Source organism: Phocoena phocoena, chromosome 19, assembly GCF_963924675.1.
Source record: "Phocoena phocoena chromosome 19, mPhoPho1.1, whole genome shotgun sequence".
Taxonomy (NCBI): domain Eukaryota; kingdom Metazoa; phylum Chordata; class Mammalia; order Artiodactyla; family Phocoenidae; genus Phocoena; species Phocoena phocoena.
Window position 1 is genome coordinate 14,067,684 of NC_089237.1, and position 60,130 is coordinate 14,127,813.

Sequence of the window (60,130 nt, forward strand, 5' to 3'; positions counted from 1 at the left end):
CCACCGAAATATTCTGATGTCTCTTTTGCGGAAAAAAAAAAAAAAGGGAAGGTAAAGCTGACTCTAGTGGCAACAGCGGGATAGTGAAAAGTAGATGGGAATGGTCTTTATCGGTGTTGAAGACAAAAAGAACAAGTAGAGAGAGCCGGACGTGACGGATGTAAGAGACAGGAAGCCTAACTTCGCCTTGGCGAGTGGGATAGGCAGGCGGCGGTGGCGGCAGCGGCCGGAACGCAGTGACGTACTTCCGTTGGTGGGGTCGGCCGCGCGCACGCTCACTTCCGTCGCGCCTGCGCAGGTGGCCCCCTACTCCCTGTTGTGGCGGGTTTTCGGGACCCATATTACACATATGTTAGCCTTTCATAGGAGTCTATGCACTTTTAATTCCTGAGGGCGATGCGCTGTGGTGCAGACGTCAGAGCCGGCCAGAAATTCTGCAGATGCCTGTTGTCTGGGTTTAGTCGAGTAGATGGGGGGCAGTTGACGGAAAGGAGCGGCTCCTTTGTAGGGCCCTTGAGGTCGCACGGGGAGCTGCCCCCGGTGAGCGAGCTGAGAGAAGGCCCCGAGTCTGGCGGCGAGGAGAGCGAGGTGCTGGTAGAGATCTGTCAGAAAAGGCGTTTCCTCAGTGGCACCAAGCGACAGCTTAGTCGAGATTCTCTTCTGAGCGGGTGCCACCCCGGCCTTGGCCCCTTGGGTATAGAGTTGCGGAAGAACCTGGCGGCGGAATGGTGGTCCGCGGTGGTGGTGTTCAGGGAGCAGGTCTTCCCGGTAGACGCCCTCTACCATGAACCAGGCCCTTCGCTGCCCGGGGACAGTGCCTTCAGGTTAGTTTCTGCAGAAACGCTACGCGAAATCTTGCAAGACAAAGAGCTGAGTAAGGAACAGCTAGGAGCATTTCTTGAGAACTTACTGAAAACTTCTGGGAAACTACGGGAGAACCTTCTTCACGGTATGCTTCACGATTTCATGCTTCAAAATAGGTGTCGGGGTGGAAAGGCAGACTCGCTCGATTTCCCAGATTGCAGCTGGCCCTGTGTTCACATGGAAAGGAAATTATCTGGTTCTCAGTCTTCTTGAAGTAGTTGGGTTTGTTGACAGTGTTGCTGCTGCCTCGGAGAAAACTGGTTCATGGGATCGTTATTGTTCCTTAAAGAATCTGGCCCGGGGCTTCCCTGGTGGCGCAGTGGTTGAGAGTCCGCCTGCCGATGCAGGGGACACGGGTTTGTGCCCCGGTCCGGGAAGATTCCACATGCCGCGGAGCGGCTGGGCCCGTGAGCCATGGCCGCTGAGCCTGCGCGTCCGGAGCCTGTGCTCCGCAATGGGAGAGGCCGCAGCGGTGAGAGACCCGCGTACCGCAAAAAAAAAAAAAAAAAGAATCCGGCCCAAGGCTCTAGTAAAGCTCTCAGTTTCACAAGGGAACCCTAGAATTTTGGAGTTTATTGAGCGGCCCTAGAATTAGGACATAAATTAAATCGTGTGTTTGAATCATTGGTTCATTGTTACTGAAATATTTATAAATACTTCCATAGTTTTCTTTTTTTTACACACTATAGGCTAATCGAGAGCTCGTTTTTCTAGACCAACAAGAAAATGCCCTCCCCCAGTTTTTCTTACCGAAAACTGATCTACACAATCTGTTTGAAGAGCCCTTAAGGTAATTTTTGAATTGGCAGAATAATAGGACTAATCAAGTTTTATAAGCGATTCTTGAGTGAATACACAGAAATTTGTAGGGCACAATATGCCTTCAAAGTCAAATAGATCATGATAGCAGAGATTCTGGAAAAAAAAATTCAAAATTTTTACAGGACAGACTTGCTGCCACAGCATCTCATCTTTGCAAAATGCTATCCTTACCATTTTTTATTAAGTGGTACTAGGAAGTAATTTAAAATAACCAGTGTCCATGGTTCTCTGAAAATTGGTACCTATATTGTAAACTTCTAAAGATTTCCTTAATAAAATAAAGCAAACTTAAACTGGTGGGTAAACGTGACAATTTTGATTTGTACTACTTTAATTATTCTATGATGATTTTACTTTGGGGAAGTTAAATCACTGCTCATTACCATGTCCCAAAACAAATAAATCTTTTTTTCCGTATTAGAAAATGAAACATAGCTCTCTTAGCTTCATCAAAGCATTTATTGATGTGCCAGACATTTTCTTGCCTTTAGAAACTTAAATCCACTTACTTGCCAAATTTTTGGTTGTCTAGTGTTTTTAGTTTCTGAGTACCAGTTTGCCATTTCTTTCTATGCCCAGTACCCTTACCCTCTTTATTTCACGTTTGAGCTATTGTGGTAGCCTCTACTTATGAACGGTTTTTAAAATTTCTCAGCCATTTTGTCTCCAAATATTGTTACTGCCCCATTCTTTCTTCTGTCCTTCTGTGATTAATTACACATATGTTAGACTCACCCCCCAGCATCTTGTCAGCTTTCTTGAACACATTAATTACACTTAAAAGTCTATATCTGATAACTCAGATATGTCGGTTTCTGTTATCTGTCTTACTCCGGGCTTTTGGTCATTTGGACTTAAGATTTTCTAGGTAATTTGTGTGTTAATTGTAGAGATAAATTGAGGCTCTGGGTGGCATTGTTTTCTTCTACCTGGGAGGGTTTACTTTTGCTTTTGGCAGGCAGCTAGGGCATATCTTCTTAATACAATCCGGGATTAAGCGTATTGAGGCTGGATTTCAGTCTTTTTGCTTCACCTCTGCTCCTAGAGTGTAGCCCTTTTGAGTGTGCGTAGTGAAAGGCTGGGGTGTTTTCCAGGGCCCCTCCTCCTTAAGAGCCTCGAACTACAATTTTTGGGCTTCCTAGCCCCATACGATGTCAGGAAGCTCTGCTCAGCATTTCAGCTTCTTAGTTCTCCTACTTCAGATTGGAAAAGCAGCACTAAATGTTGGGTTCACCTCTGTTCTTACATTCTCTCCAAATCTTGGACCCTCAAGTCCTTACTGCCTTGACAGCTCTCCTATGTCTTTAAACAGATTCTTTTTTTCTGTTTCTTGACCTGTTTTTCTTGTTATCAACAAGCTTGTCTACTATTACCAGAAGTGGAAATCTCAAATCAAGTAACTTTTGAACACAGTGTTATCATTTAGTGGGATATAATCTAAGTGCATAAAGAACTACAAAGAAATCTTGAACTTTATTGTATTGATTTATTGTAAGTAGAAATGTTGGGATTATAATTCTGAAGCTGTTTCACATATAGGATAAAGCAAATAGACCAATGGATAGATTTATTAGGAACCAAGATTTTCACTGAAAGAGAAAAGATGTACAAGGCAAGGATAAACTTTATAATGTTAAATTTGAATTGACTATTAGTGTGAACTCATGATTTTTTAAAAATACAAATTTCCTAACTTTCTTCATTGAAGGGGCCTAGAAGCGATGACAATAGCAATGATCACACCTAGTACCCAGAATTTGGTTTCTAAAGGAACCAGTGCTTGGAGAAATGGCTCATTCCAGGTATGGGGCAGGGCAGTACAAAGTGACTTTGGCACAGTTTATGGTGCTAGAAAGCAAAGAATTACTAGAAGACTAGTGGGTTTATGTTAAAAGGACATAGATGCTGGCTTGAAGGAGACTCCCACTGGCTAAGTTTGGGACAAATTGAACATTAAAATGAATATTGATGGTAAAGGGATCAGAACACATTAAATAAAATTAAAAATCTAATCCACAGTGTTAAACAAAAAATTAAGTAATTGAGGCTGCTGGTAGAAAGAGGAGTTGAAAAGAGTTTGTCCTTGTAGGAGCTATGCAATAAATGTAGAAGGAAAGATAGGGTAGAAAAATCACCTTTTTATGATTTTGTAATCCTTGGTATAATAATAATTCAAGCAGGGGTTCATCAACAGATTCTAAAATATCGGGTGTGGGACTTCCCAGGTGGTGCAGTGGTTAAGAATCCGCCTGCCAATGCAGGGGACACGGGTTCAAGCGCTGGTCCGGAAAGATCCCACATGCCACAGAGCAACTAAGCCCATGAGCCACAACTACTGAAGCCCGTGCGCCTAGAGCCCATGCTCTGCAACAAGAGAAGCCACTGCAATGAGAAGCCCGCGCACCGCAACGAGAGCAACCCCCGCTCGCCACGACTAGAGAAAGCTGGCATGCAGCAACGAAGACCCAACACAGCCAAAAATTAATTAATTAATTAATTAATTAAAAGAAAACGATTGCCCCTTTGTTAAAAAATAAATAAAATAAAATATTGGGTGGAAGATTGTTGGGGAGCAGGATAATGTTGGGGAATGGATATTCACTACCTTAACTTGGTAATCAAATCTGGTTTCATTAAAAGTGGGATTATTTGATACTGTGTTACTCCTGTTAGGATGCAACAGCACATATACATCAACTATGTAGTATGTATTCCTGCTAAAAATGATTAACCCAAATTAAATAAGGAAAAATTCAGACAAATCTAATGTGAGATAATCTATGACTGGCCTGTTCTCAAATTAAAAATTGATATCATTAAAAGCAAAGTTAGGGAGAAGTGGGGAAATATTCTAGATTCAGAGTGATTTAAGAGACCTAATAAAATACAGTGAGTTAACCTTAATTAGGGAGAAAGAGAGCAGCAGTAAATGGCTTTTGGGGTGACAATTCGAGAAAATAGAATATTGACCATAAGTTAGATGAAGTTATGATATGATTAATTTAATGGTGTAATAGTGGTATACAGTGAATATTTTTAATTTTAGGAGGTACATGCTAAAATGTTTTGGGGTGAACAAGAAATAGAAAATAAATGTGGCAAAATGTTGACAATTGGTGAATCTAGGTTAAGGGTTTACAGATGTTTATTGTACTGTTCTTTCAACTTTCTTGTAGATTTGAAAATCTTCATACTAAAAAGTTGGGGGAAACTACCTAAAATTAAGTGGTAATCAATTAGGATCTGCCTTAGTAGCTCCATGCTACTGTACTTACTGCTGTGTTAGCATTATATTATTAATTTGTCTATAAATTGACCAAAATTATTTGGGTTTATAAAATAGGTTTATATAGTGATTGGTTTATCTTTTGACAGGCGCCTTGGAGCATTATGTTAATTACCTGGATCTGCTAAACAAGAGGCTACCTTTTGGCCTTGCTCAGATTGGAGTGTGTTTTCATCCTGTTTCTGATACTAAGCAGACACCTGATGGTGTTAAAAGGTACACAAAAAAATGGAAATAACTTGGCCTTGTATTTAAACAGTCACTTTCACTTTGGGATAGATTATATGATTTTCAAATAAGTGATTATCTGATATTTCTGATATCCAAAGAATCGGTGAAAAGACTGAAGCTTCACTGGTATGGTTTACTTCAGCAAGAACTGCGAGCCAGTGGCTTGATTTCTGGTTACGTCATCGACTCCTGTGGTGGAGAAAGGTACTACAATAATTACCCTTAATTTAATAATGATTAGGCAAATTGTCTTAGTGTGTCAGAGGTAATACTTCTCTACAATAAATGAAATTTATTTTGATGTAGCTATGTTATATTTATAAGAGACAGCTATAATAAATTAACAACTACATATAAAAAACTTTGTAATAATTTTCATTGTTCCATAAAACAAAGTTACTTTAGTAAAGACGTCTGTTGAAGTCTTGCTCAGAAACTTTTGTTGGTAAGACTTTACATTCTAGGTAAAGTTCAAATCCCTCACCTGGCATTCCTGACTGGTGTAGAGTTGGACCCTTGCCCACTCTTACAGCTTTAGCTTTTTTTTTTTTAAAGATCTTTATTGGAGTATAATTGCTTCACAATACTGTGTTAGTTTTGCTTCCAACCTCCATGAACTCTCCATATTAGTCAAATGGTCCTGTAATTTACAGTCAAGTTTCAGTGTAAGCCTAAGAGAAAAGAGTTGAAGTAAGCATTTTTGTCATGCCATTGTCTTATTTCTCTAACTCTCAAAATCTCCAAACACCCATGTAAACTAAATGGAATGATCACAAATAAGGAAGGATGAGAATGGTAAGTGTGTGATACTTTCTTCTTTATGCCACTTAGTTCATGGTTCCTTCCCTTCTTATTAATTGACCACAGAAATGCTAGATAACATCAACAGTTTTTCTGTGTAATTCTTTCAGATTAAAAAACACTATTTGTAACAGTATATTCACTCATATTTAATTAAACTTAACAATTTTTTATTTGGGACATGACCAGTTGCTGGGGGCAACTTTACTTTTTAATATTTATTTTAATAAGTTAATAAGACAAACTTTCTTTTCCAGTTTGCTGTGAGTCCATCTAACTTCAGCAGCAGTGATTGTCAGGATGAAGCGGGCCGAAAAGGAAACAAACTTTACTACAATTTTCCGTGGGGAAAGGAGCCAATAGAAACCCTTTGGAATCTAGGAGATCATGAACTTTTACACATGTATCCTGAAAATGTAGCTCAATTACATGTATGTTTTACCTTGCGCGCCTATGTATCCTTTACCCAGATTCTCTGTGATCATTTCTGAACCATTTGAGAATAAGCTGTAGACATGGTGCCCCATGACGTCTTAATACTTCAATATGCATTTCCCAAGTACAGGGACTCACCTGTATAACCACAATGCAATCATTATGATCAGGAAAGTAACAGTAATCTGCTATTATTCTCAAATCCACAGAACCCTTCAGATGTAACCAATTATTCTAATCTGCCCTTTATAGGTCCAGGATCCAATCTAGGATCCTGTATTTCATGTAGTTGTCATGTGTCCTTAGTTTCCTTCAAATAATTCCTTTTATTTTTCCTTGTCTTTCATGACCTTGACAGTTTTGAAGAGTACAGACCGGTTACTTTTTAGAATGTCCCTTGGTTTGAATTTCTTTCATGTTTCCTCATGATTTATGTATTTTTGCTAAGAATGCCACAGAAATGGTGCTACCCTCTTCTCAGTGCATCATATTGGCTTGTTACTGGTGATGTTAACTTTTATTGCTTGGTTAAGATGATGCTTCCAGGTTTCTCCAGTGTAAAGTTGACAAGTATTTTGTACTTATTAATTGATGAGTAATTAATAAGCCTTTTGTGGGCAGATACTTTGACTATGTAAATAACCTGTTTCTCACCAGATTCTGGCCTACTGGTTGCAACATCCATTGATGATTCTTGCCCAAATCGATTATTACTATGAGGGTTGCCAAATGGTAATTTTAAAAATTTCATCAGTCTATCTAGACTTACTGATCAAATTGTATTCTGATTCTGTAAGTGCAAAATGTAATTTTAAGAGGTAGTTCTACTAAATGATGCTTTATTTTTGGTCTCCTTTTCTGTGAAGGGCAGAGATGGACGGAAAAATGTGGTTCCTTCTGTTTTATCCATAAATGGAGATCTAGACCGAGGCATGCTGGCATATCTCTACGATTCTTTCCAGCTAACAGAGAACTCCTTCACAAGAAAGAAAGATCTTCATAGAAAGGTGCTTTGATATTTCAGAGATAGACTTGGGAAATTAAAAATATAAATTTCTCTCCCTTTTTTTATGTTAGTGTACTTGGTTTCTAATATAAACTCTGAATAATAATTTTTTTAGTGCAAGTTATTTATTTTTCAAGTTTTTTTAGAATCTGCCCACAGGAATAATAAGCAGGTTCTCACAGAATAGAAGAAGGAATTCCTCTTGGGTAATCCCAAAGGCGTTTCTGTTTGAACTTGGGCAGCTGGACAGCTGTCTCTGATTCTTAGCCCCTGAGCCTTTTCACTTATGGCTTCTGCTTGTATAAGAAGCTGAGTGTTAAGTAGGAGAAGTAAAACAGGCCAGCAAGACTTGTGGTATTAACCTCTCTGCTTCTGGTCTGACCCCAAGTGGCTGATCACTGGATCCCAGGAACTAGACATGGGTCTGGGTCAAGGGAAAGGCTTATTTTAGTATGTGCAATTTGAGCATTCTTATGGGCTCAAAATCAAGAGAGAGGAGGGGTTGAAGCTATAGGAGAGAAATGAAGTACCTAATGGAGCAAGATTTTAGAAGAAACAGGAAGGACCAAGACAGAGTCAAGAACACAAGTTGGGGGGGGGTTTGTCTTGAAAAGGGAGTTATTTTTTGAAACAGCAGGGTGGAAAGAAACAATGGTATAGATATAAATAGGCTACTGGAGCTGGTTATCCCTTGAAGGAAGTTTTACTCATATCCTCTATTTTCTTGGGGAATTAGGAAGCAAGATATTAGCTTAAAATGTGGAGGAATAGGGGTTTAAGTGGCAAGAGTTTAGAATAGTCATATTTCCCTTGAATGGGAAAGGGAGCTTCCCCAAAATCAAAAGTTTTCACGTGTTGAGTGCTCAACTGGGATTAGACACCATGAGTTTGTAGCACCACTCTGCCTAGTTAGTGATTTATTATGCAGTGCTCCTTTAGCCTGATGTGGCCATTTATAGAATTGTTTGGGATTTATAGGGTGTGTGTAGCAGACAAACAGCGGGATCCTTTCTTTTCTTTCTCTTACATACTGCACATCCAAACCATCAGCAAAACCTCTTTGATTCTGTCTTCAAAATATATCCTGAATCTGACGGTTTCTTAGCACCTCCCCTGCTTGCAGTCTGATCTAAGCCACCATCATCCCCACCTCCCTGCACTGAGTGGCCTTTTTTTTTTTTTTTTTTTTTTTTTTTTTTTTATGCGTTACGCGGGCCTCTCACCGTTGTGGCCTCTCCCGTTGCGGAGGACAGGCTCCGGACGCGCAGGCTCAGCGGCCATGGCTCACGGGCCCAGCCACTCCGCGGCATGTGGGATCCTCCCAGACCGGGGCACGAACCCGCGTCCCCTGCATCGGCAGGCGGACTCTCAACCACTGCGCCACCAGGGAAGCCCTGAGTGGCCTTTTTAAAAGGTACGCGTTACTTTGTTCCTCTGCTCTAAGCACTCCAATAAGCTCCTCCTCTCACTCAGAGGAAAAGCCAAAGCCCCTAAAATGTTTTACAAAGTATTATCCTTTTTGACCTTCAACTCCTCTCCACCTTACTCAGTCTGCTCCAGCAGCACAGACCTATTGTTTCTAGAACATGCCCAGTGTGTGCTCCCAGCTCAAGAGCCTTGTCATTAATGCTCCCCTTTGTCTGAGTGCTCTTCCTCCAAGTCCACGTCTCGTCCCTCCATCCCCTTTCAAGTCTGCTCACATGTCACCTCAGAGAGGAGACTTTCTCTTACCCCCTTATTTATTTATTTATCTTTAATGGTCCCATTGTAGTTTCTTTTCGTTTTGTTTTTTTTTTTTGGCTGCACCGTGCGGCATGTGGGATCTCAGTTCCCTCACCAGAGACCTCGCCCCCTGCAGTGGAAGCGTGGAGTCCTAACCACTGGACTGCCAGGGAATTCCCTCTTACCACCTTATTTAAAATAGCAAACGACCCTCCACCAGCCCACGCCTTGCCAGCACTTCCTATCTTCTTTTTTTTTTTTCAACACTTACCACCTTCAAATATATTATTTACTTATCTATTTTGTTATCTGCTTCTCTGCATTATGAGGGACAGGATTTTTGTCCCCACCACCTAGAATTATTTCTCGTACCAAGTAGCCATTCACATGTTTGTTGAATGGCTGAATGAATGTATAGAGTGATGGGTTTTGGCAAGAGAAAGTCCAAGTGATAAGCCACATGGCTCAGGCTGGGTAGGGAAGGCAGTGATGCCAGAAAGGGGCATTTCAACTGAGAGAAAATGGATTTGTCAGAAAATGGGAGAATATCAAGTGAACTTATTTCTGTAGAATGCCTGAATGGAGAAATCTATGAGCAGCTGAATAAAGATGGTTGATACATCATTATGTGATATTTTTTATGACCTCAGCTAGCTTCCATTTTCACACAGAAAATTTTAACTGCTTAAACATCTTCATGTTTATTAGTGCTTGTCCTTTTTACCCCTTCTCTTTAAATTGTTTTAGGTGCTTAAACTTCACCCTTGTTTAGCCCCTATTAAGGTTGCTTTGGATGTGGGAAGAGGCCCAACAGTGGAACTAAGACAGGTGGGTTAAATAAGTTTTAATGTCATGATTTCAATTATAACCATTATTCCAAGTAAATGAGTAGTTTGCCATCTAAAGTTTTATTTTCATTCATTTTTTTTAAACTTCTAATTAAATAATGAACTGTGAACATATTTCAATTAAATAATGAAATTTTTATTAAATGAAAAAAACCATTTTTAATGAATTTTTAAATTTTTAATTAAATCATTCATTAATAATGAATTTTAATTAAATAATAATAAATACTACAGATAATTTGAAGTATATTATATTAAAGAAGCTGAATACAGTTCAGTGGGCTTTGCTATTAATGTCATGCCCAGTCATAGTTGCATTTTTTTTAATGAGTATGCATAATTTTGGCAATCAGAATATTTGTACAGACGTCTAGTGAATTATTTCTTACCCTCTTCCCTTTTTAACTTAACACTTTTGATACTTTTTGGTATAAGCACAAGTTCTAGATCTGTAATCTTATTTTTCTAATCTATCTGGTCAAATTAAATACTGTTAAGAAAAACCAGGACCCCTTCAGCAGTCATTTCTGTTTGGGTAACTCAGACCCATCCAGGGACCTGAGTGAGGATACTAGAAAGATTGACCTGGCTTTCCTGGGCTCCTGTGCAGGGGTCTGGGAAGGTGGGGATAATGAGTTCAGGGAAAGGGAAGAGAATGGCTTAATTTCCACATTTCCCCCAGGATTGCAGGAGGTTCCACAACACCCTGGTAGGTACCAAGTTCCTAGGGATTTTTTTGCTTGAAGGACAAAGAACTCTGCTTCCTAGATTTTCATCATTACCATTGCAGGCCTTTTGTTTTGTTTTGTTTTTGTTTGTAAGAATATTAGTAGTATTTTGTGCCTTGGGTGTTTTACCAAAAGAGTAGTGTCTTATTCTGTTTTTAACACTTTTCCCCTCAGCAGTATGACAAAGAGAATCCTTACGTATGTAACTTTCTGGGCTATGAAAGAGGTTTTGTGGGTTATTTCCCCATGTCTTCACCTGCGCTTTATCATGCTTAGAACTTTTTCTCTCCTTTTCTACCTTCTGTTAGAGCACATTTTCTGCTGGCAACCAAAACTAAACTTACTAAAACTCATATTTATTTTTCCCTGATAATTTCTTAGATTTGTTAATATCTATATTCTCATCTATCCCCAAAATATCCTGTACCTTAACACCCATTTACTTCGCTGTGGTCTTTCCCTGGGAACTTGTTAGAAATGCAAATTCTTGCCAGACCTGTTGAATCAGAAACTCTGGGGGGCGAGGCTGAGCCATCTGTGTTTTGCAAGCCCTCCAGGTGATTCTGGTGTTTAAGTTTGAGAAACAGTGCTCTAGCTCAGGCACACACCCCTACCCCATCCCACCATCCTCCCCCTCTCCCTCCCCATGGGGACATTTGGAAATATCTGGGGACATTTGGGGGGACATTTTTGGTTGTCAGAAGGTGGGAAAGGGTGCTCCGGACATCTAATGGATACCAGGGATGCTGCTAAACATCCTATATCAGCAGTGCCAATGAGAGAAATTCTGCTTTAGAATTTTAGTTCTAGATTGTTAAGGGAGTTTTAAACTTTTCTTTTTCTTGCTTCACCATTTTTAAGAAAACAGTAAAGTGTACTATGTCATTTACTCATCATTACTTCTGTATTTCCAATCAGGCTTTTGTCTCCAGCATTCCACTGAAACTAATCAATCATTCTTTTCTTCTTGAAACATTTTCTTTAGTTGGCTTCAGGAACACCACTCCCTGGGTTTTCTTCATACTTTTCTGGCTCCTTCTCCTTAGTTTCCTTTAATGGCTCTTCCTTACATCGTATTATAACCCTTAGGCTCAGTTCTCAAGTCTCAGATAAGTTTAGAGTTAACATAGCCCTTTGGACTATTTTTTTCTGATAGAATCTGTTTTGCTTTTGTTTATTTGTGTTATGAATGATGATAATAAAAATTCTTATATTTGGTATAAAAATTTCAGATTTGCATTTAGTATTCAGCTTTGCAGTGTTTAAGTTCTTCAGAAGAAGTATACAATTTATAAATATACAATATATAAAATTATCAACAATATTATCATGTAATTAAAGGGATTTATTCCCACTTTAAAGAGTGAAAAAGATGATTGGTGGTTTCATAAAAATAGGGTAATAACTCTAGCTACTTTTCTTTCTTTCATATTCAGAGTGTTTGTATTTTTCCCCAGGTTTGTCAAGGGCTATTTAATGAATTATTAGAAAATGGAATATCTGTGTGGCCTGGTTATTTGGAAACTGTGCCATCCTCATTGGAACAACTTTATTCAAAGTAAGAATTGTGTTTTTTCTTGCTTAAAAAATGTATTCAGAGTTTTTGATTATACGATGTTTCTTTATGAGTAACAGATTTCTTCTAAATATCTATATATACTGTAATTCAAAATTATTCCTAACTTTCCTGTTTACAGAACCACATACCCTTATTAGTTAATTGGTACAGCAGGAAACAATACTCATCAGGTATATATGAGCGCAAACTATGTGAAACTTCAAGACTTAACACCATGAAGTATGTGTACCTGAGTTTATCAGTTTATCAGGGATGGAATTATTTATATTAGACACATTTGTTGAATCAGGACTGGGGGAACATGAGTGGAGTGCCGTTTCCTTGCTGGCCTTGTTCATTCTCAGGCTGAGTGGAAGGTAATTCTATTCCAGAGAACAGAGAACTAGTTTTCTCGGTGATCTGCACCTCTGTTTACCTGATTGCTCAAGACTGAAACCTGGATATTGTCCTTCACTCCTCCCTCTTCCTTACTGTTAGAGTCTAGTCCATTACTAACTCTTGTCTTCCTCCTAAATGTATCTCACATCCACATCTCCCCATTAAGATCACCAGTATCTCTTGACTGGATTATTGAAATAATCTCCGAACTGATCTCCTGTCTCTAGTCTTACCCCCTGCTATTTTCATTAACTTCTGTTTTTTAATAAAATAATTCATTTTTTCCCTACTTTGGGTTTATTTTGTTATTTTTTTAGCTTTTTGTGTTGAATACATGTCTTTTAGGTGAAAAGTTGTGAAGCCTCGTGTTTTGCTCCTCAGTTCTGTAGTAACTTGTTAAAATATACCTTTCAGATGATATCAGAAGAAAAATAAGTTTCTATAGATAAAGCAACTGATGGCTTTATCATATATAAGATGAAGGGGTGGTACTTGAACTTTCCAGTGTTCTCAGTTTCTAAAATCTTACCCTTTGAGTCATGTGGACAATATCAAGTTACAATTGTTCTTTACATGGTAAAGGCTTTATGTCCCAGGATAGTTTTTTTCCTTTGTCCCAGGATACTTTTCTCCAGATATTTATTAAGCACTCACTATATTTTTTGTTCTTTGATACAGCAGTAAACAACACAGAAAAGTTTCCTGTTCTTAATGACACTTATATTCTAGTGGGATAGAATAGACAACAGGCAAGTAGATAAATAAGATAATTTCTGGTGGAGTCCTAAAAGAAAAGAAACAATGAGATAGTATGACTGGGTAAACAGAAGGAAGGCCAGTGTGGAACATATTCAGTTATTGCTAAACTAGAAACTGTAAGTTAGTGTACTAAGGTATATATTTAGCATGGTTTTTGGTATAATTTGTTGTACACTAGATCTTAATATTATAGTAGTATTATAAGAGAGTTTTGCCTAAAATTATTTTCTTGGATTGTATCCAAATACCAAAAGGCTGAGGTTATTCTGAGGTTCATCCAGATCACACCAAATGGTGTGTTGAGGTACCAGTGTTCATTTCTTATATTTTCTTTTCTTTTATGACTGCCTAGCTATTACAATAAGTCAGAAACTTCCTGAAAATTTTACTTTGAGAATGATTCAGAAACTTGAAAAAAGTATTTTTGGGTTCAGTTCTCAAGGCCTGCCTTTGAGTTTTGTGACTCTTTTTTTCCTTTCTTTCTTTCTTAATTTTTTTATAGAACTTTAGTTGTTGTATACAGGAACTTTAGTTGCAGCATGTGGGATCTAGCTCCCTGACCAGGGATCGAACCTGGGCCCCCTGCATTGGGAGCTTGGAGCCTTAGCCACTGGACTACCAGGGAAGTCCCTGAGTTTTGTGACTCTTGAAGGTGGCATTGGCTCCTGAGTAATTAAAGCTGGTAATGTGGTGAATTTACAATCTATATTTGTGCTCACGTGTTTTGGTTAACCACCTTTTTTTCTTAGATATGATGAAATGAGTATCCTCTTCACAGTGTTGATTACTGAAGCTACTTTGGAGAATGGATTAATACATCTGAGAAGTAGAGACACCACAATGAAGGAAACGATGCATATATCCAAAGTAAAAGACTTTTTAATTAAATATATATCATCAGCTAAGAATGTATAGATTCTAATATTTGTGTAATAAATATTCTCCTTTCCTAATTTGGTTGTCTTATTTAACTGAGATTATTATTAGTGTTTTTCTTTTTTAGCCTCTTTGCACTCAGAAGTGGATTTTTTGGTGCTTTTTTTGATTTAGTTTTCATTACTTATATTTCTTGATGTATTTCATGCTATCAGGAATATGTTCAGCTATAAGAAACAAAAGGACTGCTATACTGGCTTAAGCAAATTGGAGTTTGTTTCTTTCATAACAAGAAATCGAGGGAGTAGACTGTCCAGAGCTGGTGTAATTGTTTCCTCTATAGTAGTTAGGGAGCAAGGCGCTTGGCTGTCTTTCCACCATCTTTAGTATATTGGCTTTTATCTTTATACTTGTTTCTTCTTAGTCACAAGATATTGGCTTTTATCTTTATACTTGTTTCTTCTTAGTCACAAGATGGCGGATGTATTTCTAGCCTTCTCAGCCACATTCGAGTTAGGAAGAAAGTCAAAGAGATAGAGCTAGCCAACCAAGGCTCTTCTGTTTTTAATTAGGAAAGTAAAAGCTTTCCCAGACATCCTGGTCAGAAGACTTATTTACATTTTATTCTATTTATCAAAACTGAATCACATGGTCATTACTAGGCCAGTCATTGTCCAAGGGAATGAGAATATCATGATTAATTTGGATCAAACACAATTTATCCCTTGGGGCAGTACTGTCTTGTCTTCTCTGAAATGGGTTTTGTTATCAGGAAAGAAGAGTCTTTATATACACTGTCAAATATCAAAGATTAACCTAAAACTAAAATTTTAATAATGAGAACATTTATTGACTTTTGCAAAGCAAGCTAAAATAAATGTTAAATGGCATAATCTAATATTAGTGTACTTCATGTCTGCTTCTAATAGATATGTTTATAAGAAATCTTTAAACTTTTGTGTGCTGATTATGTTTGTGTTAACTGTTGTCATTACCAACCTGACAAAAATTCTGATACTTTGTGTAAAATGTCTTAAAAGCTTGGCTGGCTTATCTGAGTTGACTTTACTTAGTAGGTCTTTATTTTTTGGTTATTGTTTTTTGCTCTTGGGGAGAATTTCAAACACAAACATACACAGAATAGTATAATTAACCCCATGTACCTATCACCCAGTACCAACAACCATCAACCCTTGACCAGTCTTGCCTCATCCACCCCACATCGCCCTTCTACGTTATTTCGAAGCAGATCGCAGCTATCAGTTCATTTGTAAATATTTTAGTTCAGGATCTTTTGTTAAGTTAACCATTCTCACGCCTGAAAAAAATTAACAGTAGATAATAGGAATTATTGAGAATTTCCTTGGGTGTGATATGATATTATGGCTTTATTTTTCTTTTTAAAAAGTCATTGTCTGATAGAGACACATAGTTAAATATTTTTGAGTAAAAATATATGATATCTGAGACTTTTAAAATTTAGTTTTAAAAAGTGGTAGAATATGGAGGGAAAATAGGGATAGTGCTGAGTTGTTGAAGTTGAGTGATGGGTACATGGGAGTTCATGTACTGCTTTTTGTGTATGTTTGAAGATTTTAATAATAAAAAGTTTTTAAAAACCAATTCGTTAATATCATATCCACTTAGTTTCCAGTTGTCTCATTGTTGGATCAGGATCCAAATAAGACCCATTTATTAAAGTTGGTTGTAGGTCTTTTAGTCTCTCTTATCCTTATACAATAGATTTGAGTTCTCTCACCTGCTCACACTCTTTTTTTTTTTTTCCAAGACATTTGAGTTGTTTGTTATGGTGTTTTCTACTGTTTGGATTTTGCTTATTGAATCCCCTTGGTGTAGTTTAACCTATTCCTCTCTCTATATTTCCTATAGATTAGGAATTGAATCCAGAGGCTTGATCAGCTTCAAGTTCAGTTTGGCGGGGGGGTGGGCAAGATTATTTTATAGGCTGTATTCTCCCATCAGGGAGCGGTGACTGTCTGGCTGTTTCTCTTGGGGGAATGCCAGCAATCATTGACCAATGCCTAGATCAGTCAGTTCATTAGAGGTGGCAAAATGGTGATATTCTGATTCCATCCTCCTTCTTTATTTATTAGCTAGAATACTTATATAAAAGAAAATATCTCATCTGCTGTTTGCTTAGAGGTATGGGAAAGGTGGGAGAAATGCTAGATTTGTCCTCTTTAAAGTTACTCTTTTTCATGCACAAATTGTTCTGTCTTTGGCCAGTAGGAGCCTCTTCATGTTGGCCTCAAGTCCTTTTGGCACAACTTTTGTAGTCTTTGATAGCTTCCTTGGTATCTAATATGTAATATAGAGATTGTATAGTTTAGAGTTTCTCCAAGGAGCCCTGGTTCATTTTACTGGAAAACTGTTTGGAGACTATACTCTGGGTGCCATCACGAACTCACCAATAATTGCAATTCAAATTCAGGACTGGTGTGTGTGTGTGTGGATTAGCTTTATTGAGATATGATTTACATACGGTAAATTTACCTATTTTAAATGTACAGATTATGAGTTCTGACAAATGTGTAACCACTACCACAATGATAATATAGAACATTTCCATCACCCCCCAAAAGTCCCCTCATGCCCCTTTAGGACTTAAGAGTTTTTACTTTAACCTCTTCTATCACATATCTGTATCTCCTCCCACATCAAGAATCCCGGGGCTTCCCTGGTGGCGCAGTGGTTGAGAGTCCACCTGCCGATGCAGGGGACGCGGGTTTGTGCCCCAGTCCGGGAAGATCCCACATGCTGCGAAGCGGCTAGGCCTGTGAGCCATGGCCGCTGGGCCCGAGTGTCCAGAGCCTGGGCTCCGCAACGGGAAAGGCCACACCAGTGAGAGGCCCACGTACTGCAAAAAAAAAAAAAAGAATCCCAATTCTCAAGAATACTGAGGGTGATAAAATTAGAATGCCATGACACACAACTGCTCATTTGCTTTATCTCACCTTAATCACAGAACTCTCAGAACTGCAATGCCTGTATTCCCACCATATGTCTACTTAAAAGTTTAAATTTCATTTTTGCAGTTTGGGCTCCAATATTTCGTTTTAATATAACTGTGAGATTAAAATGTTTTTAAAAATTATTTTTCTGAAGAAAATCTCAGTCCTGCCCACAGGTACCTTTATTTAGGTACTTTGTCTTCTTAGGGGCCTCAGCCTCACAGGAAGATTGTATTCCTGGTCTCAGATCAGCTGACTGCACTAACTGCCAACATGGAATGTCTATACTGCAGTTGAGGTAAGTAATATTTATGGAGGATTATCCAGATCAGAAGTGTCTGACTGGAGTTACACATCAGAATCTCCTGTGGAGCTTTTAAAAATAAATATATTTGAGCCCTATCCCAGACAGACTTACTATTTCTCTTAACAGTGGGGCCCTCATAAGTATATTTTAAAATATTTACGGGTGGTTTCTGATGTTCACTCCTGTAGTAACCACTGTTAAATTTATCAGAGAGCTGCAAACCTGGATGGTATTATTTTGACAAAACTTCCCTCCAGCCCAATTGCATTTAATAAATTTTGTTTTATCAAATACTCTTCTTAGGTATTACACCACACCAATATGTACCGAAAGATGTTATTAGAAATAGTTCTATAAAACTCATTCTTCATTTAGCCATAAGAATGTTCTTGAGGGCATTTGTTTGCTATGTACACCACGTCTTCCTGTGAGGAAGCATGGGAGAAATTTCTCTCAGATTTAAATGTCAGGGGTAGTTGTGCTTCTCCTAAAGACTGGCCTGTTATTATATGTGTTGTATATCTGTTCATTTTGTTTATTCATAAAGGCTTTTTGAGCATCCAAGTACCAGGAACTCTAGGTGCTGGGGATGTAGTGGTGAACAAAACAAACAAGGCCCTTCTAGGGGTGGGGAGGCGGGGACAGACAATAAGCAAGTAGGTGCATGGGCAATTTCAGGTCATTTTGGGTAGCGATAGTGTTGTAAAATAGGACAGGATGGCATGCTAGATCATGCCTAGGGTAGTGTGCTTTACATAGGTGATCAGGGGAGCCTCTGAGGACTGGCCTTCCAGCTGAGACTGAATGATGTGAAGGAGCCAGCTGTGTGAACATCTGGGGCAGCACATTCTAGGCAGAAGGGAGTAGCAAGTGCTAAGGCCCTTAGGAGGAAAATGGTGTAGAGTGAGCAAGGAACATAAAGCAGGCCAGAACAGAGGGGAGAAGGGGAGAAGGTGAGGTCAGAGAGGTGGTCAGGGCCCATGTTGCTTAGAGCCATGGGGGCCACAGTAAGGACTCTGGAAGCCACTAGGGCAGGAGGGGGCACAGTTTGAGCAGAGAAGGGACATACTGTTATTTTGAAAAGATCACTGGAGAGTGGAATGTTAGAGGAGCTCTGACAATGCCCAGGTGATGGTGGCCAGGACAAGAGAGGTAGCAATGCCCTTCCTGGACCTGGCAAGAGGAGCCCCTGCCCTTTAGAGGGTCCTGCTCTGGCCCTTCGCCAGCTGTGCCTTCCCCCGCATTATGTCTGAGGGGCCAAGGAGATGTGCTTGGAGGTCATTGTAATCCTTAGGTGTCTAATTGTCCTAACCTATAAGTTTATGTACTACCCGAAATCTCAGTTACTGTCTCTGGTTGTGTGTAATAAAGGTCAAAGACAAGGCACTAGCTCATGTCCCTTCAGGGCAGTAAAGGAGAAAGAAGGATCTTCAGACATCACTGAACCACTGTTGATCATTCCTCTGGTTAAGTCTCCCCTTTACATCCTTCAGGAGAAGCAGCACTGAGAGAAGGCAGTCTCCTTAGGTTGTAATCCCCCAGCTCTGGGAGCAGAAGGGGCAGAAGGGACAAATGCTTGAGGGCAGCTGGTCAGAGCACACCTGTTTGCAGCTCTTCATCCCATCAAGGTTTTTGTGCTGCCCTGGTGTCACCTTGCAGATACAGCCTTTTCCTGGTTTCCTATTGGATTTTTGGCTTTTTTCTTAATTTGTGAGAGCTCATTATACATTGTAGAACTTCATACTTTATCAAAGACATGGATTCAAAATACCCCCCCATTCTTTTGACTTAGTTTAAGATTTTTAAATGTAATTTTTAAATGTTTCATCTAACTAAATTTAACAATCATTTATGTCTTCTGGATTGTGAGTCATACCTAGAAAAGCCTTTCCCTCTTAAAGATTATTATAAAATTCCTCCTGTTTTCTTTTAGCACTTCTGTGGCTTCATTTTTAGGTATTTTAATATTTGAGCTAGCTGAATTAATTTTGTTGCAAAGAATGAAGTGGAGTTCTAACTTATTAAATATGGTTCTCAAGTTTTTAAAGTGTATTGAATATTGCATCTTTTCCCCATTGACTTAAAATGCCATATTTTTCATATGCTAAACTCCCATATGTATTTAGATCTATATCTGGACTTTCTGTCCCATTACATTTACATATTTCTACTTCTCCAGCCATATACCCATACCACACTTTCAAAATCATGGTAACTTTATAATGTTTTCAGACCTCATAGACCTCTCTCTCTCACTCTGTGCCTCCCCCTGACACACACACACACACACACACACACACACACACACACTTACATTTTCTTCTTGAATCCTACACCCTTCCTCTGTATTCAGTTTCCTTCTTCATCGAGTACACTGTATAGTTCTTTCAGTGTGAATGGGATTGGGAAACCTCCTTCTCAGTCTTTGTCTTAAAATGTCTTTATTTCCCCCTAAGTCTTGATTGATATTTTGGCTAGTGTGGTAGCTATTTTGATTGGTTCTCTTAAGCCACATCATAACCCTTCTTCTATTTGGTGGGGTCTGACACCTGAAAAATTACAGTTCCTTTGCTGCCAGGGCATGGCTGTGAATATCTTCTACCAATTAGATGCATGTACATGGGACCTGGAAAGTAGAAGGGAGGTGATGGTTTCCACTGAAAAGCAACTGTCTCCAGTGGCATAACTCCACACTCCATTGGGCTCCAGTTTCTGGGTGAGGCAGTTGTGGCAGAGGCAACAGCAGTAACAGCAGCAGTAGTTTTCTGGTCTCCAGACTGTAAGAAAAACCTACAGATAAATTGTTAAAATCAAAAAGAGAATTTAGCAAGGTTGCTGGATAGAAAGTCAACCAAAAAAAGTGATTGTGTTTCTATATATCCACAACATGAAATAAAAATACAATTTACCGGCCTTTCTCACCTTCTGAGATGGCCCACACTGTCTGGAGTGTGTCTCCCAAGGCCACTCTTGCCTTCTGAGATGGCCCACACTCTGTCTGTGGAGTGTGTTTCTCTATAAATAAGTCTACTTTTTACCTATCACTTTGTCTCTCACTAAATTCTTTCTGTGATGAGACATCAAGAACCTGAGCTTCATTAAGTCCTGAAACCAGGTGCTGACCCTTTATTCCCAACTTATAGCTAGACCAACTCCTGCTCATGGTCAGCACCACTGGGATGTCTTCTGTGCCATTTCTTTGCGAGAACTTTCTGGGCACTAACACCTGGTTGAGAGAATACCTTGGAGTGGATAGCATCTAAAATCATACAGAAACCCCCACCAGGTGGGAGAAGTTAACTCTATGCTGCCCACAAGCACGTAGACCCCAGACTGGTTTGAACCAGAAGGCTGATGATGCTAACTCCCACTTACCTCCCCACCAACCAATCAGAAGCATGTCCACCACCTGATCATGCCCTCCTCTTTGAACCATTACTGTAAAACTCCTCACTTCCCCCTCCAGATTGGGACACACAGGTTTGAGGGCATGAACCTGCTGTGGCCCCCTTTGCCTGGCAAAGCAATAAAGCTATTCTTTTCTACTTCACCCAAAAAAACAAAAACAAACAACAACAACAAAAACCAATTTACCATAGCATCAGAATATCAAGTACTTAGGACTAAATCTAACAAAAGATGTGCAAGCTGTTTATGCAGAAAATGATAAAATGCTATTGAGAGAATTGAAGAAGACATAAACAAATGGTGAGATATTTGTAGTTTGGAAAACTCAATACTGTAAAAATGTTAATTCTCCCCAAATTGATCTACAAATTCAATGCAATATCAATCAATCCCTATTATGTTCATTTTTTCTTTAAGAAAATAATAAGCTGAGTCTAAAATTTATACAGAACGCAAAAGGTCAAGAATAGCTAAGACATTCTTAAAAAGAACAAGGTGGGAAAATTGTTCTTGCAGTTATCAAGATGCATTTGAAAGCTGAGTATGACATTGACATGGAGAGATAAGCAGAGCAATGAAACAGAATCTAGAGTGCAGAAAGAAACCCCCATGTATATGGGCATTTGATTGGTGACAAAGGTGACAGTGAAGTTTAATGGGGAAAGGACAGTCTTTTCAGTAGACAGTGCTGGAACAACGGGGTATGTCCATGCGGGGGAGTGGAAACAAGTATGATGGCAATTTCACATCACAGAAACAATTCCAGGCGGATATAAACTGAAATATGAAAGTAAACTAAAAGAGCCTTTAGTAGATAGTAGTATATGGTAATGCTTGTATGACCTCAAGTTGAAAAAATTTTCATCTGGGCACACATCCACAAAAAAACACTAACCGTAAAGGACATGGCAGGACTTCCCTGGTGGCGCAGTGGTTACGAATCCACCTGCCAATGCAGGGGACACGGGTTCGAGCCCTGGTCTGGGAAGATCCCACATGCTGCGGAGCAACTAAGGCCATGCCCCACAACTACTGAGCCTGCGCTCTAGAGCCTGCAAGCCACAACTACTGAAGCCCAGGGGCCTAGAGCCCGTGCTCTGCAACAAGAGAAGCCACTGCAATGAGAAGCCCACACACCGCAACGAAGAGTAGCCCCCGCTCACCACAACTAGAGAAAGCCCACGCCCAGCAGCAACAAAGACCCAACGCAGCCAAAAATAAATAAATAAATTTTAAAAAAGAACCAAAGGGAAACTTCTAGACATGAAAAAAGTGTAACTATTGAAATGAAAACTCAATAGATCCTCTTCCTCTTCCTTTTCTTCTTCCCCTCCTAAACAATTCTTGCAAAAGCCATGGGGGTGGGGCTCAACATCTGCTCAGTGGGTAGGTACAGGCGGAAGCCACAGAAATTCAGAGTTGGGTGAGGAGGGAGTTGTGAGGATAAGTACACTTGACACTTACCTGCCCATGGCAGTTGTTATTATTGTCGTTATTATAGTTGTTACAAAGGAAATGTTGAGAGATGGCAGAGCAACCACCAGTCACATCCTCTGGGCCCCACCTCTGATTCCAGCTGCATCTGAGGCCTCACCCACTTTGTGCTGACAGCTTTCTTGCTTTAACTATACAATACATATCACTCCTTTTCTGCCCTGGGGCTTTCCAGTGCCCTGGGTGAGACGCCAATGGAAGTGCACTTGGAATGCCCACATGCACAGCCTAGAAGTGGGAGATGCATCACCTCCTGGGGCAGCCCTTAGTGGGGGATGGAAGCTGATGGGTAAATGCTTCTCACTATCAGTCCTCAAGTGGACAATTCTGAGAGACATTTTTTCACTCCGCAGATGGTTCCAGTGGGGTCAAGCGCCAGTTGCCCACAGCAATGCCCAGCTCAACCTTATACCTTGTTCTGGCTTTTCCTCCAGTCCCTCACGCCTGTTCCCTAGTGTCCCTTCTGTTCCACACAAGGCCTTTTCTCAGGCTCTGCTTTCCAGGCTAGCTCAGGATAAGACTATCAGAAGGCCCTAGAAAGCAGCCCTGGGAAACGGAATTCCTCCCAGGATGAATGGCAATAAGGACTCTGTTGCCGGTGGTAAGGGGAGTGGAGATAATCCTTACATGCCATAGCTTCACAATTTCTAAGACTTTCCCCTGCAGTGGGGAAGGGAGCAGAGGTAGATAATGAAGCACTAGGTTATGCAATAGTTCTAGCACTTGAAAGGCATGAGGCAATAGTAATTATATGGATTGTGGAGTTGGTTGGCTTCTACTAACTGCTTTAGAAGCTTTGCAAGAGAAAATGAGAGGCTGCCAATTCAGGGCATGCTGTGAAACCCAGGGGCATTCTGGACTTCAAGACCTCAAAAGGTCTTCATAGGGGACTTCCCTGGTGGTCCAGTGGGTAAGACTCCACACTCCCAATGCAGGGGGCCTGGGTTCGATCCCTGGTTGGGGAACTAGATCCTGCATGCATGCCACAATGAAGAAGCAACTAAGACCCAGTGCAGCCTGCATACATACATACATAAAAAAATAAGGTCTTAATAGGATCAAATCCAGTTACTGGTATGCTCATTAATTTGCTAGCCCCTCCCCACCCCTTTCCTTCTCTATTTCACTCTCCCTGGGCCCTCATATAAACAACCTGCACCAAGTCCTTGCCTCAGCCTCTGCTTCATGATTGAGACATGAAGAAGCAACGGTGGCCAAGTCACTAAGTTTATAACCTCAAAGACAATGATTTCTAAGGGGAGCAGCCGATTAGTATGACTCAAGCTAAGCATGATCAATCATACTATGAATAGCTAGTCATTTTTTTAGTTCTTACTTTGTGCCAAGCCCTGTTCCAAACCTTTTACATCCATTACCTGAGTTAATTCTCACAGCAGCTCCATGATGTAGGTATTATTTCTCTCTCTCCCCTTCCTCTCCCCCACCCTCTCAAATGAGGAAACTGAAGCCCAGGGAGTTTATGTAACTTACCCAGAGTCACACAGTTAGCACAGGACTGAACCTGGATTCAGCTCAGTCTGACTCCACAGCCCCCACACTCTTAGCCTCTGTGATATACCGATTTCTTCCAAATAACAATATCAACAGAGAAAGGGGGGAAATTATGTTCATGAATGCTGCTTTAGGCAACAAAATCCTCAAATTCATCTGGACCTGTGTGCACAATATCCTTTCCCACCCTGAAGATGCATTCCCACAGCCAGTGCTGCTGCTGTTCTTTGCTGGGATTTAAGTCCCAGTTCAACCACGCACCAAGCTAGGGATGACCCTGAGAAATTATCCCATTTAAGCCTAAATTTCCTTACCTGTAAAAGCAAGTTAATAATACTGGCCTTGTAGGTGTTCCACAGATTTAGTGTCTAATAGCTATGATTTTGCTAGTCAAAGGTCCATTGTTGGGAACAGAGAAAAAGAACAGAGCAGAACAATTTTGGTCAAGTTATTTTGTTTGTCTGGAACCCAAGAAATGCCTCTTGGCTTTACTGGACTTAACTTATAACTCCTAGGATAAGAGATTCAAACCAGAAATAATTTTGTCCCCTGAAGTGGGCTGAATGGTGGCTCCCCAAAAAGACAAGTCCTAATTCCTGGAACCTGTGAATATCACCTTATTTGGAAAAAGTGTCTTTGCAGATGTAATTAATAAGTTAAGGATCTCAAGATGAGGTCAACTTGGATTGACCTAAATCTGCTGACCAGTGTCTTTATAAGAGAAAGGCAGAGGGAGAGAAGGCCACGTGAAGATGAGGCAGAGATTGGAGAGGTGCTGCCACAAGCCGGGAAACACCAGGAGCCACCAGAAACTGGAAGCGGCAAGTGAGACTTCTGCCCCAGAGCCTTTGGAGGGAGCGCAGCCCTGCTGGCACCTTGACTTTGGATTTCTGACCTCTGGAACCGTAAGAAAATACATTTCTGCTGTTTTAAGCCACCAGTTTGTGGTAATTTGTTACAGCAGTCCTGGGAAACTAATCTACTTCTCTCTTCTCCCCCAAGTCAACTCTGCGCTGTTCTCTTGACAGAGAGCTGATGGGAAATGCAGCATATAAAGGCATGCCTTTGACATGACCTAAATCTTGATGACTGAGAAAGTCCATGGAAATCAATATAAATAATTTTGCAGGCTTCTAGAAGCTGAGAGCAAATTTTAATGGCAATGGATAACAAATGTGTACTTGTTGAGTAATCTTGCCTTCCTCCAATGGTGACTGCAGGTGCCATTTTCTTCAGACACCTTTTCAAGGTCACCAGTTTTTGTTTTAGAATTTAGACATGGCTTTTGCTCTGTGTGTCTGCTTCTGAACCTTTAATGGGCATGGGGATGGGTAGATGATCATTGTAGCGCTTCCAGGATGCACTTATGAAGAGCATAGTGGTTGAACAATTATTCTTTATTAAATGGTGTGGTCATGGGGGAAATGGTCCATGCCTAAAAATAGCAAAAGCATTTAAAAACTGTCACTAGTCAGGATCCTATCTGACAAATCTGTTGTCTGATGACAGGATTGGATGTACCTGAAAGGGCCAAAGGATAGTGTTTAAACATGAAAAACAGTGATTCACTTTAGGTAACCAGGTGAAACCTTTTTAAGTGTCAATCAGGTTTGCTTTTTCGTTATGGAAATCAGCTTTATAAAAAGCATCTTACCCTGAGATGTAGTTTCTATCTTTAAATCTCAGAAGATGAGTTCAGAATAGACATATCCAGTTTTACAATCATTACAAGTTTCTATAATATAAAAGAGAAAATAATTCAGTAAACTTAGGATATATATCCATAGAAGCTCTTAAAAAATTCTATTTTAATAGCTGGGTGGCCTGACAGAACCAAGTATTAACTGTGTTTTTTTTCCTGGACTAAATGATTTATTCTTGAAAAGTTTTTAGAAGTGCACCTGCATCCTTCTCTCTGGAATTTTTATATGATATTCTCCCCTCCACATCCTTCTCTCCTCCCCATCTACCCATCTCCTGATGAAACTTGTTAGGAGCCATGGTACTGATTGCTATTGGTTTCCTAGGGTATGCATGTTGCCCCCATTCATCCCATCCTTGGGTTCCTAAAGCCTAGGAGTGTGGTGACCTCACAGAGACTACTCTCCCATTTCGATAGCATCCCTTATCCCAAACTGTGGCTCACCCTGATCTCTCGGTGCCACCTCCTGGAACATGGGGGTGGCATAATGTATCTCCTGAGAGTATTCAGTCCCTGGGTAAAAGACAAGAAACAGAGTTATTGGGCCTATAATCCAAATCTCTGATCACTTGAGGGCAGTGGCTTGCCAGCTACCCTCACAATGTCATGTCACCTCTGGACTTTGCAGAGAGTACTTACCATCTCAGGCTTTGGAAACACATTGCCTTGGTTCTAAGCCTGGCACAGATTTCTCATCTGTACAGTGGGAATGATATAAATTGGGAGTTAGTGGCGTTTGTACCAGACAGGGCAGGTAAATTGCTAAGCACTGTGCCTGGCACATGGCTGGCCCTCAGTCAGAGTTGGCTGGGATCGTTCTCATTGTTGACCAAGGTCCTGGGTCTGTTTACTATAAAGCAACAAATGATGCCAGCCTTAAGAGGTGATCATCAAAGAGATTGGAACACAGTGTGGATCATTCTGAACTGATAGAAAAAAATCTCCAAGATACGTTGTTAAGTGAAAAAATCAAGGTGTAGAATGACATATCTGTGACATGCTACCATTGCTACCATTTATTTAGATGCTAACATACACATAAAATATCTGTGGAAGGATTTTAAAATTGGTTAATGCCCCTGGCAAGTGAGATAGGGTGTCAGGATGGGAGGGAGACACTATACTCTGCTTCTGCAATTTTTTACACATGTGTCTGTACGACCTTAAAAAATTTTTTAAAGACAAAAACCCCAAACCAACCAAAATCACCAACAAAGTTCTCTTACCTGCTTGATTTTTACAGATATTTGTATATATTCCATCTTCCATGGGTGTATTTCCATAGACTCTGGGTGCATTATCTTTCATAGCTTTTCCTATATAAATTGGTGCAGAATCATTAAATTAAACTACTTTGGCCACAGGAGGGGAATTCCCCAGAGTTCTGAAAGAATGACCTGCTCCAATGGCCTAAACTGTTGTCTATTAAAGGAAAACCATAGACTCAGCAAGGAGTCCATAGCATCTGCTTCTCTAAGGCAGGAACCCTTCTGATTTATTTTCTTGGGTCTGCAAATAACATCCTTTGCCTATCAGATTATGCTTGAGATGGCCAGAGACACCTTTTCTTTCCTTCGCTGAAAAGAATAGGCTGTAAAAAGCTTTGTAATATCTGTGATAGTAAATTACCCAGCTGACTTCCATTTAGTCCTGGCCAGTACTCAAGAATATTAATTCCACTTTTGTAAGACCCTGCGCTTTTTGTAGGAAGAGGAGACATGTTTTTTAAAAGTATGAGATGCAATAAATTTAAGAGGATTGAAATCATATCAAGCATCCTTTCTGATCACAACAGTATGAGACTAGAAATCACCTACAATAAAAACACTGCAAAAAACACAAACACCTGGAGGATAAACAATATGCTACTAAACAACCAATGAGTCACTGAAGAAATTAAAGAGGAAATTAAAAAAATACCTGGAAACAAATGAAAATGGAAGCACAACCATCCAAAATCTAAGGGACCCAGCAAAAGCCGTTCTAAGAGAGAAGTTTATTGCAGTACAATCCTAGCTCAGGAAACAAGAAAAATCACAAATAAACAACCTAACTTTACACCTGAAGGAAATAGAAAAAGAAGAAAAGTTAGTAGAAGGAAAGAAATAATAAAGATCAGAGTAGGAATAAGTGAAATAGAGACTAAAAGAAAACAATAGAAAAGATTGATGAAACTAAGAACTGGTTCTATGAAAAGCCAAACAAAACTGATACACCTTTAGCTAGGTTCATCAAGAAAATAGCTCAAAATAAATAAAGTCAGAAATGAAAGAAGTTAAAACTGACACCACAGAAATACAAAGGGCTGTAAGAGATTACTACAAACAATTATACACCAATAAAATAGAAAACCTAGAAGAAATGGATAAATTCCTAAAATGTACAATCTCCTAAGACTCAATCAGGAAGAAATAGAAAATATGAAGAGACCAATTACCATTCAATATGAAATTGAATCAGTAATCAAAAAACTCTCAACAAACAGAAGTCCCAGACCAGATGGTTTCACAGGTGAATTCTACAAAATGTTGAAGAGGAAGGAACACTTTCAAACTCATTCTATGAGGCCAGTATCACCCTGATATCAAAACCAGACAAAGACACCAGAGAAAAAGAAAATTACAGGCCAGGGCTTCCCTGGTGGCACAGTGGTTGAGACTGCCTGCCGATGCAGGGGACGCAGGTTTGTGCCCCGGTCCGGGAAGATCCCACATGCCGCGGAGCGGCTAGGCCCGTGAGCCATGGCCGCTGAGCCTGCGCGTCCGGAGGCTGTGCTCCACAACGGGAGAGGCCACAACAGTGAGAGGCCCACGTACCACACACACAAAAAAAAATTACAGGCCAATATAACTGATGAACATAGATGCAAAAAGCTTCAAGAAAATATTAGCAAACCAAATTCAACAATATATTGAAAGGATCATACACCATGATCAAGTGAGATTTATCCCAGAGATAGAAGGATGTTTCAATATCCGCAAATCAACGTGATACACCACATTAACAAATTGCTTAACAATTATATGATCATCTCAATAGATGCAGAAAAAGATTTGGACAAAATTCAACATCAATTTACGGTAAAAACTGTCAACGTGGATATAGAGGGAACATACCTCAACATAATAAAGACCATATATAACAAGCCCATGGCTAACATTATACTCAGTAATGAAAAGCTGAAAGCATTTCCTCTAAGATCAGGAACAAGACAAGGATGCTCACTCTTGCCACTTTTATTGAAAATAGTATTGGTAGTCCTAGCCATAGCAATCAGACAAGAAGAAAAAAAAAAAACCGGAATCCAAATTGGAAAGAAAAAAGTAAAACTGTCACTGTTTGCAGATGACATGATACTATATATAGAAAATCCTAAAGATGCCACCAAAGAATTAGAACTATTAGAACAAATAAGTGAATTCAGTAAAGTTGCAGGATACAAAATTAATATACAGAAATCAGTTGCATTTCTATACACCAAAAATGAACTATCTGAAAGAGAAATTAAGAAAACAATCCTATTTGTAATTGCACCAAAAAGAATAAAATACCTAGGAATAAATCTAACCAAGGAGGTAAAAGACCTGTACTTGGAAAACTATAAGACACTGATGAAAGAAATTGAACACAACACAAACAAATGGAAAGATATACCATGCTCACAGATTGGAAGAATTAATATTGTAAATGACTGTACTCCCCAAGGCAACCTACAGGTTCAGTGCAATCCTTGTCAAATTAGCAATGGGATTTTTCACAGAATTAGGACAAATAATTCTAACATTTGCATGGAAACACAAAAGACCTCAAATAACCAAAACAACCCTGAGAAAGAACAAAGCTGGAGGTATCATGCTCTCTAATTTCAAACTGTACTACAGAGGTACAATAATCAAAGCAGTATGGGACTGGCACAGAAAACAGACACATAGATCAGTGAAACAGACTAGAGTGCCCAGAAATGAACCCATGCTTATATGATCAATTAATTTACAACAAAGGAGGTAAGAATATACAACTGGGAACAACAACACAGTAAATGGCATTGGGAAAACTGGACAGCCCCATGCAAAAGAATCAACTGACCTACTTTCTCACACCATCTACAAAAATAAACTCAAAATGGATTAAAGACCTAAATGTAAGATCCGAAACCATAAAACACCCAGAAGAAAACATAGGTAGTATGCTCTTTGACATTGCTCTTAGCAGTATTTTTTTGGCTCTGTCTCCTCAGGCAAGGGAAGCAAAAGCAAAAATAAACAAATGGGACTACATCAAACTTGCACAGTGAAGGAGATTATCAACAAAACAGAAAAGCAGCCTACTGAATGGGAGAAGATATTTGCAAATGATATGTCTGATAAGGGGTTAATATCCAAAATGTACAAAGAATTCATGCAACTCAACATCAAAAAACCAAACCCAATTTAAAAACAGGCAGGGAGTTCCCTGGTGGTCCAGTGGGTAAGAATGTGCTCCCAATGCAGGGGGCCTGGGTTCAATCCCTGACGGGGAACTAGATCCTGCATGCATGGCGCAACTAAGAGTTCGGATGCCACAACTAAGAGCCCGCATGCTGCAACTAAAAGATCCCACATGCCGCAACTAAGACCTGGTGTGGCCAAAAACAAACAAGTAAATAAATATTTTTTTTAATTACCCCATTAAAAAAAATAAAAAGTAAAAACAGGCAGAGGAACTGTATAGACATTTTCCAAAGAGGACATACAGATGGCCAACAGGCACATGAAAAGATGCTCAACATCACTAAATCATCAGGGAAATGCAAATGAAAACCTCAATGAGATATCACCTCACACCGGTCAGAACGGCTACCATCAAAAAGATAACTAACAAGTGTTGGCAAGGATGTGGAGTAAAGGAAACCCTCATGCACTGTTGGTGGGAATGTAAATTGCTGCAGCCAATATGGAAAACAATATGGAGGTTTCTCAAAAAATTAAAAATATGATCCAGCAATTCCACTTCTGGATATTTTTCTGAAGAAAACAAAACACTAATTTTAAAAGATACATGCACCCCTGTGTTCATTACAGCATTATTTACAACAAACAGCCAAGCTATGGAAGCAATCTAAGTGTCTGTTGATAGATGAATGGATAAAGAATATGTGGTATGTGGTACACACACAATGGAATATTACTCAGCCAAAATGAAGAATGAAATCTTGCCACTTGTGACAACATAGATGCACCTAGAGGGTATTATGCTAAGTGAAGTGAGTCAGACAGAGAAAGACAAATACTGTATGATTTCACTTATATGTGGAATCTGGAAAACAAAACAAATGAACAAACAACAAAAAACAGACACATAGATACAGAGAACAAACAGGTGGTTGCCACAGAGGTGGGGGGTGAATGAAATAAGTGAGAGAGATTAAGAAGTATAAACTTCAAGTTACAAAATAAATGTCAGGGACTTCCCTGGTGGTGCAGTGGTTAAGACTCTGTGCTCCCAATTCAGGGGGCCCGGGTTTGATCCCTGGTCAGGGAACTAGATCCCACATGCATGCCACAACTAACGAGCCCATGTGCCACAACTAAGGAGCCCAGGTACCAGAACTAAGGAGTCCGCCTGCTGCAACTAAGACCCAGTGCAACCAAAATAAATAACTAAATAAATATATACAAAATAAATGAGTCACAGGGATGAAATGTACAGCATGGGAAATATAGTCAATAATATTGTAATAGCTTTGTAACAAGACTTATCATGGTGGTCATTTTGTAATGTATAGAAATTCGAAGCACTCTGTTGTGCACCTGAAACTAACATAGTGTTGTAGGTTAATTATACTTCAATTTTAAAATGCTTTACATTACAAAAAAAAATTTTTTTTAATGTATGAGATGTATACATTTTGACATCTGTTTTCAAGTTTCCTGTCAACTGGGTCCTGGATTTCTGTGAATTAGGACTTTAGAGATGGAAGAAGGCCAAGAGCCTAACATGTATCACTTAGTTCTCTCCCCAGGTCTGACAGTATCTCCCATGGCCCCATTTTACAGGTCAGAACGCTGAGGCTCAGGCAGGTGAAGGAGCCCACTCAATGCCCCGAAGCTCACTGGCAGGTGTCGGTCCTGAGACACAAACTGTCTTTTGTGTAAATCTCAATATTCCTCCGTAGTAGTGTGCCAAATGAAAAGGCCACTTTGAAATCTTAACTAGAGGTCATAAGGCGTGAATTATGAAACGTAGTAAATGAGGTTTAATGCAGCACTTAAGGTGGAGCAGAGAGAATGAGGCTCTTTTTGTCTTCATGTACTGAGCTTCCTCCGAGTGGCAGACCCAGTGAGGACACTGAAAACTACAAAGCAAAGCTCTGGCAGTCTGAACCCACTACGTCATTTGCAGGCTTTGTGCAAAATGAAAATGCAGGGCCTCTTGTTTAAAAATTATTGAGATTTGTACACCCACGTTCAAAGCAGCACTACTCACAATAGCCAAAATGTGGAAGAAATCCAAGAGTTCATTGATGGGTGAACGGGTAAACAAAGTGTTTGTGTGTGTGTGTGTGTGTACACATATGTGCGTGTGTATATATATGTGTGTGAATATATATGTGTGTGTATATATATATATAAAAAATGGAATATTATTCAGCTTTTAAAATGAAGGAAAAAAATTTTTTGGGCCCCACCGCATGGCTTGTGGGATCTTAGTTCCCTAACCACAGATCAAACCTGTGCTCCCTGAAGTGGAAGCATGGAGTTTTAACCCCTGAACCTCCAGGGAAGTCCTGAAATGAAGGAAATTCTGACACATATACAACAGCGATGAACTTTGAGGACATTGTGTTAAATGAAATAAGCCAGTTGCAAAAGGACAAATACTGTATGATTCCACCTATATGAGGTTTCTAAAGTAGTCAAATTCATAGACAGAAAGTAGAATGGTGTTTGCCAGGGGCTGGGAGGAGAGAGAAATAAATGGGGAGTTACTGTTTAATGGGTACAGAGCTTCAGTTTTTGCAAGATGAAAAAGTGGATGGCTGGTGTTGGTTGCACAGGAATGTGAATGTACTTAATGCCACTGAATATATACTTAACAATGGCCAACAGGGTAAATTTTATTGTTATGCATATTTTACCACAATTAAAAAATAATATGAAAAAAATTTTTTTATTGTATTACGAATTTCAAGACAGTGACAGCAGAGCATTAATCTGTCTCCTTAGCACGGGGCCCTGTGTGACTGCACAGGTCACACACCCACAAGCAGTCTAAATAGGGGAGTCTTTACCAGAGAAAAGAGAACTGTGCTATGTGTGAACCGTTCAGGAAGTCGTTCATTACCTTCTCCTTTTGCATCTTTTCCTTCTCTTCTCATTTTCTTCACATCCCATTTCTGATTCCCCTTTCCCTTCCTCCTTGCCCTCACCCTGCTGTCTGTATCCAAAACCCAGGGAAAACAATGGCAAAGCTCCTAAGGAACTTACGTGCTTTGTACTTTGGTAGCATCCAAAATGCCAGAAGTAGGATTATTACTATTAGTACCAGAAGCGGAAACCCCAGAAGCAGTAGCTGCAGGCAGAAAGGACAGCTCTCTCCTCCTGGAAGAAGACAGCATTCACTGGTCACTGCACAGCCTTCTTTTCCAATGATATTGAATTGTGAAATGTTCTGGAAAGGGTGATCACGACTGTCTCCCAGGTTAACCAATGTACCCTGAACCCTGAATCCCTGCCCTGCAACTTGAGAGGTAACTTGTTAGTGAGGTTCTTAAGGTTCATACCAAGTCCATCTTCCACAAGGGGTCATACACAAGGAAGAAAAAGCAGCACAGCATTTAACAGACAGATGTTGGCTACGTTGTTAGGGTTATAAGCCTGAGAACAGCCTGGCCATTTATTGGGCAAAGGTTTTAGTCATGTCGGCATGATTTATGTCACCCAAATACCTGCCACTTATTGAGTGTTAATTATATGCAGTCATTGTGTTAAGCATTTTACATGCATTACCTTACTTTTCTCATTGGTATTACTCCCATTTTACAATTAAGTAGAGTAAGACTCAGAGAGGTTAAGTGACTTTCCTAAAGTCACACAGCTAGTGAATTGAAGGCTGTGATTTGTAGGCAAAAGCCTGACTCTGGAGCCTGACTCCAACAGGTTGCCTCACTTGTTAGAACTTACTGAACACCCAGGTGTGGGCTCTGATCTTCTGAGGATGAGGCCACATGAGGTGTTCAATGCCCAATTGTGCCTGCTACCTTTGCTAACCTAATTTTTGTTCTATCCTCCTACCTCGACCAATGTCCCTTCATAAGGCCAGATTTAAATCTAAAATTCTCAGACTCCTCAGAGTTCTGCACTGGAACATGACAGTATGGGGAGAGCCAGCCCCAGCCCTAGCCTGGCCCCTTTCCACCCAGGCTCTGACATGCACCCTAAGGAGCCTGACATGCTTGTGGACACCCCCAGCCTGCATGGCCAAATGCCATCCCCCCACTCCCCACAAACAACTCCCTTGGTGTGGGCCCTGGAATGTTCACATCCTTACCATGGTCCACCCTTGGGAGGATGAGCTGGGAAGGAGACTTGTGCAGGCCCTGGAAGGTGGGTTCTGATCTGATTGGGTAGGGAATTCAGGTCTAGGAACCTAGAGTAAGGTATAGAAATGTGGGGGTATAGGGTCCAGGCAGACAAATCCCCATGGCTTATAGGAAGCTTATGGGAAGACACATGGCTAAGAAGCACCAGAGCAGTGCCTTCCAAAACACAAGGTTGGGACAGGAGCCATTCTTGCCTCAAGGAAAGCGTGGCACTGGAAGTCTAGACTCACCAAGCATTAAACAGCCAAGCAGGTAAGTACACGTGTTGGAAGTGAATTTAAAAAATGATTTTAAAAAAGCAAAAGAAAATCAAGAGACCCAGCAGCTTCAAGAAAGATGCAAATTCTAATGTGACTGCTTAGAACCTGAGCAGTGAAAAGTCAAAACAGGAAGCAGGGTCAAGTCAGGAAGTCTTACTATTGATACAAGGTCCCTTCCTGCACCACTTTCCAGGCTTTTCTTTGGTTCCTTTATGGCAGAAAGCAACCCCATCAGAACGTGTGGACCCTACAGAAGGAAAAGCATTTGGAAGCAGGTGGGCAAAGTGGGAAATGGGAGGGCAGAGGAGTAGCTGGTTTCTGGAAGTAAATCCAGATCCTGTTGAAAGAGTTCAGGTCGCCTTTACCTGTTGAGGGTATGGTGATGAGTTGACTGTATTTTACATGGTCAGGCAATCTGTTTTTAGCTTCACACCTATACTCTTTCCCTTCTCCAGTGTTATTCTTGGTTAAGTTAAATTCAGCAGGCTCCCTTACATTCTTGGAGATAACTGGTGATATGGCCATGTTTTTTTCAAAGAAAGTATAATTGATGGGCAGAGAGCCGTTGAATGAGATGCAGCGTAGCATTATGTGTCTGTCTGTTTTTGTTTGAACAACACTGATGTTCAGCACTGGTGCAGTCACTGGATCTAGAAAAATAAAGTGCATGTTAAACAGATAAGCAGATTGGGTTCACTCACTCAGTCCACAAACATGGATGGGAGCCCTACTCTATTCCCAGCTGTTAACCCAAAGATGGATGACACCCCTCTTGAGAAGTCAAGCTGCTCACAAGAAGCTCCATCAGGAAGGATCAGTGGGTATGTGGTTAACCCCATGCCTTGTGGCATGAACCAGGTTCCGAGAAAGCCAGAGGGTGGAGGACGTCTCTGCTTTGAGGAATCAGAGCGCAAACTTGCCTTTCATCAGAATTCACAATTTGTTTGTGGCTGATGGTATAATTTTGTCAAAGATCCAGCTCCAAGTATGTAGTTGAGAGGTGCTTTTATTCCCAATCATTGTAAGATTGCAGTGGGTTTTTTTTAAATCAAAGAAATCTAAAAATAGCATCTTTTCTAACTGTATTGTCATTTATAGAATTCGGCTGTACAATTGTCTTTCACTTCCTCCCGAAAGAAGGAAGTAATCCGATAAATAGAGTCAAGGGAAATTCTTGACCAGAAATGAGTGGGTCTGGTAAGCTCTGTAAGATCATACCCTATATAATAAATTATATAGCTGGATAGTGGGAGAATCCAGCTATATAATTTATTATATAATTCATTAATAAAACAGTATTATAGGGAAAGGAAAGATAATTGTTAAGTATCCCTCATGTGTCAGGGTCACTACCCACATTATCTTGTTTCACTTCACAACAGTACTATAAGGTGGACAGCATCATGCCCATTGCACAGTTGAGCCAACTGTGATTCAGAGGCCACAGAGCTAGTAAATGGCAGAGCCAGGGCCAAATCCCAAGCATATGCGTTTGTTTTTAATAACATTGTGCCAATTTAACAATTTGGTGCAGAAACAATGAAATATGTTTCATTGTTTAAGTCAAATCAAAGAAAGTAATTTAAAGTCTTGTTGCTTCATCCCTCCCCTGAGCAGGAATCCCTGTGGCAGTATCCTTGACAGAATGGCACCCAGTGATGGTGGCCTCAAAGAGCAACTTTGTTTGGGAATAGCATAAATAGGATGTTTTTCCTATGGAACTGAAATCTACCTCCTGTAATTTTCAGGAAGGAGGAAATGAAACATTCATGAAGAAGCAGAGAGCATGGATTTCTCTCTGAGATAAGATGATTCAAACTAGAAGTACACTTCCCTGAGAGTTTGTAAAAGGACTGGTAAAGTGTATCACAGCATCACAGTGATCAAGGGAAGGGAGTGGTGACTCTTCAATAAATTAGTTATATTTTTTAAATTAAAGGAGTATTTTAATGGGACTTCCCTGGTGGCGCATTGGTTAAGAATCTGCCTGCCAATGCAGGGGACAAGCGTTCAAGCCCTGGTCCAGGAAGATCGCACATTACGTGGAGCAACTAAGCCCGTGCGCCACAACTACTGAGCCTGCGCTCTAGAGCCCGCAAGCCACAACTACTGAAGCCTGTGCACTCTAGGGCCAGCGTGCTGCAACTACTGAAGCCCACATGCCGAGAGCCCATGCTTTGCAACAAGAGAAGCCACAGCAATGAGAAGCCTGCACGCTGCAGCAAAGACCCAGTGCAGCCGAAAATCAATCAATCAGTCAATCAATCAAGGGGTCCTTTAAGGCTCATTCAGTTGCCACCTTCCCCAGAAAACTTTTCCTTAGTCCTCCAGGCGGAACTTCTCCCTCTTCCTCTGCTTCCTGTAGCACTTGATCCCATCCTCTTAATACTTTTCTACTTCTTATTACATGATCCACTTGGATGTCTCCTGGTCACCTCAAACATAACCTGTTTGAAACTGAACTCTAGTTAATCTGCTAGTTAGTGAGTCAATTGGTAGGTAGATAAACATATGTTAAAATCCTGTTCTTTTTTAAAATGTTTTTATTCATTCAATCATTTATTTTCATTGTGCTAAGAACAGTTAACATGAGATCTACCTTCTTAACAAATGTTTAAGTGCACAGTACAGCACTGTTAACTATAGTCACAGTGTTGTACAGCAGGATCTCTAGAACGTACTCGTCTTGCATAACCAAAACTTTATACCCATTGAACAACAACTTCCATTTTTGCCCATCTCAGTAAACGACACCACTCCTTATCAGCTGATCACACTTGACATCTGGAAGTCATTCTTGATTCCTTCCTCACCTTTACTACCCGTGATTCCGAATCTAATCAATCAGCAAGTCCTGTTGTTTCCTTCTCCAAAATATATTTTGAATCCATCCACTTCTCTCCATCTCCATCATTGTTTGTCTCCTGGATGACGGCAGAAGCCTCCCAACCGATCCCCAACCTCTACCCTTGCCCTGCCCCACCCAGGATGAATTAACATTGAAGGTGATAAATTGGGCCTGATAAAGAGGCCTGACTTGGCTCCCCCTCCCTTTCCAGTCTCACCTGGGGTCACACTCCCCTCATCAGACCTCCAGCCATACCAGTGTCCTATTAGGTCCTTCCCAACAGCCAAGTTCTTTCCTAAGTTGGAGCCACCAGCACAGGTTATTGTCCCTTGACTAGAGCCTTTTTTCCCTGTCTCTTCACATAGCTAACCCCTTCTCATCCTTCAGGGCTCTTCTTAAATGCCATCCCTGTAGCAAGGCCTTCCCTAACTACCCTATCTAAGGAGGTCACTCCCCAATCCCCAACCTTTCTCCATCACTGTGCCAGTTTCTTTTTCTTTATAACAATCCACACAGTTTGTGATTATGAATTTATTTGGGTACTTGGGTTTTATGCTTCCCCAAATAGACTGTAAGCTCCACCAAGGCAGGAACTAATATATATCCAGGGCTCGGCACATCGGGGATATCATTAAATATTTGATGAGTGAATCAGTGATTCATGAATTTGTGTTCACGGCTCACATCCCTTACTGGGTTGGGGATAAGATCATGTCCTAGGCATCATCGAAACCCTGGCAGCATCCAACACAATTACTTGCATGGGGTCGTCATTCAGTAGGTATTTATTAATCTGACGTAAATGAAGATGATGCAGGTTTTTATAATCTATTTTAAAAGTTCTACAGGATGGTATAATTACTGTAACGCATTGTAAGAAACTTGTGCATTTGCTCTGAAGGCAGGATGTGGGAAGATTGTATACATATCTGTGGGATGGAAGCTCAGGAAATGAAGACTTGGGGCTTTTTAAATCAATTGATTTAAGGCTTCAGCCTTGCACAGGAAGCTAGTGGTACACAGGTCCCCTGATGCCCATTCTGTTGCTCTTTCTGCAAAACCACGCTGCCCAGTCCAGCAGGAATCTGACCACCAGAGAATATTATCAGCCAGGGTACTGCCCTCACATCATCCACTACATCCCAGACCATGTTTGCATGGTCTTCTTCTTTTTACATTTCGTTTACAATTATGGCTTCCATTGAGTTTGTGTTCAAATTTGTCCTAAGATGGTTGGCTCTAATCCAGAGCCCACGGTATCCCTTCAAGTCTTACGCAGAAATTTGCATCTGTCACATGTCTCAGGGAAAGTATCCACTGCTATCATTAGATTGTTAAAATGGTTATAACCTAAAAAGCTGAGAACCGTTGATCTAGAGCAGAGGCGTCCAGTGGAACTTTCTGTGGTGATGGAAATGTTCTGTGTCTGTGTTGTCTAATACAGCAGCCACCCCACATCTGTGGCTCTTGAGCACTTGAAATGTGACTAATGAGACTGAGGAAATGAATTTTTTAATTTCAAGTAATTTTAATTAACTTGAATTTAAACAAATAAAACATGTGGCTAGTGGCTACCATACTGGAGAGCACAGACCCAGAGAATCACTCAAAGATTCAATCAGTAAGTCAGGGCTTCTCTGTTTGGAAGACTCCAGGTACATATATTACCTAGAAACACTCTCTCCTTCTCCCAGGAGTCCACTATCAAGGTCACCTTCATGGATGAGGCCATTAATGCTAGGTTGTGAAAGGCTTGGGGTGGGAAGATGGGAGTTCTCTGGTGGCCTAGTGGTTAGGATCCTGGGCTTTCACTGCCGTGGCCCAGGTTCAGTCCCTGGTTGGGGAACTGAGATCCTGCAGTATATCCTGCATGTCGTGGCCAAAAGAATGTGGTTGGGCAGGAAGAGTGCAGGCTGATGGCCATTGCAAAGGGAAGAAGGTGGAAAAAGCCTGGGACTCTGGAGACCCTTGCCACAGGCTCCAACGTTGATTCTAAGACTTCTTATTTGAATCTTAAGAGAAAAAGTCTTTTTTTACCTACACAATGAGAATCCTAGAGTAAAGCATCTAGAAAAGATCTCAACAACTTTTCAAATTGTTGATGTAAGACTTTTTGCCTTGGGCCATCAGCATGTTATTATCTGAAACAGCCAGAAGTATTTGGAGAGAAAGTGAAATGGAATTATTAAGAAAAAAGATCTCAGTGACATACTTGCCAGGCTCTTGAGGGAGTGTTAACAAGCAGAACAGAGAGCCCATCCTAGAACAGGAAAGAATCCCTCCAAATCACAGGGCCGCCGAGTAACAAGCACTCTACTTACCGACAAATGTGAAGTTGAACTCACGACTGTATTTTGAACAGTTAGAAACTTGGGCTTTGCATTTGTAGGGGCCCAAGTCACGGGCTTCTGAGATTGTTAGGTTAAAAGTCATGGGTCCATTCTGGATGCTCAGGCATTTCTCACCCCGAAACAAAAAATAGGTGATCCGCAGTGATTTGTTCTGGTTGAAACAAGATAGAGATACATTCTGACCCCTCATGACTGCATCTGTTTGTGAGTTCAAATTTGGAGAAGGGAATTCTGGAAAGCAAAATAACACAAGAGAAAGTCCTTGTTACCATCCATCAATAATAACTCAGTGGTTGTCTACCCACATTTCGTGGGTCAAGGTGGTGGAGACCCTCTGTGTCTGGTGAACTTCCCAAAGGTAGGGGACATTTCTTCCCTGCACAGCCAGGCTGGACAGTGTGTGAGGAAACCTCAGTGCCTACAGAGGCCTCTCCCAGTGAGAGACGGGTAGCCTTACCAAGCTGTTTTGTGCTGGTTAGGAACTGACTGGTCACCAGTACCAGACAAAGCCACTCTGTGACCATATTAGAGCAAGACAAAGACAAGATGACTCCATAATCATGTCTGAACACAGATGAAGACACGAACATGGTCCAAAACACAAAAATGGCCAAGTATCCCTCTAAACAATATGATTGACTGCTGCTTCTTGATCAGTCAGAGCTTTTGCCTTGCACTGCTCTTCTTCTCTTTTAGATGAGAATTATTAGGATTCCCAGCCATATCATTATTTCCACTTCCTAAAAGAATCCAATTCAGAGTAAAGCCTGCTGCCTTGAATCTTCCTCCAAGTTACCTAACGCAAATCTTACTGTAAGATGCCCTCTTGCTTACTCCGTGGTATGCATTTTCTCTTAAAACTCAACTTGGTTCAACTACACATGTGTCCCTGGTGATCTTTGGCTGGAGGACGTTAATAGTTTGTACCTCTAAAAGATAAGGACTCTGGTAAAAATAACAATACCATTATCACACCTAAAAATTAACAATATTTTAAAAATATCATCAGATATCTAGTGTTCTAATTCCCCCAATTGTCTGATTTTTCTTTTAGAATCCATAATCGTCTATTGTAGTTAGTTGCTATGTTTCTTATGACTTTTTTCATCTGTAGACCTTTCTGTCTCTTTTCTTTCCCCCTGCACTTTGTTTTTGTATTTTTTAAATAAATTTATTTATTTTATTTTTGGCTGCATTGGGTCTTTGTTGCTGCGTGCGGGCTTTCTCTAGTTGCCGCGAGCAGGGCTACTCTTCGTTGTGGTACACGGGCTTCTCATTGTGGTGGCTTCTCGTTGTGGAGCATGGGCTCTCGGCGCACGGGCTTTAGTAGTTGTGCGTGGGCTCAGTAGTGGCTTGTGGGCTCTAGAGCACAGGCTCAGTAGTTGTGGTGCACGGGCCTAGCTGCTCCGTGGCATGTGGGATCTTCCCGGACCAGGGCTCGAACCCGTGTCCCCTGCATTGGCAGGCAGATTCTTAACCACTGCACCACCAGGGATGCCCTTTATTTGTTGAAGATAGCAAGTTGTTTGCTCTGAAGTGTTTTCCATGGTCTGGATTTCATTAATTACATTCCATGCTGTCCTTTCCATATTCTTCTGTCTCCTGTCAGAGGCTTGATGAAATTCAGATTAGCTTTTATTTAGCAAGAATGCAGCATAGGGGGTAGGGTGTACTTCTATTAGGAGACACAGAATGTCTGGCTGTCTCTCTTTTTGTTTGTTAGCAGACTTTGATGATAATTAACCCAGAAAGCATTATTTCGTTAGAGGTTGCAAAATGGTGATATACCAATTCTATTTTTCCTTCTTCATTTGTCATCCGTAATTATCTGAAGAGAAATACCCTTGTCAACTCTTTGGTTACACTGAGGTACAGGTTGCATAGAAAAGGGAGGATAGGGGACCCTGGTGGTCCAGTGGTTAAGACCCTGTGCTTCCAATGCAGGGGGTGCGGTTCGTTCCCTGGTCAGGGAACTAAGATACCACATCCCGCGGCCAAAAAGAAGAAAAAAGAAAAGGGAGGATAAATACTTGGTTCTCTTCTGTTACTGACCAATTTTGAAAATAATGAGTTGGTTTCCTAGCATCTTGTAACAATGAGATATTTCCCTTTATTGTTATTATTTTTTGTTTAAGAATCATTATGAACTCATAGATTTAAATGTATTCGATGTGTCTCAACCCACAGCCCATTACGATTATTTTATTCTTATTGTCTCTTTTTTTTTTGGCCATAGGGAGCATCTGCAAACTGCCTTCTGCCTTCACAGCTGTGAACTGCTCCACGCCTCATTGAACCAATTTCTCAGCCCTGAGAATAGGTCAGTTTTGTTAAGCAGCTGTGTCTCATTTTAGGAGGCGGTGTTGGGGGTGGGGTCCCGCCAAAGTGAGGCCTTTGTAAGGGCAAAGCCATCAGCGTTTAATGGGAGGTAGTTCTGTAGAAACAAAGGAAAAGCCAACTGTCCAGCCTGGTCTGAGTCCAGAGGGTGGTCAGCTGGGGGGACTTCCAGGAGGGTGGTCTCCGTGCCTCCCTGTATGGGGGAGGGGCAAGGGCAGGTGGTGGCAGTTCTGCTGCTTTTCCTGGGTCGCAGTTGGAATGTGGCCGTGGCGTTGGGTGAACTCTGAGCAGCCCCCACCCCGGCATTACCGAGGTTGTCCACATGTAATCTGTGTGATTTCTCTGAAGTTTATACTAAGTTGTCAAGCTTCAGCTTGTAGGGAAGTTTTCGTTTTTCGTGATTCCAGGTCAGAAGGGTAGCAGAGAAATTGGAAATGTTAACTGCTGACAACGAGACGTGGCCGTTCGACACCCCACAGGGTGTGCTGTACTTTTACTGAAGCAGAGCTCTCTCCCTACAATCACCCCCATTTTTTTTTTTTTTTTTTTTTGCCGTACGTAGGCCTCTCACTGTTGTGGCCTCTCCCGTTGCGGAGCATAGGCTCCAGACTCGCAGGCTCAGCGGCCATGGCTCACGGACCCAGTCGCTCCGTGGCATGTGGGATCTTCCCGGACCGGGGCACAAACCCGTGTCCCCTGCATTGGCAGGCGGACTCTCAACCACTGCGCCACCAGGGAAGCCCCCCACCCCCATTCTTAATAGAGATAATTGAAGATTAATTAGTTTGCAAAATCAGTCTGGTCTCATTAAACTTGGCCTGATTATTGATATCAGTGCAGCAAGAGTAGATTGAACATGTAGGTCTTTTAAGTCTGCTTTGCTGGAACTTTTATAAGGAATTCCAGATTAGACTTTTAATAGCCTCTTGAGGCTAAGAAGCCAAGTCAGCAACTTGTCACAAGACTGTACCTTCAGTACCCATGAATTTGGGTGAATTCCTCTCTTCTCGATGTCCCCAAGACATCCTGAGACCCCTGGACCTGCTAAGAAGTGACCTTTACTCACTTGTGAGTGAAAAAAAAAGAGGAATATAGGGAAATTTTTTTATATCACCTGCTTGGAAAAAGTCTTCCAAGTAAGACACATGAAATAGCCATAAAGAAAAGACTGAGAAAAAATAACATTCCTAAAACTTTAAACTCCTCTATGGCAAAATTAAGAGGTGTAAAAGGCTAGAAGAAAATACTTAAAACATAAACGAAAGCATAGTATTCTTTTTATATACATAAACCAACAGCAAATTAATAAGAAAAAGATAATCAAATAAATGGGCAAATAATCTGAATATGTAATTCCCAAAAGAAGAAATAGTGCTGGGGCTGAGGGATGGCTTGGGTGGAGGAGGGGTTTAGACCCCTCTAAAATGCCAAAACCTCCCTCCTTCTCTTTGATCTGGACAATTAATACTTTCTCAGCCTTATGTAAGCTCAGCTTCAAGATGAGACCTTGCCTCTCTTTCCAACCAGATAGCCATCCCTAAATGTCCTTTATATGGGTGTACTAGAGCTTTCACAGTCAACAGACATGAAAAAGAAGCTCAACTTTATGAGTGATGAGGCAACCACGAATTAAAACAACATGGAGGGCTTCCCTGGTAGCGCAGTGGTTAAGAATCTGCCTGCCAGTGCAAAGGACACGGGTTCGAGCCCTGGCCCAGGAATATCCCACATGCTGTGGAGCAACTAAGCCCGTGCACCACAACTACTGAGTCTGCGCTCTAGAGCCTGCAAGCCGCAACTACTGAGCCCATGTGCCACAACTACTGAAGCCCACACCCCTAGAGCCCGTGCTCCACAAGAGAAGCCATGACAATGAGAAGCCCACACACCTCAAGGAAGAGTAGCCCCCGCTCACCGCAACTAGAGAAAGCTCGCGCACAGCAACGAAGACCCAACACAGCCAAAAATAAATTAATTAATTCTTAAAAAAACAACATGGAGATATTATTTTGTACTCATCGAGTGACACATTAAAAAACTGACTGTATCCACTGTTTGAGAGGGTGGGAAACTCACACTTACCCATGTGCGTGGTCAGTGTTGGTGACCATGCACCAGTTCAGCGTGTGGGGAGGGCAACTTAGCAGTATCTGTAACAATTCAAATGGACATGCCCTTGGACCCAGCCATTTCACTTCTAGGATTTTATCCTACATGAACTCTCACACACTCATGTGTCCACAAAGCATGTTGTATACAGTGATGTTTACTGCAGTATTGTTTCTATTACAAAGAAAAAAAATGGAACAACCAGTAAGGGGGTGATGGTTCAATGAATTAGGCCGTGGGACTTCCCTGATGGCACAGTGGCTAAGACTCCGCACTCCCAGTGCAGGGCGTCTGGGTTCGATCCCTGCTCAGGGAACTAGATCACACGCATGCCGCAACTAACAGTTCGCGTGCCACAACTGAGGAGCCCGCAAGCTGCAACCAAGACCTGGCACAACCTAATTAATTAATTACTTTAAAAGATATTAAAAATTATTTTAAAAAAATGAATTATGGCTGAGTCCTATTATGAATTGCCATGCAGCTGTTGAAAAGAAAGGAACTAAATCTAAATGTTCCTCTTAGAAAGATGTCTGGGATATATTGTTAATTTTAAAAAGGACAGGTCACAGAAGAGTTTGTTTACTATGATATTGAAACAAAAAGGACTGTTAATAGTGATTGCTTCTGGAAGTGGAGAGGGGAGAGGGATTGAGGGGATATAACAGAACTTTCACATTTTATAGTATAGTAACAACAGCGACCTGAGCTAGCATTTGTTGATGGTCCCTCATACACTCTGCTCTGTGCTGAGGTACATGGCTTGTCTCAGTTCCCACAACAACCCTCCCAGGGAAGTGCTTTTATTTTCCCCACTTCACAGAGGATAGAAATTAAGCTTTAAGTGGTTTCCTCGTGCGCGCGGGCTGCCAGCTGGATAACGGTAGAACCAGGGTTAGAACCACAACAGCCTAGCTCTATGGTGATAAACTGCCTCCCAGGATATATTTTTAGTGTTGCTTGACTTATTTTACAACAATTATGTGTTGATTTTTCTAATTAAAAAACAACAACAGAGAAAGAAGGAACCATTACATTGTAAAAAAAAAAAATCTCAATATTTTGTCTCTGAGTCTCAGGAAAGATTCTCCAACTCCCTTGCTAAAATCACTTCATTTTAAACAGTAGGTCATAGAAACGACTCTCCCTTTGGCTGTTCATCAGAAAGCACCGAAAAACCTGATCATGAACGCGCATGATTTAAAGCTGACAGTCTCACGGTTTTGGTGAAAACAGCTTTAGTACAAGAGAGAAGTAAATGAAACTTACCATTTGTTTTTCTCATTCTTTCACAATCCAATGCAGCCTTCTGAACTGAAAGAGAGAAAAGGAACATAAGAAAACTCTTTTTCCACATGTTGTTTTGGTTTGGAGATTCAAACTTCAAAATGGTAAGTGAGCCTTATACTTGACAGCAGGAAAAATGCCCCCAAAGAACAGTCTGTTCAAATGGCCCCCACGTTCTCCTAAATGAACTCGGGGAGGAGGGCAAAGGAGGCTTGGTGGGCTCCGGGGTTGGTGAGTCACATAGAGAACTTCCTCCTTTTTTTTTTTTTTTTTTTTGGTACGCGAGCCTGTCACTGTTGTGGCCTCTCCCGTTGCGGAGCACAGGCTCCAGACGCGCAGGCTCAGTGGCCATGGCTTACGGGCCCAGCCGCTCTGCAGCATGTGGGATCTTCCCGGACCGGGGCACGAACCCGCGTCCCCTGCATCGGCAGGGGGACTCTCAACCACTGCGCCACCAGGGAAGCCCAAGAACTTCCTCCTTTTTGACCAAATTAAAGAAATGGGAGTTGCATGGACAAGGCTGACATAAGATGACTGGTTGATGTGACCCTATGCTCCTCTGTGAGCTCTTGTAGGCAGAGAGAGATGTGACAGGTTGCCTCTAATTCAGGCTGGCAGGGAAGCTGGACAGTGGGAAAAAGAAAAAGTATTGTCTTTATGCAAACCCACCCAATCGTCTCTTTCTAGATATGGCCTGTGTCCAAAGGAATTTAGTGGAAGTTTGGTTTAGTCTTGGGAAGCAATACTGACTGTGTAGAGAGACACAGGGAAACATGGCAGCAGAAATGCCTGATTGTGTTAAATGCTGGCTTCTAGGCCCCACTCCAGGCTTACTGGGGATGAAACCTGGGACTCTGAATTTTCACAAGGGCCCAAGCGGTCTCAGGGTCTCTAAATCACAACCCTGAAGTAACTAGTGATTCACTTCTCTGCAGTCCAGAATTCTCCTGACTCTGCGAAGTGGATGCAGAAGTGGATGCATGTTTTTGCTGTCGCCAGCCTGAAGTGGGGAGTGGGAAGGGGTGAGGGGTTCCCGAGTAGTGGGAGCTGTGATCAGGCTGGGCCACTTGGGTTACTGGTTCTTTTCTGTTTTTTAATTATTGTTTTTAAATTTTTTGACCTCTCTGCACGGCTTGTGGGATCTTTGTTCCCCTGACCAGGGATTAAACCCGGCCCTCCACAGTGAAAGTGAGGAGTCCTAACCACTAGACCACCAGGGAATCCCGGGTTACTGATTCTTGTTGCCACTGAGGGTTGGCCCTGTAGGTATGTTGCATTCCTGTGGACAGTTGCCCTCTCTGTGGGGGACACAGAGGTGCAGGTTCTTTCAGATCATCCAACCTCCAGTATTAACTCACTCCTAGTGCTCCTTTCTCGGGCTCCCCAGGTCCAGCCCGTGGTGGTCAGTCATTCCCAACCTCACACCTGGCCACTACTGGGGGTCTGAGCAGAGCCAGGACCTGCGGCCTTCACCCCCACTTCCTCCCTGTCTGGCTGCTACTGTCTGGAAGCAAATCATCTTATTTAGCCTTCAGTTCATAAAAGGCCTTTATTTCCTTCTGACAGTAAAAGTTACTTCTCAGGCACCCACTCTTCTAACAAAGATGGCACTCAGTGCTTGACGGTGACTTCATATGGTGATATTGGTGGCAATTTCTTTCACTAAAGAACCCCACAAGTTTAATCTCTGGTGGGATGACCCTTAACGCCAGAATTTCTGCTAAAGGGAATCAGAGGTTTCGTTTTTGACATTTCCCAGGAGTATCTCATCCATCCTGGCCTGAGCAGAGGGTGGAGCTGTGTTACCGAGAACTGTCATGCCCAGAAGATGGGGGGGTCTTTAGAAAAGCTGACGTGTCTGGGGCATTTCTGTGTGTGGAACTTTCAGCTGGCACAGGAAGCCTGCAGACCACAGCTTGGATACAAAGACAGCAAAGGAAACCAGAAGAAGTGCTACTTAGAGCTGTTAGTAAACGTTGCTAGGAGTACCTTAGCAAGGCCCCGGAAAAGGATCATAGTCTGTCAAAGATTACACAACAAATCAGCTATGAAGTCTCAAGTGGAAAAAGACAAAGTTCATCTATGGACCTGGCACATTCCTTAAGGCCCAAATCATGGCAAATCCACATTGTTATGGTCCACAATAATTCACCATATTGATAAGCTTGATAACAAGAAATATAGTCAAACAAACGGTAAGGTTAGGCTTTCTGTTGTCTAAGAGCTTTACACTGATAATCTCATTTAATCCTTATGAAACCTCTATGAAGTGTGCAGAGATATTATTAAAAATGTCACAACCAGTAGAGTAATATATATGTCAATGCATGGATCAGATATTTAAAAATATATTCCACCACCCCTGGTTTATATCTCTAAATAAACTAAGATGTTATAAAACTACTCAACAAGTGATATAAGTTTTTGAGCAAATCTTTAATAAATTATTCTAATAATTTCCAAAATTTTGTTGATTTTTAGAAATAGTTGGTATGGTGTTTTGAAACAGGGCTCACGTTCCAGGATGATTGGACATGGGGAACTGCCTTGAATTTTTCCAGTGAATTCCTTGAAACTGGTGGCCATTGGATAATGTGTAATCTCGATAAATTGGAATTTCTCTTCACACCGGTTGTTCCTGGTGTTGAATCCTCAACTCCTGATGAACAAAAACAATGATAAAATTTTTAAGTATTCCAGCCCTTATAATGTTGTTTGAAATTTTTCTATATCCAAAATTTCTGTTATCTTATATTTCTAAATCACAAAAAATCATTTAATCCATTGGTTTAATTTCACTTATCCTTCCACAGAACTTTACAAATACCATTTAGTAGTGTCAGGATTCTATAAATTTAAATGACTTTAGAATTCATTTTCACTTTTGCCCTCAAATAATAAATGTATTTTTATATAATTTATTTTAAAGTATTATATTTTCTCTTGGAATTGATACTTTATTTTGTTTTGTTACAAGAAGTCATGCCATATTTCTTCATTGTTATAGCATCTTCCACTTCTCTTTCATTTATCAAACTAACCTTGTAAATCTGAAAGTATTAAAATCTCCACATGATAATAAAACTATAGATTTATAATTTTAAAAATTCCACATGAAAAGATGTTCAACGTCACTAATCATCAGGGAAATGAAAATCAAAACCACAATAAGATATCTCCTCACACCTGTCAGAATGGCCATCATCAAAAGGACAACAAATAACAAGTGTTGGCAAGGATGTGGAGAAAAGGGAACCCTCATGTACTGTTGGTGAGAATGTAAATTGCTGCAGCCACTATGGGAAACAGTATGGAGGGTCCTCAAAAAACTAAAAATAGAACTGTCATACAATTCAGCAATTCCACTTCTGGGTATTTTTCCGAAGAAAACAAAATAATAATTCAAAAAGATATAGGCACCCTTATATTCATTGCAGCATTATTACAACAACCAAGCTACAGAAACAACCTAACCCGTCCATAGACAGTTGAATGGGTAAAGAAGATGTGATGTATATACACAATGGAATATTACTTGGCCATAAAAAAGAATGAAATCCTGCTGTTTGCGACAAACTGGATGGACCTAGAGGGTATTATGCTAAGTGAAATAAGTCAGACAGAGAAAGACAAATACCATATTATCTCACTTATAGAATATAATATTACAAGCCAATTATACTTTAATTTAAAAATATAAATAAATAAAAGTATTAAAATTTCTGTTAGAATATCCCTAATTAAGCATAAAACTCCCTAAAATGTTTCCTTTTCCAAAGATTTTACCATTTCCGTTAAAATGAACAGGCTTCATAGTTTCCAGACTGCGGCTGTAGCACTGCAAGTTCTCCATGAGGTCCAATGGCCTTCCAGTTTTCATTGTCTCAGTTCCCAAGTCTTGAGATATATTACTTAATTCTCTCTGATGTTTATTTGATGAAAGAAGGTAAATTAAAAGTTTGTCAGGCTTCTTCCTCTTCCAGGGATGGTATTTAGAGGCATTCAGGATGATCCAGCATTTGACATGCCGTCATAGGCTGTTCCATGATACAGCCTCTAACAAAACCAGGCTGTCCCGAACCCCTGCTAACAGAATTGTTTACCTTTATACCAAGAAGCTTGAGAAAGCACCAAAATTCGCATGTGGTGTGCCCAGGCTGACTTCGAGGAGTTCGTGCCATGAGACCTAAAGTTCTTATGAGGTTGTCTAAAACAAAAAAACATGTCAGCCGGGCCTGTGGTGGTTCCATGTGTGCTAAATGTGTCCGTGGCAGGATCAAGCGCGCTTTCCTCATTGAGGAGTGGAAAATCATTGTGAAAGTGTTGAAAGCACAAGCATGGAGTCAGAAAGCTAAATTTTAAAAATGAAGCGTTGGGACTTCCCTGGTGGCTCAGTGGTTAAGAATCCACCTGCCAATGCAGGGGACACGGGTTCGATCCCTGATCTGGAAGATCCCAGATGCCGCGGAGCAACTAAGCCCGTGTGTCACAACTACTGAGCCCGCGTGCCTACAGCTTCATGCTCCACAAGAAGAGAAGCCACCGCAATGAGAAGCCTGCGCACCGCAACGAAGAGTAGTCCCCTCTGGCCGCAACTAGAGAAAGCCTGAGCGCAGCAACGAAGACCCAAAGCAGCCAAAAATAAATTAAAATTACAAAAAAAGAAGCTTTTTTGAGTATGAAAATTTTTTTTTAAGTTTGTCAGGAAAATACTTTAAGATTGACATGATTCACATCTTTAATTACATCACTCAGAGGTGACTATAGCGGGTTCGACACCACCTGTCTGAGGACGGGTTCCTGAGCAACAGAGCCTGAGGTGGAATTCTTGAGCATGTGATTTACCAAGGGAGTGATTGAAGGAGAAGGGAAGGGCACTGGCATGTAGAACGGGACACGGGAAGCAACTAAGCAAAGATGAGGGTTCAGCTGAACTTGACGCACTGTCTGCTCCCATGGAGTGATGTGGGATGTGAGTTGTGCCATGGGGTTTGGTCCATCTTGTGGCCAGGGAGCTGGGTTTTTACCCCTCCCCTCCATTGTTCAGTCATGATCACGGGCCTGGGGGGGTATGTGCCTAGGACCACTCAGGCATCTCTGGACAAGCTGTCCTCCAGGGAGGATGAGCCACTCCACCCAGTCCAGAGGAGGGGAGTGGTGCCTGCCCGACAGGACTTGTCTAGAAATAGCTTCTAAAATCTTGGCTGAAACTCCAGATTTCCCAGACTTCCTCTCTACCCTGCTCTAGTATTCCTACTCTGTACAAAACCCGGTAAGGTTTTCATGAAACATCATGGAAACCATATTTCTCAAGCATGGACAGTAACATTTGGATATAGTATTTCACATGTTCCTTCCCCTTTAAGAGATGAACAAAAACAAGTGACTATTTTTGAAGACTTGAATTTTACATTTTAATTTAAAAATACATGTTAGGGAAATAGTTTCAAATTTTGTTTTCTTATTTCAATAGTTACATTTTACAACAAGTAGGACCATTAATTTAGGTCACAGTGATACACCCATGCTTTTTTATTCTTTTTTGAAATTCATTAGTTTCATGTCTAAAAATACTTAACTGTTTAAAACTATACACTAGATTGTGTTAAAAATTCTGATAGCAGTTTCTGAATATTCTCACTTGCTTTATAGATATAATTTTGATTTTTACATTTCCAGAATTTTTATTATTTCAAAAACCTACATGAAACAGATTTAAGGTATTCTTTTCATTATTTTGCTCACTGGGTTTGTAGAATTTATCAGAGCAATGAGCTTTGCCAGAACAAGATTACCATTCTGATGAAATATATTTAGCATTTTCAATTTTTTACATCTGAGCCCCATTTGTTCACAGCACAACTTTAAAAAAAATTTTTTATTTTATTTATTTATTTTTGGCTGCATTGGGTCTTCGTTGCTGCACGCGGGCTTTCTCCAGTTGCGGCGAGCGGGGGCTACTCTTCATTGCAGTGCGTGGGCTTCTCACTGTGGTGGCTTCTCTTGCTGCAGAGCACGGGCTCTAGGTGCACCGGCTTCAGTAGCTGTGGCACGCAGGCTCAGTAGCTGTGGCTCGCGGGCTCTAGAGCGCAGGCTCAGTAGTTGTGGCACATGGGTTTAGTTGCTCTGCGGTATGTGGGATCTTCCTGGACCAGGGCTCGAACCCGTGTCCCCTGCATTGGCAGGTGGATTCTTAACCACTGCGCCACCAGGGAAGCCCCCGCAGCACAACTTCTGAGTTCTATTCATATTTTTTGTTAGAATAATTAAATTGGTTTTCATTCCAGAAATAGAAATCATTTGCTTTATTTTGTACTGCTTCTTGTACAGTGTAAAAAGACATTCTGGGCTGTTCTGATTTGAGCAGAAGATGTTCTGGGCTGCAGTTCACTATTCATTTCACTTCTGATTTGTTCCCACAGATTCTGTACTTGGTTGAATAGTGACCCCTAGACTTCATACCCACCCAGAACCTTAGAATGTGAGCTTATTTGAAAGTGAGGTCTTTGCAGACGTAATTAGTTAAGATGAAGTCATGCTGGTATCCTTATAAGAAGGCAGCTTTGTGATTCATCGTAGGGGTTAGGGCTGGCAGGGACTCCACTTGTTCTCCAGTTTTCCTGCATCAAGATGGCTGGGCTGCTGCTGAGGAGGGGTCTCCATCCCTGGGCTCTGGAGTGATGTCAACTGACCCCCTACCCCCTCTCAGGGAAAGGGGGTGCTGAGGATTCTAGGAAGATCCAGTCAGTTCACAGGCCAGTTGCCAGCCTCACCCTCCTTGTCCTGATTCTTCTTGGGACTTGCTCTACCTGCCCACATCTGTGAATAGTGAGCTTTGGTGTCCATTCCTGGACTGGGCTGGTGACCGCCCAATTGTGGGGGTCACCACTCAGGAACAACACCATATATGAATAGATTCACCAGGGCCTTTTCTACCTCTTGGAGCTTGCTGTGCTCTCATCTAGAGTGTTTCAAGGACCAACGGGAAGGATCTAGCACTTGCTGAACATCTCCTGGCCAGGGGTCAGCCCATCAGATGGGCCAACTCACTCCATCTTCATAATAACCCTATGGGTTGTTCTGTTTCACAGATGGAAAAACCGTTCAGGAACAGAGCTAGGTCTCCAGCGTAGAGGCCTAGCCACACTGAGCTATGGGAGATTGTCGTTAGAAGACTAAACACGTCGCCCTCCTCCCCTACATGATCAGTGAGGGGATCACAGGCCCACCCTCAACAGAAAATTCACTTTAGCGTGTGTTTGACCCCTTATATACTTGGAAGAATTTTGCAGCGGCTTTTACAACACCAGCTAACATCAGAATTTCTGCATTCGCATCCAGAGCTGTGATGTGTAGACCTAGAATCTTCCGTCTAGAGCTACAAGTGTGCAAAGGTAGGCGCCCAGGGGCATCCATGCAGTTTTGCCTGTAATCATGAAAAATTACAAACACCTAAATGCCTATCAATTGGGAACAGGTTGTTTAAATTGTAGGATGTTTTTGACATTCTGTTCTTTTGTGAAACAGCTTTTTTGTGTGATGTAATTCACATACCATAAAATTTAAAGTATAGAGTTCAGTGGTTTTTAGTATATTCACGAAGAGGTGCAACCATAGCCACGATCTAATTTTAGAACATTTTTATTACCCTGTAAAGAAATCCCATACAAGATATTTTGGAGCCATTTTTTAAAAACAGAAGTAGTTCTCTGTGTATTTAAATGAAAATATATGCATGATGCGCAAAAGGTTAAAAAAAAATCACGTTGCAGAAAATATATAAGGTATCCCATCTATTTATAATATATATCTAAACATTTTTTTTTAATATTTATTTATTTTGGGGGGGCTACATTGGGTCTTCGTTGCTCTGCGCGGGCTTCTCTAGTTGTAGCAAGCGGGGTCTACTGTTCCTTGCAGTGCACGGGCTTCTCATTGCAGTGGCTTCTCTTGTTGCGGAGCACGGGTTCTAGGTGCATGGGCTTCAGTAGTTGTGGTGCGTGGGCTCAGTAGCTGTGGCTCGCGGGCTCTAGAGCACAGGCTCAGTAGTTGTGGCGCACGGGCTTAGTTGCTCCGCGGCATGTGGGATCTTCCTGGACCAGGGCTTGAACCTGTGTCCCCTACGTTGGCAGGTGGATTCTTAACCACTGCGCCACCAGGGAAGTCCTAAACATGTTTATATGTTCATTCATTCATTCATTCATTCACTTATTTGTATATGCATAGAGCACTCTGTCTGGAGAAAGGAACGAGGAAGTTTTATTTTAAATACCTTTTATATAGCATTTAAAAAAATTTTTTTTTTATTTTGGTCGTACTGGGTCTTAGTTGTGGCATGTGAACTCTTAGTTGTGGCACGCATGTGGGATCTAGTTCCCTGACCAGGGATGGAACGCGCATCCCATTCATTAGAAGGCGGATTCTTATTTATTTATTTATTTATTTGTTTATGGCTGTGTTGGGTCTTCGCTTCTGTGCGAGGGCTTTCTCTAGTTGTGGCAAGCGGGGGCCACTCTTCATTGCGGTGCGCGGGCCTCTCACTATCGCGGCCTCTCTTGTTGCGGAGCACAGGCTCCAGACGCGCAGGCTCAGTAATTGTGGCTCACGGGCCCAGTTGCTCCGCGGCATGTGGGATCTTCCCAGACCGGGGCTCGAATCCATGTCAGCTGCATTGGCAGGCAGATTCTCAACCACTGCGCCACCAGGGAAGCCCCTTATGTAGCATTTTTATGCTATATATTTTATACAGTAGTTTTACATCAGTGCTGTGTTTCTACTAGAAATAATAACCAAGGGTGAAATAAGCAATGAGGGTGTCCAAAGCTGATAAAGAAGTGTTAGAAGTGATTGGTACAAATTTAAAGGTAAAAAAAAAATGATTTTTTTGTGTGTCTAACCTGATATTCCATTAGATGGTGCCATTGTAAAATTTCTGTAATTTCAAATGGGCCATGGAAGGACTGGGCACACCCATTAACTGTTTCTGCCCGTAAAGACTTATTATTGTTGTTGCTTGCTTTTCTTTTAAGTCACTTGAAAAAGAAAAAAGTTAAAGCCCCCTTCAGTAATACCCTATTAGTTCAAGCCAATGGGAGTAAATGAAATGAAGTACTTATTAAAGGAATTTAATCATTAGATGAAAAATACTGTCAAATGCATGTAAAACGGGCTCTTGGGGCAAGTTATTTTCTCTCAGTCCTATAAAAATTCGCCACTGATACTCTGATTACCAGAAGTGCAAAATGTTGTCTGCTACTTTGGAATTTTCCATATTCCTGAGCAGGCTGGGATTCCTACCTTTTCTCCAACGACAACTCCTCCATTACTTCTCTGTCCTAAATCTCATTACTGGGAAGATTTTACCCATATAGTAATAGCATTTACTAAGTAGTTAAAGGTTTTTCTGTTTTGTATTTATGTATATATGTATTTGATCAATTGAAGTTCTTAACAGACAAAGGGACGGCCTTGCTGGGTTGATATAACTCCAGCCAAAAGCTGGAGGAACTTGAACTGGGTGGTAGAAGCAAGGGCCCTGGGGCCAGCCTGGCCCTGTGGGCAATGACTGTAGCTGTACCGAACTCACGGGACTGAGCCACAGTGCATGTAAATCACATGTTGCACTACAACAAACACCAGTTACTATCATCGGCATTTAATTCAGCATGTGCCACCGTATCTTCAGACAGCCACTTGGATTCTTTCACTGACCTACCCATCGCTCACCCCGGAATGCACAAGCTGAGCACTGTTGGCCTGGGTTTACCTCTGGGCTGACAGTTACGATGCTCACAAGTGCTTCTCTTCCCTGCTTGAAATGCCCCAAATCACCTTGTTTATACTGTTGGTGAGCTAAGTAAGGGGATTTTTAGTTTTACAGCTTTACAAATCATTATGGAAGCATCCACTTTTGGGGGCCAGTTTTCGTGAAATCCTCAGTACTGAAACGGTACCACAGAAGTAAAGAGCACAGAGTGGAATGTTGATGAGTCCTTTTAATTCAGAAAAGAGTCAGTTTGCAGATCTCAGATGGGGTGAATCTGAAGAACAAATTACTGTAATTTTGACATTTGGTCAGAATTTGGTACCCGGATTGCTTACAGCCAGACCTACCAGCAGGTGGCTTCGTCTGTACTAGGGACAGGTGCAAATGCGCCAGTTCTAAAAAGGGAACAGGCTCTTACCAGATCGCAAAATGCAATTCTGTAGACAAACCCCATAGATATAGGAAAATTAATTTTATCGGAGGAGGTGAAAAAAATTCTGTCCCATAAGAGGGAGAGAAGAGGAATTGTTCTCTTTGCTTTTAATGGTATTAGTGTGTGTTGTGTGTGTGTGTTGGCAGGTAGGTGCATACTAGGCTTACGTTCTTTAGATGGTGACCTCCTTGAGAGCAGGGAAGTGTCGTACTCATTGCCCCCCACCTCACCCACCCAGCCTGTGCAGGGCATTCAGTGCCCACCCAGCTGATGAGAGTTGAATTGCTGGGTAGCAATTAGCAAGGAATGACTTTAGGTGGGGGTGACTTTAGTGTTTGGAGCTCCCAGCAAGTGGAGGCCTGCTCCAAACTCCAAACTCCCTGGTTTGCCCTACGGTGTTTCTTGCCCTGAGGTCTTGTCCTCTTTCAGGCCCCAAGCCCCAGGAGAACAAAGCTGTAGTGACTGTTCAGATTTCCTATACTGGCGATCTCTATGGGTTCCTGGGCTGGTTTTTTGGGGTTTTGTATGTGTGTGTTTGGTTTTTTTTGCCAGGGGTGAGAGTGGGGAGGGAATGGAGAGGGTATCCAGAAGGAAAAACTGTACTTTTCTTTAAGCGCCAACATTATTCTAGGCACTGTGTTAAATTTAGTAGCTAAGCGTAACTTACATGCCATAAAATTCATGCATTATAACTGTATACTTCAAAGACTTTTAGTTAGGATCTGGCGATCCTAACTGCTAGGATGCCCAGTTAAATTTGAATTTCAGGTAGACAACAAACATTTTTTTAGTGTAAGTATGCCCCCATAGGAATATTTGGGATACACTTATACTAAAAAGATTATTTGTTGCTTTTTTGAAATTCAAATTTAACTGAACAGCCTATGTTTTTATTTGCTAAATTTCAAAACTCTTCGTAAATATATAGAGTTGTGCAACCATCACCACAATCTGGTTCTAGAGCATTTCCATCACCCAGAAGTTCCCTCTTGCCCATTTGCCATCAATCCCTAATCCCTCCCCAAGTCCCAGGTAGCTACTGGTTTGCATTTTGCTTTTATAGATTTGAGGAAGACTGGGGTGGGGGTGGGGGGGGTTGTTTGTTTTGTTTGTTTGTTTTTGTTGCTGTTTTGTTTTGCTGCAAAAAGCTTTGTTGTTTCTATTTGGTCCAGGGCTTGGAAGAGGGCTCCAGGGTGATTAAAAAACTGCCTAGTAGCTGCAGAGAGAGGCTTCAGCTGTTACACAATTTAGTTTAAACTCTAAGTATTTGCATGAAGAGTTTGGTTTCATTTTTCCTGAATGTGAAACCACAGAGAAGACTGGCCACCCCATATGGGGTTTGGTTTGTCTTTTGTCACACACCTCACAGTATGGTGTGGTAAGTTCTGTGAGACCCAGAAAACAGGTCTCTGGGGTGCAGTTATGTGGATTATTCGAATCTCTCCGTGTTTACCGACCACTTGGGTAAACCGCCTGTGGTGAAGTCTGAGAGCCGCCGGCCCTCAGAGGGGGGCCTTTCCAGGCCCAGCCAGGGCAGGGCAGGAGGATGCCCAGTTAAATTTGAATGTCAGGTAGCCAACAAACATTTTTTTAGTGTAAGTATGCCCCCATGCAGTATTTGGGATACACTTATACTAAAAAGATTATTTGTTGCTTATTTGAAATTCAAATTTAACTGAACATCTATAAGTTCAGGTGATCTGAGGAGCCATTCAAGGACACTGCACGCTACACTGGTCGAATGCTGGTCCTTGGCTACCTGGGCCCAGTCTTGGAGTGACTTAACTAAATGAAATATTACGTGTCAAGGAGCCTTACACTGTGCCTGGTGTGTGTAGCTGAAAACAGCCTTCCGTGAATTCAGAGTTCATCTGACACATACTACTGGAGACCCAGTGAGGCCTACAGCATCTCCAACTGAGAGTCTGCACGAAAGATGGCCCCTGCTTTAAGACAGGTAATGCTTTAACAGGCTGTGTTTACTGAGCACTAGCTGTGTGCCAGCATTTGCTAAGTGCTCTGTGTGTGTTAACATCTAATCCTCACAAACGCTCTAAGGCAGATACTGCCATTCTCCCTATGAGAATGACTGTCATTCTCCCTGTGAGGAAGTGGAGGCTCAGAGAGGTTAAGTCCCCCAAGGTCACACAGCTCATCTGGACCTAGAAGAGCCTTTTCTTACCACTGCTCTGTGCTGCCTCACGTAATGACGTGGTAAATTCTGTGCAAGCCCAGAAAGCGAGGTGTTTGAACCATGGGGAAGCTTTCCCAGGCATCTCCCCTCAGGGGTTAGCTGGCCAAAGAACTGGGGAACGGCATTCCAAGCAGAGGGAATGGCATATGCAAAGGTAAGAGGCAAGAGAACGAGGCACGATGAGGAGTAACCAATGAGGCCTGGGACAAATATTTCAGAGCATTTCCCAAAAACTGGAATTTTCCTTGGGAAAAATTAAAAAGTCTAATTTTAGTAAGGGAAAGAGTCTCAGGTGAGAGCCCTGAAGACCTTCAGGAGCAACTTGCAGCAAGTACCTTAGATTAGTGAGCTGTCTCCGGCCCATCTCTCTCCCTCACCAGGCGTGCTTTTCTGCTGTAAAAAGGCTAATGATACCCATATGTGTGTGGCTCACATACCAGAACCCAGAATCCTATAGGGCTTACTGTAAGATAATGAAATGGAATAATGTGGGTGACATACATGGAGGAGTTTTATAGTCGGCATGTGGCCACACAGGTGTGACGTAGTGCTGGGCCCGCCAGGTCGCCCAGGCACCTGTGCCCGATGTACACCTTTAAGAGGAGCCTAAACCCCTTCCCTTCCACTCTCAGCAGCAGAGGGTTTTCAGTGTTGATTTCCAGCTAGCAGGCACCTCCTCTTTCTTCCTCTACCTGTGGTTCTGGAGGCTCAGCCTGGAGAGGTGCCAGGCATCTAACTGACTCTGGAGCTGGGATTTTTTTGCAGGGAGCCAGAGGAAAGGAAAAATCCTCTTGCTGACTCTCCCTCTCTGGCTTCCCGGTGATTTATCACTATGGAAACGGAGCTCTTTTCCTCTTTGCTGCGGGCTGGCTGGGGGTGCACATTGTTGGTGCCCTTGCTGCACAGATCAGAAGTTCCTTCCTCTTTCCTGTTGCAGAAATGCCACAGTCACCACCGTTGTCCAAGAGCTGCAGCTCACACCTGAAGAGCTCAGTCTTGGGAAAAACAATCTCATTTGATTCCCCAGGGGTCCTGGGGGCCTTCTGGGTAATCGGTGGGGGCCTGAAAACAATGCCAGTGTGAGAACAATGCAGCCTCCAGGGCTGAACTGGGGCCCTGCTTTTCCCCTTCCTTCAGCTTTCCTAGCTGCATTTTAAAAATGGATATACAGGCAGACGCAGGTAGTCTGTATTGTGTTAGGTTGCAGTAAACTCAAAGTGCCTTTGTGTGGGCAGAACCTTCTTTGAGGGCAGGGCAGATGTGACTACAGGCAGGCCTGTGCCCACCCACTTATGGAGACCCCAAGAGAAATCTGTTCTTGGAGGGTAAGACTTGCAGATGGAGGGCAGATGTGGATACAGGGGAAGGGAGAAGCAGATGCAGGGGAGAGGGGTATTCAGAGGAGACTGCATACCTGTGTCATCATCAGTCACTTGCACATCCACATGAGGTTTCAGGTGCTGTCAGCTGGAGGCCTGGCTGAGAGCTGGCTCTGCTGCGGTTGGTCCAGCACTCAGGCCGCTCGTTAAAGGCTGGTGCCTGGGGCTCTTACCTCGCTGTCCAGTGGTTAAGACTCCGCGCTTCACTGCAGCGGGCACGGGTTCAATCCCTGGTCAGGGAACTAAGATCCCGCATGCTGCCGTGGGCACGGCCCAAAAAAAGGCTCGTGCCTGGGCTGGAGCACCGTAGGCCTAACATCACACGTACTGGGCTAGGTCCTGGGTACAAGGACACAGAGCATGTGGTGAGCAGAGATCCCAGAGACAATGAAGGAAGCTTCCTGGCCAGGAAGTCCTGAGACAGCACCAGATCCACTTTGGCTTCACGGGCAGGTCATGGCCAACCTCAGGGACCTTCTCTGTAAGTTGACCTAAGGAATATCTCTCCCAGCCTCGTCCTATGGGAGGAAGAGGGGGCTAAGGGCACCTCACATTTATCCATTTCACTGTTCAAGAGGGCCCATCAAGAATAACTGTCTAGGGACTTCCCTGGTGGTCCAGTGGGTAAGTCTCCACGCTCCCAGTGCAGGGGACCCTGCTTCAAATCCCTGGTCAGGGAACTAGATCCTGCATGCTGCAACTAAGACCCAGCGCAGCCAAAATAAGTAAGTAAATAAATAAATAAGAATAACCGTCTACATGGAACTGGTCTTGAAATTATCTGGGAGGGAAACACTTCATTTAGGAGGAGCTGGTGCATTTCAGTGCATCTCTAGGATAGTATTCAAAAACCCC

At 41.7% G+C, this 60,130-nt stretch overlaps 3 protein-coding genes across 3 annotated transcripts; 2 read left to right on the plus strand and 1 right to left on the minus strand.

Moving 5' to 3' along the window:
- The first annotated feature begins 311 nt into the window (after positions 1–311).
- On the plus strand, positions 312–14,412 carry POLG2 (DNA polymerase gamma 2, accessory subunit). Its single transcript, XM_065897485.1, has 8 exons — positions 312–949; positions 5,062–5,188; positions 5,302–5,407; positions 6,262–6,435; positions 7,306–7,446; positions 9,915–9,995; positions 12,201–12,301; positions 14,209–14,412. The coding sequence occupies exons 1-8, from the start codon at positions 397–399 to the stop codon at positions 14,372–14,374; spliced, it is 1,449 nt and encodes a 482-aa protein (XP_065753557.1). The 5' UTR covers positions 312–396; the 3' UTR covers positions 14,375–14,412.
- An 11,001-nt stretch (positions 14,413–25,413) lies between these two features.
- Positions 25,414–45,727, minus strand: MILR1 (mast cell immunoglobulin like receptor 1). The gene is made up of 9 exons (XM_065897586.1): positions 45,486–45,727; positions 39,741–40,001; positions 34,937–35,221; positions 33,197–33,310; positions 26,957–27,046; positions 26,370–26,426; positions 26,175–26,243; positions 25,683–25,763; positions 25,414–25,549 (listed from the first exon to the last, which is right to left on the minus strand). The coding sequence occupies exons 1-6, from the start codon at positions 45,571–45,573 to the stop codon at positions 26,374–26,376; spliced, it is 891 nt and encodes a 296-aa protein (XP_065753658.1). The 5' UTR covers positions 45,574–45,727; the 3' UTR covers positions 25,414–25,549; positions 25,683–25,763; positions 26,175–26,243; positions 26,370–26,373.
- A 3,783-nt stretch (positions 45,728–49,510) lies between these two features.
- On the plus strand, positions 49,511–49,865 carry LOC136139032 (large ribosomal subunit protein eL34-like). Its single transcript, XM_065897956.1, is given in 2 exon segments — positions 49,511–49,650; positions 49,652–49,865. Coding segments are annotated over 2 exon segments (354 nt in total).
- Positions 49,866–60,130: the final 10,265 nt, after the last annotated feature.

Bases quoted from the DNA above. Each gene is read 5' to 3' on its own strand.
- POLG2 (XM_065897485.1), top strand. From the start codon at position 397: ATGCGCTGTGGTGCAGACGTCAGAGCCGGCCAGAAATTCTGCAGATGC. The intron at 950-5,061 runs GTATGCTTCACG...ATCTTTTGACAG, and splicing joins ACGGGAGAACCTTCTTCACG to GCGCCTTGGAGCATTATGTT. The intron at 12,302-14,208 runs GTAAGAATTGTG...TTTTTTTCTTAG, and splicing joins TTGGAACAACTTTATTCAAA to ATATGATGAAATGAGTATCC.
- MILR1 (XM_065897586.1), bottom strand. From the start codon at position 45,573: ATGTGGAAAAAGAGTTTTCTTATGTTCCTTTTCTCTCTTTCAGTTCAG. The intron at 27,047-33,196 runs GTAAGTTCCTTA...CAATTTATATAG, and splicing joins GCTACCAAAGTACAAAGCAC to GAAAAGCTATGAAAGATAAT. The intron at 26,427-26,956 runs GTAAGAGAACTT...CCCACTGTACAG, and splicing joins TATCTGTAAAAATCAAGCAG to ATGAGAAATCTGTGCCAGGC.